At 41.1% G+C, this 61820-nt stretch overlaps 2 protein-coding genes across 2 annotated transcripts in view; both read left to right on the forward strand.

Moving 5' to 3' along the window:
• LOC109466573 overlaps positions 1-993 on the forward strand; it is a 7215-nt gene extending 6222 nt beyond the window's left edge. The window contains exon 4 of the mRNA XM_019764303.1: positions 925-993. Within this exon, the coding sequence (XP_019619862.1) occupies positions 925-993 (69 nt within the window). The remainder of the gene's footprint in view (positions 1-924) is intronic.
• A 17353-nt stretch (positions 994-18346) lies between these two features.
• LOC109466762 (neuropeptide FF receptor 2-like) lies at positions 18347-20367 on the forward strand. Its single transcript, XM_019764586.1, has 3 exons — positions 18347-18753; positions 19278-19377; positions 19625-20367. Exons 1-3 carry the CDS (start codon positions 18438-18440, stop codon positions 20304-20306), a joined length of 1098 nt encoding a protein of 365 aa, XP_019620145.1. The 5' UTR covers positions 18347-18437; the 3' UTR covers positions 20307-20367.
• The last annotated feature ends 41453 nt before the right edge of the window (positions 20368-61820 follow it).

Consider the following 61820-nt stretch of genomic DNA (forward strand, 5'->3'; position numbering starts at 1 on the left):
TTAACAACCGTTATTCTTCACCGACTAACCACCATGTTTAAAGTAACATAGTATCAAGGACACTCAGTGATATTAAAACATGCTGACATTTCAAAAACGTACTTTCCTAACTTTGTAAAACGGGTTTTGTGGACCGTGGGCATATGATTACTACATCAGTTGGATTGCAGCAAAACATCTTCGGGTGAATATGTTCAGCCCTTCATCATGTATACTGCTTGTAGCGTCGGTACAGTCTGAGTGGTTATCTTACACAAGATCTGACTTGGTTTACTATGATATAGTAATGAGTGACGTCCATGCCGGTGTATAGAAATGGAACACGCATTAGTTTTTATACCAGTGGCGTCAGCGCGAATGACGTTACAATTCTCTCTAGGATGAATCCAGCAAACATTATTCTTGCAGTCAGTGCGGATGTCCAGGAGCAGCATTTCTTGGAAAGAAGATGAAAGACTTGCGAATTAGTGGCGATAAACTTTGGGTCCGCTGTGGTTACAGACACCGTGAGGGAGTCTTAAGTCTAAGTGAGTTAGATGCTTCTTTGCTTGCAGGTTCTTCTGTGAGTGTGAGATTGATGCTGTGCGAAGGCATTGCCAACAGTAAAATTGCTTTAAATGTAACGCAGTGTCAATTACAGTTGAAATCTCAACCATTGCAGGTTCAACCTCTTGATGTGCAGCCATATAGATGTACAATAGAATGATAGGTATATGATTTTTAAGGAGAGCATTTCAATTATATATATCAACCTATCATAAACATTAAAACATAAATGTTAAAGCAAAAAGGAAGCACACGATTTTATCAATTTGGCAAATGTAGAAAAAATGGGTCTAGGTCGGAAATGATATGACCAGAATGGCTACCTTACCGGATCGTTTGGTTCGACCTTGCAGTAGCTGTTGTTGCGTACCGTTTCAGACAGTTCGGCACCAGCGCCTGGGGCTGAGGGACGGGCCGGGGATTGATGGATGTAATGAACGCCGCTAGACCACGACTTCTCTGGGCTCCAGAGGATCGTTAGCATAGCGTAGTGAACAGCTGGCGACAACTTAAGTGGGCAAATGCTAGTGTGTCCTTAACCGTGTGTCACACGAATTCCACATCGACATATCCACACATGCAGGAAAGTAGCAGATTGTACATCAGCAACAAGTCGTTGACTTTGGAAATTTTAGGTACGTTCTGGTGAATATTCCCTGGGAGGAAGCAGAGTCAGTTGATAAAAGAATTTGGAAGCTTGCTGCCCGATGTGACACCAGGCACAGGAGGAACTAAGGTCTAAGGTCTTGTGTGGCCAAAAAAGAGAAGAAAGAAACGCTGCCTACCTTTGCAATCTCCCAAAGCAATAAATGGTAGAGCTTAATGGGTTGTCCGTACATAAGCCGTAGATTGTCAGTGGGAATGGTTCCTTAAACCATCCTATCAAGAAAACCTGTCCGAAATGAAATCGCATCCACCTAATGTAATTACACCACACTGATGAAAAGATTACGTCGTCGACCTTCAGCACACATAGTGGGTGTTTGACTTTGGCAGTCCGTTGACATCTTGATGACTTGAGGGGCCGCATATAACAAGACAATCATTGCTGTTTTCGGACTGCTCAATTTGAAAGGTATTGAAATGCGTCATTGGGGCGATGATGAGACGATGTGGTGATGAGGCCGAGTACCTCTAACCAAGCCCCCGGCTTTGGGCTGACTATCACGTTGGGTGTTACGGACAGGAAGTAATTTGCACTAACGTCAGGGCTCAGGCCCGTTGTTATGCCCGTCCTGTGCGTCAGGCCTGTCTATAGCACTCCTGTTTGACCTGACACATAATGCACCAAAACGTAGATTTACCAATGTCAGTAAATACCAGTAAAGTTGGGTAGTGTTTACTTTGTTTTTTTAATAAACACTACTGGACTTTAATTTAATTTGATTCAATTTAAAATGGTAGTAAATAGAAGTCAATTATGCTTATTCCAGGCTTCACAAGGTCGAGATAAAATTATCGGACTTGACTTTTATTTACTACCATTGTAAAGCCAGACACTACTATACTAGTACACAGTATCCACCTGATTTACTACCTCTTGGTAAGTCCAACTTTTCGTGCAGTGACATTGCAATGTTTCTCCTGCAGCGTTAGCACATATATATCATCATCACACTCACGCCACCCAACCAACTATTCTCATATTGGCCTCCAGCCAGATTTCTTCTTAAAAGCATTAATCCTGTTTCTAGGATGGGTCAAACATAATGCAGCGTAGAGACTGGAAACTACGACCTTCTGAACAAGTCATGGTAGACTCGAGTAAACCACAAAAGTGTCGCTTGGTTGATCGCAGACGTCACAAAATTCTTTTAACGGATGGCCTGCTTATTAAGAGCAATTAAAAGGAATTCGACTTCCAATAACCAAAATATATATGGTCAGTTATAGGGACTAACATCATCATTGATGATGATAGGGACTAATTGTTCAATCAGTGGTATGAATAGAGTGTTATATAAGGCATTTATGCGAAGCATTTTCCTACAGAATGCAGTAATAAGTAGCCTGTGAAAACTGTGCGTGGGTGTGACAAGAATACATGTTTTATAAACTAATTTCTACTGACCTAATTTTTTGTCATGCGAAGACACCAAGCAGGAAATTACACCAAGTGATGTAATGAATCAATTTGGTACTCTGATTACCGGAGGTGATATTTTACTGTGTTTTAGATTCATTGCTGCACATAAAAGCCGCAGGGACAACCCGCCTACCAATTAGGCCAGTGGAAAACTGACCTACAAGTGTCCTACATGCAGCAGTGCCACTTTACCTGACTTCAAACGCACCTTGAAGAATGAGTAGCGCATGTAGCAGGTTGTAACCAAGTCTACTAGAAAGGACACTCTACACAACGTCTCGTCTGCTCTTAGATTAAAGCGACGGAAATGAAAAAGCAGAGGCGACACTTTTATTGAAAGTCACAATTGCCCGAAATACCAGATGAGAAGTTGTAGAAACAACAGCTACTTGCATGGCATTTTAAAGTCTGTCAATCCTATCATCTTTAGGAGTTTAGATATGTAGAGTATGCAGCATTAAGTATAGTTACATTCAATTGTTGTTGAAAAGCTTTGGGAACATTAGAAGGGACGCGTCTTACAAATAAAATCTAAATTCCGTCATTGCAATTCAAAACTAGCAGATTAATGCCAACAAAACTTAGGGTTGTTCTTTAGGGTTGTTTGGATCTGCACAGTGACAGTCAGTTTATGGATCTGGCCTTATTTCAAAGGTAAAGCCCCTGTCTCACATCCAGAACCTTCCTGAGGACACTAACAATCCAAAGTTGGCTCAGTGAAGGTCGGGAGCAGTCTCATCAGATTTAGTTGACGCTTATGGCCTTGTAAGAAGACTTTCAAAAACATCATCGTATAACTACCTTCATATGTATATGAGAGTCGTAAATCACTAGCTTTTACTCACAACATGTAAAAATAGCACGGTACTTATATTAGACCTTCCGGCTAAATCCATTAGGACTTCCTCTAACCACGTACTCTATTTTTACATACAAACCTTCTTGGTAATACTCGTAGTGCAAATAACTTACCAAGAAGATAAACACAAAAGGACGGTATGTCAATATGTATCAAATCGTAAAAGCTTCTTCGGCAAAATATTACGTACACTACAAATGAGTCACTTGGAATCCTGCTATACCCACCACACCATGGAAATTGAGCCGTCTAATGCAGAGTCCCATGGGTGATTATAGCTTACCAGATTTATTGAACTTTCTCAATCCATCAGCATCTTGGCCTCTTACGTTTCACAGAACGCAATTACTTTCGCGTTATGAGAGTTTTTTACGTTTATGAATGAAGAAGTATTCCCATGTGTGCAGTACTTTCTTGCCCGGGGTAGATAAGGACATGAATCTAAGATACGAGCCGACATGGCGCCTTGGAACGACAGGTACGCAGAAAATTGAGATAGATTACAAGTTTTAACTGTCATAACAAAAATATCACAATTAATCTGGTACGGACCTAATCAAAACATCATCCAGATACAACAAATTACCAGCAGGTCTAATGGAAATGCATTACGACATCTGGTAGCGATGTTAACGGGAATCGACATTAATGGAAATATGACCGAACACCAGGCAATTGCAAGCAGTCTTCGTGAGGCCATATCCGACTGCGGGGGCCCAAGTTAACTGAAACACAAAATGTGTACATGTAAGCACTAACGTGTAGATAAAACATTTATCTCCCAATCAGTACAGGTAATGGACACACTCATGCCTCAATTAAAGCTGAAATGAAGTAGTGTTTACCAAGGAAATCAAATCCTCTACCAGTTCTTGGGACGGCCTAGAGTCGCCTGGGGTAAGAGTTGGCCACAGTCTATATAATTAACTAGATATAGGAGAGCTGATGACATTACTGTTTAACTGCCATCCCTGTAAATTATGACCGAACACCAGCCAATTGCAACATCAGCCCAACTTGCTCCCGACCCGCATGTACTCCTAACCATGGTTGGGAGAGGGGTCCGCAGTCTTCGTGAGGCCATATTCGACTGTGTGCTACATGGGCTCAAGTTAAGTGGAACATAAATGTTTTATCTACACGTTAGTGCTTACATGTACACATTTTATCACTCAATCAGTGCAAGTAATGGTCACACTCATGCCTCCATTATAGCTGAAATCAAATCCTCCACCAGTGATGGGACGACCTAGAGTTCCCTGACCTAAATGTTGGCCACAGTCTATATACTAAGAAATTAACTAGATACAGGACCGCTAATTGCAAACCTTGTACAAACATACCCTCGCTGCACTTTGATGGACATGCACGTAAACCAATTCAGTCAATAATCGTCTTATTACTGTGTCCAAGGACGCAGCGTCACGATCCAGCGGCAACGTTAGCATATTCATCCGCCGGGGCTCGGGTAGAGGAGCGCTGCCATTGGCTGAGCATGATTAGCTGTATTGCTTTATACGGGTACAACTGTAACTCCGTCGTTAGGTTGCCGCGACTATTGGAAAGAACAGAGTCTTCGCAGTGTGCGACAGGTAAGAGGTAGGCGCTGAGGTAGGTGATTTCTTTTTTTTTTAATCCCAGCGTTGTGATGTTACAACACAGGACAAATCAAAGGTAAGGCTGGAAAGAAATGAATCCAACAGAAGCATTCATTTAGTATCACAGAACATCTATGACTAGTACATTCAAGTGGACATCTTCTTGTGACTTTTCCAAAGAATACGAACGTCACGATAAAGCAAGTAGGAAAGCAACCGTTAGATCATAAGATGTGAATAATCATTGATTCGATTCTAAATTATCATTATGATAATTGTTCACCAGTTGAACGAACATATACATACCGGTGTACTTTTACTTTTTGTTATACCATAACAATATGTGAATATGCCTCTTGGATATGGAATACAGATAAACGCATTAGTTCAGCTGCCTGCAACATCTTTGTACCCGTCAATGCCCGGCAATGCGAACAGGTTGTTGCCGAATTTGCAGCTTCTGTACCTGACTGATGTGTTGGCAACCAATTCATCAGCTATTGATGTACGACTCATGTGCATTTGTACATTTTATCTCTGCTTGTATGACGATCATGTATTTGCCCGCAATGCCTGTTTCGTGCTTTTCTTGAATATTTGCTCGTTTGAAAAAACATTTGCCAGGATATTCTCATCCCTCGTGCAATTTTATGCGAAGCAAAATTTGCTTGCGACTTGTGAATTGGGCGTAAATTTCTCCACCTGGCCGATTTGATACCGCCTTGCAGCCACCCGAAGACCTGTTAATGCATGTTCCGTGCTTGCCGTAACTTGCGGCCCGGTTGGCAATTGCGCAGAACAGTTGACAGGACGGAGGGTGTTCTCATCTCTTATGCATCCCTGTGTGAAGCAAAGTTTGTTCGGAAATCGTGACTTCAAAGTTAATTACTTCCCACTCATCCATCACACAGACTTAATCAAGTATTTTTACGACGACAGCATCATTAGATGAACCGATAAGACTAATCCTCTGTTTAATTATCAGAGCGGCAGCGGTCCAAGATGGCGACCATAAGTCTAATGCCAAAGTGGCCATGTAGTTTCATGCTCCGTAGTTACGTAATCTCAGGAACCACATCAATGCAATATATCGCGGTCGACTTGCACTGCATGTATTATGGTGAAACTACTTTTGCATGTAGTACGGATGATAACAGATTGTATCTATACTTCTATTTTGGCAGCAAAGGTTTATACGTAAAAAGTATCAAGGCAATTCAGAGGCCACTGCTTCTGTAATGTAACAATGAACTGTCGACTTTCTAATGTAGACAATGAGAGACGACAGGAACATCGTTGTATATTGTAAGTACGAAAAGACGCTGTTATATCTGTACACATCACCAATGAAATAAATAATCTTCAAACAGATCTTTTAGAGGCTGACAAACAGTATTAAATTGGCCAGACAGTTTCCATTTTCGTCCCGAAGCTGGTGAAAAGAAAGATACCAGTAGAAGAGAAAGTCTGGTAGAACTGCCTTTAAGTTTACCACGTCAACAATAAGCCGAAGCTTGGAGATTATGGAAAGCAAACGTTACATTTGGATTGAGCATATTGCTGCACCGTGAGTACGTATTATATACCCCGCAATCATTGTGACGAAAGTAGGCTGACCCCAGGCTTTCTAAAACATTAACCTTTACTTTTGAGATTACGATAAAAGAATCCCTGTTATCCAGTAATACATTCCCACGAGTCTCACTGCCCCGACACCAGACAACGACTCTCGTGGGGTTGCTCTTATATTGCTTATTTTACATTACGAAGACATTGCATGATGTACTGTGTTATAGCTATTCATGTTGAGTCCTTCGCAGTCGACATTAGTTAAGTTCTGATGCAATCATTGCACACAATAAATGTAAAGGGACACATGTATGATCTACATGTATTTGATACTCATGTTTCTATCTGTTCTTACTCATCATCAGCTAAAAGAGTACTTTTTGGCTCAAACCTTACAAGACCGATAGTGATCATAGCTTCAGTCCGCATATCTTCGAAGATTCTGTCTGCAATGTATCCCTTTGCGTTAGGTAACAAAACTTCCTATTAACGGTCTGACTTTCTCTTTTCCAATCAGCTTAATTCAAATCCTGGTCAATTTCACCACGACGTTAAGGTCTGTTGCTCCATGTCAATGTCTAATGAAAATCCTCGGCTTCACAAGCTGTTTGAGTAATGAGGTCTTACGGAATTAATCAAGACAGACAGATGTTATTACAGAACAGCCTTTACCGATTACTGCACGGTAATTGTCTCCTCGTTCGACTGGGTGATTAGAAAAATTAAGAACTATTTTTGGTAAATCAATAATAACAAAAACGGTTGATCAAATGATGGCAGCTTCTGTGGTACAAGATAGATGGTATAGGGGCAGCAGGTATTTTTGCAGTAATGAATTTGACATATGAACATGTATAACATAACTCTGTGTCTTTCTTAAATTGATTGCAACGAATAGTATAGAGACAGACAAACTTTTACCAGTGACTTCGTAACACACATACATGTATAACGGCATATAGCTCAAATATGTTGAGGAATTCCTTGCAATCATTTAACGTCCATCGGGACTATATGAGTGGATAAATGAATCATAAATAATTAAGATTTTCCGGTAGGTAGATCGGAATACATTAATCATTTTCAGAAATAATGCAACTAAAGTAAAAGATATATTTCCGTACAACACTACTAATTTCTTTTGATTTTAAGGATTACTTAATTACTTGACAAGTATATTCGGTACAATCTATTTTCACTCAGTAACAGATATAGAAGACTGATTTCTCTTCATGGTAAGAGATAATTTTAACAGTTTGATGAATGTTATTTTTTAGCAAATTATGTATTTCAATTCTGTGGGGATGGTTTTGAATAGATTGGTATAATATGTGGGTTTTTCAAATCAAGTTTTGATAAATGGAAAACATAAGCGTAAGAAAACTACATGGTCTCTTTGGAGCTGTTCCAGTTCACGGAATTGGATGAAACATTGCGAGAAAAATGTTCCCACTGCTTTTAAAATGAGGAGCCAATTCCGGTCCGGTGCAGTTAACGAGGCTTATATGTGTGATGCATCAATAAGGACTCTTTTGTGATACCAAACTGGCCTTTGGTCACAGCTACTGATTTGGTCTCTATGGTGGCCTGTAGTCCTGGAGGATATCATTAAAATGAGACTTCCCCTATATATCATCGACACATCCTCGTTTAAGTGCCCCTCGTTGCAGTCTGCAATCCCAGTGTTCCACTGAGATGTTGTTAGGATAAAGTTTTGAGACAAAATGTCCCCTTATGGTAAAGTCTTTCTTTCAATTTCCTCCTTACTCCATCATCCTGCTACCAAATGTGTCTCAAAGTGACCGCATTTGTCTTTGTTCATCCGCTGAGACGTTGTTAGGACAAAGTTTGAGATGAAAAAGGTTCTCCCAAGTTGGCACTTTCCTGGAATTTCTTCATGTTCCGCCTTACATAATTCCAGTAATTCATAAATATTCCACATGACACAGTTGTTGTCGTCTCTGTTCCGAGTTTGGAGGGTTTCACCAGGGTGATGTATGGTCGCTCGAGGATCTGTGTCCTTTCTATTCACTTCATCACAGAAATGCTACGATCTTTAAGACGTGGACGAAAGAGGAGGGTTTCTCCTTTTTTCATCTTTGTACATTTTCCAAACGTTCTCGAGAACAAAATCGGAGATCTGGTCTTTTGTTGTATCCATGTGAGAACCAACTTTGAGGAAGACACCTCCTGCACCCTATCAATATTCCTATCGGAACCTACTCGCCGTTACCTATTGTACTCCTTGTGTTTTCAATAAGGTTTCATCAGCAGCTTCTTGGCAAGAAGTTACTCATGAACTTGTATTTAAACTTGGCATTCACCGTACGTGCCGTCTGGTGCCGTCCTTTGTACTGAAAGCTTTCCCTCATACCTTGATATACGTACTGTGCGCTCCATTACGTCTGAGAAACGAACCGTAACAAACAGAAAGGAACTTGAGCTGCGGTAAAAATAATCCAGCACATCTATAACTAAGCTTATTATGATTATAGACGTCACATAGCTGAAATAACAGCGCTAGAATACTATTCATTTGGAAATCACATTTGGAATAACAGCCATGCACCCTTTATATCAAACTGTTGTGAATTCCTCGCTGTCAAAGAGCATTCCGTCTGAATAAGTAGTTAACGATATCAAATTTTCCTTTATGATTCTACAGCATTACATTTAATCAGTAAAACACGCAGACTTCGCGATGATTCATGTACCAGGTCACAGGATGCGGCATTAGGCCCGTAGTAACTGAAATTTATTTGTGACTAAGAGTACGAGAGCAAGACAGATTGAAATATCTTGACGCAGCAGAAAGTAATCCGAAACTCTAATCCCGTATATTCGTCTACGTGGGACTAGACGAATATCTTCATTTTGTTTCTCCAATGAAAGCCTTTCACGACGCCACGGATTTATGCATCTTGATTAAAATTCTGAATTCGTATAAATAATCCCCTTGTGTAGACCCATTCTTTATAAAGTTTATCTTTCAGTTCCTTACTGTTTGTAATCGCTTACTATGTCAGCTCATTCTGATGAGATCAACGCTAGGCTAGATAACTTATAACAAACGTAGTAGAACTTTTAGAGCAAAATTACATGATAACAGTCGAATAGACCGTGCGAGCTGGGAGCCTGGGCTGTATATGATTAAAAGTTTTTTTTTGTCATTTCATATGCCCAGACGCCTTCAGCTCTTTTATAACACTCCTTGGCGGATATTCTTTGTTATCTGGTGCTTTTTCTTATTTATTCAGGTATTTCTTATACTGACTGGAATGCTAAAAAGACAATATAAACCGGACGGTAAAGAGAACGGATAAAAGACAAACATGGATTCCAATTGATTTTCTCTAGCACAAAGGAAGGGGAAACCTATAAGCCTGCAAGATCATAACCAAGTCCGTCGGTGCCTTTTATGTTGAAGTAATAATCTGGCACAGACCCAAGGAACGCGACAGGGAAGGAAGGCGCTACAAAAATTATTAGGAAAGTTTCAAAATTGATGTAGGTGGACTGCCTCATCATCAAAGTGCCAAACCGTCTTTATTCCAATACCTTCACGTTGAGCTGGTCCATTAATCGAAAGTAGCAGTGTATTCAAATTACAGGCAGGGTACGTGGCGTCGTCTTTTCCAATTTGCAGCAAATGAAAGACCGAGTTATACATATGAGTGGACTTGAAGGTGGTAGCATTTTAGGAGTGGGTGTAACAGTAGCGGACGAAATTACCTGCGGATGACTTCAAAATGAACCAAAAGCATGAAGAGGAATCGCGTTTCAGATACTAGTGTTAACGCCAACATGTAATATGAGACCACGGTAATTCATTTGAGTTCAAGGGCAAATTCGACAGGCTTTTAGGAGAAACATTGAATATGAATGCATAAAACTAGACGAGAAGAGAATTCACTCAGGTTTACTCAATTGCTGCCATGATGCCATAGCTGAATCTTTATGCGCGTGGAACATATACAAATTCAAATTTACCTGCCAACGCCCAGGTTTAATCACCGAGTATGGCGAACCAATAACCAAATCCGGAAACCTTGCAACACTGTAGCAAAATCCATATTACAAAGCTCGACCCTGATCCTGTAGCCTTAAACTTATGACAGGTTATCCGCTACAAGAGAACTGATGCAGCTTCCTATGCCATTGCTAAATCACACAGTCAGTGATGCATAACGTTTCACGTCGTTAGGTCGGTAAGGTCATGCAGCGCAGCGTTTAGGCAATTTCTTGGCCGCAGCTAATGTCGAATGTTTGGTTATTCACAGAGTACAGTTAGACAATCAAATCAATCATTCTTACTCTTAATAAGGCTGCATCGTATTTCATAAAGCGCTGAGCTATGAAGACGCCACTGTGATTTATATACATTACTCTCACAAAAGCAAACTTCAAGATCCTTTAGTAGCATATACAAAATTGAAATTCCATATTGAGTATTCTGTGGAAATATAAAGCTAGCCTTGTGTTTTCTAATGGTAAACATTTTTAACGTGTTTATCATTGATATGGCATAGTACGGATGTAGATGGATATGATACTGATACTTTCTTAATGTGCGAGAAAATGTTTAGAATTCCACAGCTTTTTTTCACTCACGCTCCTTTTGTCCAGCTGTCGCAAAGTATCTAGTTGCAAAAGATGACTGAAATTCATTAGATTTGACGAATGCATTGTATGTAATAGTAAGTTATTTCACACTTTGAAATGGACAGCTCCAGGCGTTTCTTTACAAAAACTCCCACCAAAATCTAAGCTTCGAGATCCTGCAATCCGAACCGCATCAAATCCCTCCAATTGTTGTCCCATCAGGCGGGAAGCGATCAGGTCCACCCGTCAGAACGTTATGAGCGCTGTTCCGGCGCGATAATGAGAAACCGCGCAAATGTCAAATGTGACCAGGAGAATTTCCAAGGCCGTTATCGAAAGAACTGCCACCTGAGCCGCGGCAGGATGAAAATCTAATCACCAGGCTCAGAGGAGATTAATTCCACAAGTTCAACGGAACAGGAGAACGGATGGTAGTCCGGGTCTGTAACATTCCTTTTCCATCAGATGCTGCGACTGCTGATGCCCCGGACACCAGCCGACCAAGGTTGGCTAAGTTCAGAAGCAGTCGCACCAGATTTAGGTCAGCAAAGGTTTGACAGATCTCTCACCAAATTCCACGGATAAGGAAAGGATTTTTTATGTTTTTTTATGTTTTGTTGTCATTTAACTATACTTTTATACCCTGCGTGATATTTTGATGTATAAAATTAATGCAATGGGCACACAAATCCAATTTTGGATGCTGAATGGTCGCTCAAAGATTGCCGTCTAGTGGATCGTGGATCTCACCGTCTGCTAGCTCCGCCAGTTCAAAATGTAATTCCAAACTTATAGTTGCACAACTTTCGATCCCCTTTCCTCATCTGCACACAAGATGATTACAGCAACCGTAATATAATCCAGCGGATAACTCTTTGAGTGATGATGTAATTATCTTCAATACAAGAATGAACTGACGACTTCTGACTAGATGCATCGTTTATATTCTAAATGATGCTTCCTGTATTAGTCATGTGCAAATATAACTCCATGTAGGACTATCAAGACGTGATGGATCCTCCTCATTCAATTTGTTCCACCTGCTCAGTATCACACGACACTTTTGACCTTTAAAACCGCAGCGGCATGTTTCTGAGAATAAGATAGATCGCAGCTCTTCGTTTCATTTCCTCTCTATTCAGTTACCCATTAGATACTGACTCGGCAGTACCTGTATATCAATCACGGTGTAAACCGTCCGTAAACTCATGGCGAATCTTTAACTGGAGTCTAGATCTTCATACCTGTGGATGTTAAACACGGTACATTTCAAGATATAGGGATTTTCTTCTAACACAACTGGTAGTGTTTCTCACCTGCCTATGTTTTGACACCTGTCAGACATCTTTCTCAGAGCTTCTAACTGGAGTACTAATTCTCGCCGCTGGTATTGTATCGTATGTCCTACCAACCTGATAGAATTGTTTTCGGACGGAACTTTTCAGTTCGTAAGCTGGCATTTGTCCTCCTACCAAATCTTCACTGATCCCATTTTCATGCTCCCTTAAGAAGAAAGAATGAATGATAGCTGATTGCATCCATTCTAAGGCGGTCTTGGCCCTCTCTATACTTTTAGGATTCTGTCATCAACTTTTATTTTCGTACATAGACCAGTCGCATGATGGGACATCAGCCTTCACATTACCATTCCGCGACACTCTTAGTACTGGGGCGAAAATAGCTGTCTTTTGCGTCAGGGACTAATCAAATCAGCGTGACGTTGTGGATGATTAAAGGCATCCAGTGCAGTTTTTAGGGCTTGGAAACCCGATTTTTCAAAGACAATATTCTAGGCATGTATCTACATACAGAGTTAAAACCACACTATCCCAATGTATATTGACCCTCTTGGAGCACAAATACCCAACATTCTGACGGAAAATGGTTACTAGCAGGGCTCTGGGCTGATTTGTAGGTACCACCCATGACATAAATGGGGCTTGTTTCTGCAGTTCTCCAAAGTATGAAATACTGATTGAAATGTGCTAATGTGGGGCAGTATGTGTCAATATCATAAAGATTGCCCATTTAGAATATTTTGCTGCCCTGAAATCCGATTGGATGCCTTTAAGGTGTTAGGAATCTGGTCGATATGCCTCTGCGCTTTCCGTGATAGTTCTCGTCAAAATATCAAAAGGTTTGAATTGACATTTGAATGTAAAAGTAGCATGCATCAATCATAACAAAAGCACCATACAAATCCTATTGTTACACCAAAATATGGTTTATCCAGCAAAATCACCCATGCGACGTATTGCTTACTGTGATGCTTGCCGAGTAATGTGTTTTACGACTGTGACGGGCGTTGAAGACGGTTCGGCAGAGCTGCTCGCCGTATCTCTCCCAAGGATAAACCGTAAAACGGTTCAAGCCCATTCTGGAAAATTGACATTATACCTGATGACGTCGTCATCCGCCTTTCTATAGGCGTAAAGCGACAGTGATGAACACACGTTATATTACAGGACAAAAGACACGATGGAGAGGCCATTGCTGTGAAGAGGTGAATGCATCATTGCAAGACATTCAATGCAATTTCAGGATGGAAATATTATTACATTATACAAAGAGATATTCTGGAGGTGGAAATCTGCCTTAGCACATTTGTGCCATAATCTTTTAGTTAAAGCATTGGAAATAGCCCCAAAACAAGTTACATTTTTGGGGGGGATCACTCATACATAGGTAGTACGTATACAGAACCACCAACCGTTTTCGGTCAGTCACATGTTTTTACCTCACCGATATCAGTATCCTATGGAATAGGATTGATTTAACCTACTAATAAATCAAAGGTAAAACCAGAAAATTGCACCTGAAGGTGTAACTTTGCCGCCCTGAAATTGCACAGGATGCAACGTTCTCACTTCAGTGGCACATTAATGGTTACTTGGCACTATCGCACTGATTCGCACTACATCATTCATGGCATCCAAAGCTTCTTTTGCGTCACAGAAGGCGAAGCGATAATGATTCCATTTCAAGTATAGCAGTAATGTTAATACGGGTCTCTGAGTACTTTTTGGACTATGGAGCAATGGAAGTTTTTGAGCCACTATGCACACATGACATAACACACCTTTTCCTGGAAGAGTAATCAAATCGCCCACCAACATATTTCACGAAAATCAAGAGGGGACTGCGTGTGGTAAGATGCTTACTTTTTACATCAGTAACTGTACTGGAGGGGATCTCATTGGCGTGACGATTTGCACAGGAAGCTCATACATGGACAATACTTTTACTACGTCGAAGAAGACTATACTTTTATTACTTTACATAACGTTGGAAGGCTGGAGCTGTTAATTTTGTGTGTTTTCCCATAAAATCCTGCTTGTTTTATTTGACGGTATATGTCCTTTATCAGTTGGCTATTGTATCCAGAACCGTGCTTTATCCGGAACCCTGCTCAGGCAATAGTTTATGGATAGTCAGGTGATAGTTTAAGGTTATGGATAGTCCACGCTTGTTTAGAACCGTACCTGGGGCAAATCTACGTTCTAGGATACGCGGATCCGGAGACCACCCAGAACCGTGCCTGAACCCTAGTGAATTCAGGTGTAGACCTAGAAACGCATGGTTCTGGATGCAACAATAGCCTGGTTTTGGATCTACGATTGCTAAATTCCCATTCATCAACGTGAATTTCATGTAATCCTGAGGGACCCTCATCATCATTAACGGACGGCTGCTGTCCAGTTGACCACAATACTCATCTAGGGTTGTCGTCAAGCAATTGACTCTGGTCATGCCCGGTCTAGTCTTTATATATATGACAAATAGCTATTCCTCTGCCTTCCTGGGTATCTTTGTTAATGTAGAGTACAGTTCTTTCTGAATTAATTTCCATTCAAACTAACCAATAAAAATAAAAATTGTATACCACTCTATATGGAATCAGTGGTTTACAACAACGCGGTGCACCAAGGCTCAGATCCCGTAAGATCCTGTTGTCACGGTACATCCGAGGTGGAGACGGATCGATCAGGTTTGAGTGTGAACCTCCCGCTACGCCGTCCATCTTAACAAGCTGTCTTTAAGCCTGTCTGCTTTGATACACGAGAGCAATTTTCCCGACGCGGGAGGCGGACACACGTTGATGAAGCACCCCTGATGCTACCGAATCTGTCACTGGTCGATGTCAGCATAAATTGAACAAGAAACCCCTAGACTCTTCTAGCATCATGGGGGAAAGGCCAGAGAAAAGCGATTCCAGTGTACCAGAAGATTCAAAAACAATAAATCTGTACCCCCCTTGAATAATTTCATCAGGTTGGTGAATTATTAAACAGTTAAGGCCATTATTCACAACCACGTCTGTCATTTTGATCCGGGCAATCATAACTGGTTCACTGTGCACTGAGGCTAGGTGTTACTGGTTCACTGTGCACTGAAGCTAGGTGTTACTGGTTCACTGTGCCCTGAAGCTAGGTGTTACTGGTTCACTGTGCACTGAAGCTAGGTGTTTCTGGTTCACTGTGTCCTGAAGCTAGGTGTTACTGGTTCACTGTGCACTGAAGCTAGGTGTTACTGGTTCACTGTGCACTGAAGCTAGATGTTACTGGTTGTGACATTTCTTATAGGTAATTATTGAAAAACAGATGTAACAATATCTATGTATGTCATATTTACTTTTCGTTTAGGGCCACAGTCATAATTGCCCTGGTGAAGATGACAGACGATCATCGAAACGTCGGCTCTTGTTAACAAGTGTTTGTGAATTAAGAACTTTGCTATTCAATATATCTATAGGTTTCCTGGATTAATCTTTGGTTGATTCTGATTTTTGCCTGGTTGTATTGTAGCCTTTGTCTGTATTTTATTTGGGTGAAAGTGAATATCATCTTACAAAATACGAAAACATTGAGCCAAGTCTCCTCATTTGCTGCACAAACTATTTGCCCTGAAGTTGACTTTCAAAGGTTGCCTGGTGAATATGTGGGCGTCAAAGGGTAGGTCATGATCATTGATCATTGTCTACGGCACCCCTTTTACTGGCAATAAAAGCCATTCATACCACATGGTACCGAATATTCCCTGTCGCTACTACTCTGAGAGTTGGCAGAGCATTTGTCTAAAACTTGTTTTCTGATCCAAAGAGTCTCTCTTCACCACCTCTACTACACTGCGACTGGCATTTGCCTTGGAACCGCTCCAACAGTGCACTCTAAGGAATCAGCTAAGAAGATAAGATTGGACCCACTGTTTCATCACAACCCCAGGTCTAATGCCTGCAAAGTCTCATCTTCATTGCCAGATCACAGTTCCGTTTTCATTTAAGTTTCCAAGGAATACATAGATGCCAAAAATGTTGACGTTTTTGCGATAAGGCCATGTTGATATCATTATATGGATGACATCCGCTCGCGCATGAATTTTGTCCACTCTACCTCCATATCAAGTTTCAAAGTCCAAATTCAAAGTTGAATCCATTTAAATGCAGGATAAAAGGGAGAAGAAGAAGAAGAAACATGAGGCAAATCAATAAATTTCATCCATATCTCTTAAATATCTATTCCTATGGTATGAAGTAAAGAATATCGAAAGCAACTACACAGGATGCTGCCGTCGACACTTGTAACCTTCAGCCATGAGTACCATCATTACCCATGTACCATAACATTAACCCTCTGACTGTACCTGCTATTTACAAGCACTCGGTCCTATTCAACCACTAAGTAACAGTGTAACCTTAGCCCTCTCTGCCGCTCGGATTGTTACGAAGGAATGTATAATGGAACTTCATGAAATACATCACACCTTTGAGTACTGACGTACTTATTTACTACATTGCTCCCGGGTCACGGTGAGGCATGTTGTGGGACTTTCCTTATGTGTCTAAATAGGGGTCGTTAAAAGTTGCCTCTTCTCGGAGTAGCAAGGTCATTTGACAATAGAATATTTCAGATAAAGTTATTGCCAGAGTACTTTAGGGAGTGGGAGTATATATTATGTTGCGAATTTTTTTTTAATGACTTTCTTTGACTGCATGTTACCATACCCTTATAATAAGTTTAAAGTAACCGACTTTTCAAAGGTTATCATTCTTGTCCACCAGGAATGGTAGTTAGATAACGTCCATTTATGTTTCGCCTAAGCAGAAGAAGCTGGTAGATCAGATCTGTGATTCACCTTTAGGAAAGGGCATAACCTCCCAGGGACACTGCTGATATACCCATATCTATAAAGATATAAAACGCATCACTGTGTTCTAAAAGGTTTCTTCGTGCTTATTAAAAAGCAATTGGAACAACAGCGAGCTCAGTCACGCAGCCAGAAACAAGAGCTGCTGTTTGCGTCAAACGTTAGCAAGAGTTCATGAATAAATCAAAGCAGAAGGATTTTGTACAAAAGCCGATGACTTCACTTCACTTTGCAGCAGGGAATACTGTAAAATCCCATGTTGTAATGGTGGTATCGTAGGTTGGGCCGGGGGTGGTCCCATCAGTAGTCCATTAAAGGCATCCAATGCAATTTAGGGCGGCAAAACTGGATTTTCAAAGTCAATTTTCTGGTAATTCTTTTAATGTAGTAAGTTGGATCAACCCTATTTCATGTTTCTGGCGGAAACGGTTGCTTGTGATTTGTATCCTTGGCTGGTTCTGACTATTTATGAGTAGTTAAACTAATCAATAGATCCCCAAAATTAAGAGACTCCCTCGCGGGGCTGTTTCAAACTCATGAATATAAAATGATGACGAAAATGTGCCAGGAAATGGTAATGTCAGACAAATTTCCACATCCAGAACATTTTGTATTGACGCCTTGAAATTGCCTTGAATGCCTTTAAATAAAGATAATGACTTTGATGCTGCTATTTAAATTTCTGATTGACATTGAAATGTACAAAGACAAGAAGGTAGCCAATCAATCTGTGTAATATACCGTATCATATCTACATTAAACTAGTATAGAGATCAATTTGAAAGAAGTATTAACACATTAACTCCCCTCTTCTGTTACAGATTTTCAAGTCAGGTTGCACATTTCAGAGTGCTGATTTCTATCCACGGGAAAATGTCCTAAATCAACATCTAACGACCCAGTCTGAAAAATGGCAAAGTAACAAGACCCATTTCTGCAGGCTATCAACTGAAATACCTTTAATGTCAGTACCGTTGAAAAGAACGAAAACAGCATTTTTTCGTGATTGACAAATATTCAAAACTGTTTTACAATGGTTACCTTCGACACATTTCTTAATTCTTCAGACTTTCACAATAACAACAGTGTTGGTCAGAATTTGACCGATATAAAAATATCAACAGCGACACGTCTGAAACAGTCGGTCCCGGTTATCGCCTTATTTGGCGTGTCGTACTTCCTCATCTTCGCCCTCTGTCTGGTCGGCAACACCCTGGTGTGCTTCGTCGTCATCAAGATCCCGCGCATGCGCACGGTGACCAACTACTTCATCCTGAACTTGGCCGTGAGTGACCTCCTGGTGGGGATCTTCTGTATGCCGGCCACCCTGGCAGACAACGTGGTGATGGGTAAGGTCAATTATCTGTCTGTGTCTGTATAGCTGGTATAACCGCCTCTCGGCACGACATGTTGTACCTAACCTTTGAACATCTAACTCCCCTGCTGTACTTGGTGAAAGCAAGTTCTACTCTGCGATACATGTTTGGGGAAAAATAGTTTTTTAACACATCGATCCTTGGTTGAAAGTTTGGTGTATTAAGGCATGGCTATTTCGTATTAAGTACTTTAAGTTAGTAGCTGGTACACCCACCTGTAAATTATGCATCATGCATAGTCTGGACAGTTTTCAGTTTTTCTGCACCATTTTCCAGTGAAACCCACTTTAAGTTTGTTTTCATTTTCATCACACTAGCACCCCTAGCTTTCATAGTTGTTAATACAGAACCTTGCAGCTTGGCTCTGTACTATTTCCAACGTATATTTGTTTTTTCAATGCAATGTGTTTGTAGTCGCGCGGATAGGATGCATATGTTGTGTGCAAGCTATACCTTAATGAAACTTAACCCTGACAATTTCTTTCTATCCTCTTCAGGCTGGCCATTCGGAGACGTCATGTGCCGCCTGGTTTCTTTCATGTCCACCGCCTCCGTGGTGGCCTCAGTCTTTACTCTGCTGGCAATCGCAGTCGACAGGTAAACGGACCCCATTACATGTCTTATCTTTGTTTTGACAGTAATGCGATGTCAATTACCATGTTCTATTATCACCATTTTTGTATGTCATTGGAAAATATCTGTGATCGGTGCCGGAATCAGGATCTTAAAAGACGTTCCTACAGATATTTTCTGTGAAGCTTTTATAGATAGATAAATGAAGGGCATCAAGCAATACAATGCAATACTTACGTTACTTACGTTAAGGTCCATGCTTTATTTGCAGGTTTTATGCCATTGTCCTGCCTACCAAACCTAAAATCACGGTTACTGCCATGACCAAGATCGTCATCGCCATTTGGGTGTTCGCCGCCGCCGTCGGTCTGCCACTGATGATCTTCAACCGTGATGAGGTCATTGCTCACAATCAGGGGGGTGTGACATACATGGTACATTACTGCATGGAGCAGTGGCCTGAGTCAGGGTCATGGACAAAACGGGACATCAGCAATTATTACTCCTTGGCTATCGTCCTCATCTGCTATCTCGCGCCGCTGAGCATCATTCTCGTTCTGTACATGGTCATCGGATATCAGGTCTGGTTCAAATCATCGCCGGGGCAGAGGGCATCTGTGGAGGCCCAGAACGCAATCATGAAGAAGAAGATCAAAGTGATCAAGATGCTCATCGTCGTGGTGATTCTGTTCGCACTCTTCTGGCTGCCGCTCTACACGATCATGTTGGTGAATGCCTTTGCTCACGACCAGCTGACCCGCCATCAGAAACACATCGTGTACATCTACGCGTTCCCGATTGCCCACTGGTTATCGTACTTCAACAGCTCCGTGAATCCCATCATATACGGGTACTTCAATCCGAACTTTCGCCAAGGTTTCAAGTCGCTGATTTTATCCAGGCAATACGCCAATAGCCTCAGTGAAATGTCTCACACAACAAGACACGGCTAAAATGAAGACATCAACTTTCTGTGATTATGCATATGCATCACTTTCAAGTGAAGTCTGGTTCTAGTCATCATAGACATCATAGAGTAGAGGACCCTAACATCATTTTAAAATACTGACTGATGAAGTCTACATGCAACAATCAATAACGATACTAAAACATTGGCGAGTGAACCACAATTGATTCAATGCATTCAAATCATCATTTTGAAATATTAGCACTGGACAAAGATGCATTAGTGAATTTTAGCCAGAGAACCGTTTTTTATCCGTTATTCTATTTCTGATCGTCAGTTGCAATATTCATTGTCACAATCAATGGTTGTACATAGATCAGTGCAGTAAATTGTTTATATTTAAAATGTACGTGTTGTTACAAAATGTGAATGTAATTATATAGAAAACCGAGTAGAATACGGCCGAACAAGTCCCGGAAAATATCATATCTGCCAGCGTAGTGTTTGATAAAGTTCTACGACAAAATGCAAAATTGTACTTTTTATCTAACCATTGATAGCATGTAGACACGTAATTGCTTTTTATGTATCCAGCATGTTGTATAAAAGCCTAGGCTAAACTCAACATAAGATTAAACATTTCAGCAATTGGATGTTGAGCGATATGAGAAAACTTATTGGCGATTACTTGTGAGCACAAGAACAAGAATCGTTTGGCTAACGATAGAACCTTAATCCATGTGCGACATATGTATACCTAGCGATAGACTTAATTAAGCGTAATACATCCTAACGTTCTGCCACGTAAGCAACAGAAGATAACTTGAAACGCGTGAAAGACAAGACGTAAATGTTTATGTAAATATTTGTGTAGTCTTGTGTCTTATTCAAAGGTTTCTGTCTAATGCTACGCCCAGATGGCTCTGATTATTTTGTGATTGCTTATGTCTAGAGGGAGCGCTGTAAGATGTTATTTGCTTCAAAGGTATATAGTAATTTAGAATCGATAGATTTAAAGCTTCCAGCAAGCGTACTCGAGGGATTATTGACTGCTTCAAGGATAGACCGGCATAATTAATCGGAAATGGCACACCTGTTTTTCATCCTAAAATCGTCTTTGAGTTAAAAATTGGAAGTGCTTCCATCAATATCTCCAGGGTATGCTTTGGGAGTGTAAAGTGTGTTAATTGCATACCTGCCATCTGGTGACCGATGATACCCTCATGGTTATCAATGACAGCATTGTGGTGTGTAAATATAAGTCACAAAGTTGTGAGAAACAGTTCGTGTACGTATGGCCTAGTAATCACAATAGAATTGCCATATTGTATTAAACAACACCGAATGTAATATACCTATACAGAGATTATGGACAATAAACTTTTCTCGCAGTACTATAAACTCATCGAATTTTTTTACATAAGTCAGGTCTTCTTCCATGTCATTCCATGCACGTGAATTTACAAAGAGTCAGTAGGTCATAGGTCGTTGGAAGCCGACATCGTCCCCCAGCATAGTTTAACAAAATTGCTTGTAGCCATATGGTTGATAGAAGGCGATACTGGTAAATCAAGCGATGTCACAGCCGATTCTATACAATCGACATGCCACCAAACCTCACGAACTTAGTAAATGTAGCAAACTAGTAAGTGTACAATCTGTACATTGGACCGCACATTGATGAAATGAAAGGGCGTCATTGATTATGAGAGTCAGAGAAAGATAAAAATTAAGATTATCAAACACACATATGAATTGCGACAAGCTTACTGGCATTTAACTTATCTCAAGACACATTTGTTTAGCTCGTAGGCCATCACATTGATTTTCAAACTGTAGAAGGGCGCTGCACATTGTTCCACAAAGTTAGTGACCATCCAGACATTAAGCCCCTGTTATACATTCAGTACATTCCCCCGAACACTAACCAACCAAGGTTGGCTAAAGTGCGGAAACAGTCTGACCAGATTTAGGCTACTCCTACCAATCAATACGAATCTAATCGAATTTGAGTTAAAATTAAATCAAATTTGACTGACAACCACACCCGGACCTACTCCTAAACACCACCCAACCAGTTACACCCGAATATTTGAAAAATGTCGAATATCTTTACCCTGTACTTTTCTGATGAAGATCCTTTCTTGTGTAGAACTGGTGATAAGACAGTGATAGGTGTGAGAAGTGATAAGGATGCCCCCAAGCGCGTTTTGTGTCTACTGCACTCTTTGGTATCACTAGAAAACTACGCTGATCAAAACTGGATCTCGGCAGCCATCCATCGTCGACAGTAATCTTGACTTGTCTTTCATAGCGTTGGTACAAAAGATAGACGAGGCATTTGGCAGTTATTACATTTATTCTGACAATTTTGCTTCACAGACTCAATAGCATTATTTAAGGGTTACAGAACAATTACGGATACAGTCACCTTAAATGTGTTTTCATTACACTTCTTGATGAAAAAATATCACCTCCAAACAATGATGGCATGATATAAACTATAAACAAAAGGCATATTTGATTATCTTGCTCTGACATAATACGACTCGAGAAATAAAGGAATTTTTTCGAACATACATGTATTCCTATCTTAAAAGGCTCTCTCAACCCAACACAGGTTTGGTGTGACTACTAGCGGAATATTTGTGCATAACATCTCATTGCTCTTCTGATAAAGAAAGTGATATCAATATCCAACAACAAATCTATTGGTTCGGACAGCTTGTAAGAATGCCACTACAAAAAATACTGCTCATAGCATACGGCAACAGAAAGTCTGGACCTAAGGCAAGAGGGATTCGCAGGAAAACGTGGGGACAGGGTGAAGAGGACATCCTGTCTGACCAGGTATGGCATACCTATAACAAGAGCCTCCAGACTAGTGGTTGGTCGCCAACTGTTCCCACCAGACGGTAGACATGGATCAAGACAAAGTAAAGTAAGTAAGTCCCCAAAGCCAAGGAAGTCACAGTACATTCCACGGGGCCAAAGTCAAGGGCACACCGCATTAACTACCCACCACTTCGGCGCCAGGGAGGAATTGCCGTTCAGACGACTTCCCTTCTGCGGAAGGAAACTGTCTAATGGGAGCACGATCTCCAACTTTCCCCTGAACTTCATGTGTAATGTATGGTCAAATGTGCAATGAAAAAAATTACCCCATGCCAAGGGTGCTTATCTTTGATTGTAAAGAAAGTACTCCTTTCCTTCAGTTGAAAGGAGACAGGAGCTTGCTTCAAAGCTGATAAAGATCCTTTAATTTCCTTGTCATTTGCCTATTCGAGTACACACATTCTTACTCAGAACAGTCTGGGAATTAGAAGTATAAGACTTAACACCACCCATGAAAAAAAAGTTACGAAACAAAAGTTGAACTAAAAAATGAACTAAAGACAAACAGCTAGCCGGCCGCGAATACCACTGGATAGGGCAATCATCACCTGAACTTGTAAAAACTCTATTGATTTAGTGCCAAATGGAGTATTTTTGGCATGACGTCTTGAGAGAAAAGTGGCTCGTCAACCATTCAGCAGCTACAACACACTTCTCCCACATCTTATTTAACGTCTGGGTTGTTCTGTCCACGAGCGGATTCACAGAAACAGCACCACAGAGAACTTTTCAATTGGAGCAGATCAAGAGTGAAATGAGAAAGGACCGGCTGGCTGCTGAATGGACTTCACTGTTGGCATCGACGCGGGGTTTGATCTGGTAATCCCCTTACATTGAGGTATGGCAACAGAACACACGAAATCCACCCCAAGCCGTCTATCAACATCAACAGGGGATCAACTAGGGCAGGTAGATGTGTAAGGTCATCGCACTGATGTCTATGCTAGCCGATATGGGTATGGATGGACCATATATCGTCTAGACAAGTACAGACCTTTAGCGTAACTGTATATTAGCTATACGTCATCCGCACGATCAATGAACTGTGTCTGGACAAAGACGGAATATGTCTGGACACTTTGCAGAACGTATATAGCCCAACAAATACCTTGATACTGTCCATAGCTAGCACACATGTGGTTTTCCATTGTAGCTTTAAAGCATAAAACTTGAATGGGTTCTGTTATTAAAAGAGGTCTGCTTAAGCATGTCTGCTTTGCAGCTGCTAGATTAAATAACCATAATCATATTTCTTGTTCATACTTTAACATTGCACAAATGCTTCCCGATTACAGCGTTCCGGCTAAGCTGACGACTACGTCAGTTGTTCCAGCTTACTACCCTCCCCAACAGACCCTGAACAACTTTGCTTTCAACAGTCGACATTGACGTAGACATGGTGGAATGGGAAGCGAGCGGTAATGAATCATGTGTGAGTTAATGGTGAGGATATTCAGGGATTCCCCGGCGTTGTTAGCTACGCAACATTAAACACACGAGTGAAGAATACTGTGTCCTCTGAGTCGTGATGCGTTCTGCATTTTTGCAGGATCTCTACACTCCGGATCCCATCTCAATGTCAGGGAACATCGCTACGAGCATCACAAGTAGGAACTCTCAAGGTCATTATTAGATTAGGACAAACTTCAATGATTTCCTTCACAGTTGAAGAGGGATATCTGTTTGTTAGTATATTTGTTATGTTGCAAAAGACATCTACATAATATCTACATGTACGATTACTGCAGTATGGCAGAAAATGTTACATGTTCGGTTCTATAGCTTTACTATAAACTGAAGTATATGCTTTAAAAAGGGCGATGGCTATTGTTGAACCATTGTTGTTGGTCATCATCCATTTCAAACATTGGGCGCTAATTCACAGATACCCGGGCATAAATTGATCAGGGATGTCATATCTCAAAAGCTTAGTGTTATCACAGGAAAGACACCGATTACGTTGTCTGTAGCAATATCTTCGCCTGACAGACTTCATCAACTTCAACAGAATGCCTTCTTGATTCATTTTTTTCACTCACTTTCCTTTTGTTTTGACCGTACGAGACCGTTCGAGAGATTTTTAACTTTTAAGTTAAAAATCTTTAAACTTAAAAGTTAGATAACGTTAAAGCTGAAGAGGAAAGGTTAAAAGCTTTTGGATGAAATACTATTTTCCTGAGCAGAATGCAAATTACTCTAATTAAAATCTGCACGGTGGCTATGATGGCCCTTTTGCGTGTTAACTTTTCTCCTAGGTGTAATCTTTGGTGATGCCCACACACACAACTGGCGGTATCTAAAGGCAGAGGGTACACTGACGATGTGTATAATAAGTATAAGGAGGAATGTAGTAATATCTCGTTGAGGAAAGTCATCTGGGACCTCTGGTAAGAGAACGAGGCGGAAATATCTCATTAGGTGTTACAGAGCACGTTTTAGGGGCACCGTCTGCTTTTAAAAAGACATCAGATACTCAAGTTAATTATAAAAACGATCGCAGTAGTAAATGGGTTGCAAATCTGCTCTGAGAACGTCAAGCGCTAAATCTGGGACAATTTCGGAGCGAAATAATTCGCACCCCAAAATCACAATTTCTTACACTTGTTGGCCATAATAGTATCTAATGTCATTTTACTGCAGATTTTGAGAAATGTGAACTCAAACATGGACACTCAATACCCTTTTAGGACCCTCAAAGTCGTCACTTTTGGAACCGCGCGCTACCACAGAAGACCTCTAGTGTGTTCACCCTATATCGGACCAGTTAGGCTCCCAGAACTGGTCTTCAGGGCTGCAGGAGGAGACAATTGATGGAAGTTGCGCTGCATCAGCCCGGAGCAGCTGCCGGCCGGAGACTGTCGTCTGACCCCGATAACGGAAGACTTGGCCTCAGTGTGGCCATCAGGACTAGAGCTCTACATCCACTTCTTTTTACATAATTAATGCATACCGGTATTTCTAATTTGTTGAGGCAAAATATAGCAAATCATATATATCAGATAATGTAAGCCGTGGTGTATCTCCCGGTTTTAATATCCGCATCCCAATGACCCGGTGAATAGACATGTACTAAGCAATAAATCTACTACGAGTTGGTTATTTGAGGTGTCATCCAACTATTCCAACGCCGTGATCAATGTCTGGCAGTGAGAGCTTCACATGCCTGTACATCAATGTTCTCCAACAATCCATGAAGGTTTATCAAGGGTTTATATCCGTATCCTAGTGTTTTGTTGTGGTTTTATGACGATCGTGATGACATACCAATTGCAATTGACGCGGCTTATAACCTACACACTGCAGTATAGACGTTTCATTCACCAACCACACATGTCCATGACCCTTCCTCCTGACCATAAGCCCCGGCCTTTGGAAGTTGGGATGATCGGTGTTGGCTCCGGGCGTCGGGTCACGAAGGTGTCTGATACTGTTAAAGAAATGAAGCTTGTGTAATTGCGGTGTTTTGAAGTTAACTCTGCCATGCGTGCGACCTAGCCTAACCGCAGTATATTGCAGATTACGTGGATTTCTCTTGCGGTGGGTACATCACATAACCACATCTACAGTGTTACACCTTTGATACACTTTTGTACAAATTGTTCTTAATGATCTATAAGTAGGATATCGAAGGGATGTAAGGGAATTTAAGGGATTTTTCCTGACAACACACAATATTACACCTTTGATGCAGTTTTCTACAAATTGTTCTTAATGATCTATGAGTAGAATATTGAAAGCATGTGAGGATTAAGAGAATTTAAGGGATTTTCCTGACAACACTCAGCTTTCAAGCCCGGCCAAAACCCGGCTTGCCTTATCGATCCCATTAGGTTGTGCTGGTTGCGGACCGAGCCGGTATAGATTTTCTATAGACCGGCAAACGCAACTCTCCGTGACGGTAATTTGATTAGATGATGCGGCGTTTCAGCGTTTTCAGCTGCGCACATTTTGGGTAACACGATTGTGTAAGATGATGGACATAATTGTAGCTATCTGGAGTAGGAATCCCGTCCACAACCCAATGTTTTAAACTTTTTTAAACATTCAGCCGAACAATAGCCGTCCTGGTCGAACACTAGCCAACCAAAGCCGACCTTGCTCCCGACCTACTCCTAATCATTGTTTTGGATATTTCGGCAGTGTTCGGAAGGCTATGTGTGACATAGGCTTTCACAGAAAATATTCAGCTGATATTACCCTTTATGCACCCAGCGGCCGCACTAGACATAGTTTAGAGCTTAAATCGAAAACACTACATCCTCCAATGCACAAGCACATATCTGTAACCACTCGCCACTGCCGCCCTCTCTTATATTACATGGGTCACAAATTATATCAATAGCCTGTCCTTTCAGACTGATTTAAAGCCACAAATACATTTGCAGCTAGCGCTCTCGTCACCTTGGGGTCTGGGATGCATGAAATAGAAGCCCGGGTCAGAAAGGTCCACATCTTATTTTACGCAACGGTTTCCCATTTTCCAATGGCCTGTTTCTTAATCAACTGATTATTTAGAGTGATTAGAGCCACTCTTACGCCTCTATTCCCCGTAGTGTGTGCCATCAAGCCTTAGTTATAATGGATAAAGAGGCTTACCTTAGACCATCTACGTGCGGACTTTGTATTGATTGTAGCGAATTTCAATTGCGAGTCCTACACGCTTTGTCTGTAATTGAGCAATCTTGCCTTCGACCCACCAAGTATCGATAACGAAATGGGGAGTAAAATGTTCATGAACCGCCATGGCAGAAGTAACTTCACGTTTTTCAAGGAGAGTAATATTTTCTACAACAACTACTACTACTAGGTATAGATATTGGTATTTTCTAAATATATTTTAAAATATATAGTTCAAAACAATTTTGACTTCTGCATTCTATGAAGCAAAATCAGCCGTCCCCCATTTATATTGTTATCTATTTGTTACAATCAAACTGTTCTGATATATTCGTGCTATAAAACCTGTTTAACCTAGATTTTTGTCGCGTCGTTCTTGAAAGCAAATTGGATTGTCTGCATGCTTGTAAGCCAAAGGACAGGTTACATCCGTCGTCTAATTCCCTTATCCTCCCGCGTCTCTTTGTCTGCCCACTTTATTAACTTCAATTACATCTTAAATTGGCGCCCCCTATTCAACGATATTGGCGCACATTGTACTCATGACATCAGTGTGATGTAATGCAACAGCGCCAACGCCCGCTGTGATCATCATTTACTTCGCTATCACGGCACCGATTCAATTTCACACTGTACACATTTACATTGACGACTTCCTTGCCCTTCTCAGATACTCCGGGTAAAGGCCGCAAGGTTTCCTCCCTCGTCATCAAAGTGTCTTATCATCTTCGCATGACCTGTAGCTCTAGTCATCAAGCCGAGTCTAGGTTGTGTGTCACAAGAACCTCTGGGACCGTTCATGCGGTGTTACTGTGTTTCTCTTAATATTAAAGATAGTGCCTCATATCTAAATATACTACCATTCTACAGTGATATCCACGGTGGGTAATGATAATATGTGCAATTTTGTCTTCCTGATTGTAGAGTCTTTTACTCTTCTACCGTGGAAACATTGTCATCAAAGTGTTTTATCATCTTTGCATGACCTGAAGCTCTCATCATGAAGCCGAGACACGGACTCTGGATTGTTTGTAGGAAGAAACTTTGGGGCTGCACATGTTGCACTGTGTGTTTCTCTTGCTAAGTTAGTAATGGCAATGATGATAATACAATTTTGTTTTCCTGATTATCATCAAAACATCATCATCACCTGTAGCACTCGTCATCAAGGCGAGGCACTCGCAAGCAAGAACATTTGGGACTGCACATGTTGCACTGTGTGTTACTCTTGCTAATTATAAGTTAGTGACTAAAATTTAAATATACTACCCTCCTACAGTAAATCCACGGCGGGTACTGAAATTTTGCCTTGTTGAATATGTAGTGTCTATAACTCTGCTACCGCGTACCGTAATGTTGACTGGTTTCCATGGTCCAATGCCGAAGTGGAAAATACAATATCTGCTGTATCGAATTAAAATATGAACACCAACATCTTGAGTCATAGAGTGGAAGGAATGTATGATGAGTTAAACATAATAGATGCAATAAAGTCACCGTGAAGGAAGCATATACGCCGTTTGAAACACCAATATGCCATCGGTAACACAGCCCACTTCCTTTCCAAACCCCGTGAGTAACCTCGATGATCTTCTTGGCTGATCTTACTCCACTCAACTCTGAATGTCAGTCCTCTTGTTATTCCAAACCTCACACCGTACGATTTGGACTCACGCTGGGCACAGCCTCGCGTTATTTGTGAAGAAGCTTCTAGCATCTGCAAGTTCGAGTCGAATATGTTTGGCCGGTGGTTGTCTGGTGTTCTGAAGTAGGTCTCGGTGTGGTTGGCAGTGTAATTTGACTCCAATTTAACTCAAATTTGGATTCGCATAGCGAGTTACTCTTGGTCTTAATCTGGTCAGACTGCTTCCAAACATCCGTGAACCTTGGTTGGCTGGTATTCAGGACAAGGTTACCAATGTGTAACAAAGTCTTCAACAAAGAGGGCCCCATGGCCATATACAAAGCAACGCATGCATGGTACTCACAAACCTATCACGCTAGATAGACACGTAATGTTTATTCATATACTCTAACCATGTCCGTGACCAAACTACAATTGCAAAGATTACTGCGGATGACACACGCCGTGCTCAGAGCAAAACCGGCCAATCGGCTTATATTCCTCATCGACTTACAGCATCGAAACATCGACCAGCTGGCAGCATCAATTAAACAAGCCTCTCCAATTGTCTTCGGGTTACCGGTAATTTATGTCCCGTGTGGCTCTTCAACGATCGGTGAGAAGACCTTATGACTTGCTCAAACGGCATCTAATGACTAACTTGTTGGGGTAGATATGGAATGAATGCCTTCCTGCGTTTACAATGAATTGCGTTATCTGAAGGTAATAAATACATGTGACAGGAAATGCATCATTGTCGATACTCGTTACGTATATGACAAATATTGTCCAAGTTTATTATCTTAGGTAACAGAGCTCTGCAATGAAGTTACATACAAGAACATGAGCTATAAACGTATTACAGATCTATATATATATATATATATATATATATATATTGTTGTATATTACAACCATTAAGTATAGATTGCATAAACTAGACGTGTTACAACATGAATAACGTGTTACTCATCTCCAAACTAACATAGCATAATTCTTTAAAAAGTATGACTTGAATATAATGTTGTACGGAAAGTTCCCAAGAGTAGTGAATATTTCCACATGACCAAGACCAGTCTACATACGTAACAAGGACGATTCCGAACTATCCCTCTTGTAAATCTATATTTCTGAGTGAGAACTGAGTTGAAGCTTTACTGTCAGCAAATGATGAACATTTACAGTGCCGTAAAAATGTTACCAAATCCCAACACGTCCGCAATGAATGGATTCCCCAATGCCTTGACGCGACTCTATTTTCCGTAAAACCTCCCCAGCTCCCACCATCTCAGAATGATTGATTAATCTGTAAATGTTGTTGACAATTTCATTTCCCTTCTGTGCGAGCCCCGCTAAATGTGTCTCTACCAAGCCAGGTTGTCGGGCAGAGGCAATGCTGAATGGATTAAACCCACGTATTTGAGTGTGGTCTCATGAAGACTCCAACCGCCAATCAACGCCTCTGTACTGGCATCATTGGATATTCATGTCCCCCTGGGCTTAACTAGTATTTGTCCAACCGCTAAGACAGGCGCCAGTCCCGGTTGTTATGCAAGGTGAGACAAGAGCAGTCTAGTCCTCTCCACATCTCACCAGAACAGGTTATCTCCCACGCCGGCAGTAAAACCGAGCTGAGGAAATTATCGGTCGACAGAACGACCACTCTGCGCTGCTGAATTTTCCTCGTTACGGACGTGGTTACGAGTCTCAGAGAGATGGACAGTAAACCTTCAGTCGTGTTATACCGCTGCGGCATGGGGCATCTAGTGGTGGTACCCCTCCTTCTCTTCCTTTTCACTGCAGAACCACTCGTTTCAGGTAAGCATTTAATGTTGAAATTTGAACATTTGGTAAAACTGTCTTTTCATTTGAACATCACGTAGATGCCGCGACATGTAAAACGTGTACTGTACCTGATTCATGTTATCGAAACTTTGTGCCTTCGCAGTCCGTATTTCTGATGCAGGGTTACAGAACACCCTGTATTTTTTAAAGTAAAAACTAAGGTAAGGAGGAAGGTAAATAGTGTTAACATGTATTTCCTGTCTCTTCACAAGTTCTCATGTGCAGCGAGGTTCTGTAAATTGCTACTAAGTTTCCTTCGTTGTCGTGTACTTTTCTTGAAATCAGTACTTCGTGTATTTCAGTCCACACGTTTTGAATATATGAAGTATTATGCTGATCGTAATAATTCTCATTTTAATGTGTAGAAATTGTATTTTATTGCCAGCAGTCTAGTTGTGTATATCACTTCATCAATTCAGCCTTCGGGCTGCGACTGTTGTGATATACATATAGTTGATGCCGTAAAACCAAGAAATAAGGTCACAAGACATAAAAGACCTTCTTTTCTTGCTCATACCCTGTGAAATATCTGTAGTAGCAGTGTAATCAATGCCACCTCATTCGGCATACTAATCACGATCCGCCTTCCCCAGACCCTGCCACTTTTTCACCACTGTCAATACGTCGGTGTGGAGCTAACCACAAATGAATGGGTCTTAGTGAGGGATTGGACATGCGATGTCTACGGGTATATATTACTGCTCATCCTCGGTCAGATAATTACGACTTCGGGATTGATCTACACCTCAAGTTCGTTGGATTGTGTTTCTTTGTGATTATTCCTTCCTCCGGTACACTATTTCCCGTCCGTCCGGTCTAGAGAAGGTTGCGTTCTGTCATCCCTTCCCTGCTAACAACACAGCCTGGCACCTCTGATGGTTCCGCACTGTCATTCACATGTCAGGGGAACCATGTTGCAGTCGTGCGTGAGAATTTGAACTTTAGCAATGTAATTGCCTATCAGTACAACCATTCTGCCTTGGTGATGATAAATATGGCACCTAGGCAAATATTTCTCACATGTCGTCTTGTTTCAATATCAACGTAGCTGTAAAAGGAAGCTCCTGTCGATTTCTTTTTCCCCTCACGTTGGTAGATGCAGTGACAGATATATAGTAGATTGCCTCAGATATTTCATATTTGACGGCTCACATTTCATATCCTCGGTCCGTTGGTTCTCATGCATTTCGCAAGACGACATGAAAGGAAAGGGTGATTTATTATAGACCCTCGCCATGCAGTTTGGTTGTGTGCAAAATTAACGTGGCACAAAGAAGGTACCTAGTGTAGGTCTTAGGTAGCAATGAAGCGTCTCTAGCATTTACTTGGCATTTTATGACCGCCGAAACGCACAGAAATACATTACGTATTTCTTCTAGCATTTTATTTAACGTAATAAATCTATCCATCAGATTTTGTATTTACCTGAGAAAATGACCTCCGTTGCACATCGGATAACCCAATACGCATTTTTTTTACCTAAAGTCTATATAAAATAATACTGTGTTTAAAAAAATCGGTATATTCATAACTCTAGACAGGGATATTGAGTGGTCCTTAAAGCAGTAATTGTCGCCGGAAGACGTGGAAAGATTTTGATCTCTCCGGCACCGTGAATCAAACTATACGAGTTTTCTAACTGCTGTAACACGTTTATCTAACGAAAGTATCTCCGGGAAGCGATGCAGGGATTACGGCTGGAAGTGCAGCGCCAAATTTCGTATCTATGTTGAAAACGCCTCGGAGCTACTTGTAGGTAACCGAGCCATTGTCTTTATCGATATATCCGCTGGCAAGCAGCACTGAGTAGCGAGGTGAAATCCTAATAGGGGGAAACCTGATAATCTGGTGAACTGGAGCAATTGCCATGCATGTGGGCAGAGTGTTCTTCTTCGCATTCGGCAGGCCGTGAATTCGACCCCCGGCCGAGTCATACCAAAGACTTTAAAAAATGGTACATACTGCTTTCTGTCCTCAGCACTCTGCATTTGGGTCGTGTATGGTAGTTAAACACTATCAGCGGACCAGCCCGATGCTGTGGTGATTGCACAACTGTGTGGCCCAAGGGCTGTTGAACCGGAAATGGGCTTTAACTTTATCAGATAATCTAGTATGTGATAACAGTATCACTTTTCACAAAGAAAATCAAATATTCCGTTCTGAAAATGTGCACTTCATCTTATAACTTACATGAGTCATTCCGTAAACTTGCCTATGAGTTGTATTGTTTAGTAGCCAACACCCGGGCAAACTGCACCGAAATAAGCTGAGCTCTCATTAGTGGAAGTAATACCCATTACTCGCCCAGATTGAATCGGTTTCAGAAGAAAAACTACCCCCTATTATTTTCAATGTACTTCAATCGCGCCACAGACAACGCTGTCCACCTGCATACTAAATGCTACCTTCATTACTAACATAGAGGCAGGAGACACCATGGGTGTAATACATATCACTCAAGCATGGGAAGATTTTGTTTAATGGCCAGTTTCGGGAAGAGGTATAATGGATAGCTCGTGGCCATTAAGACAGAATCGAAAGCACAACTCAGTGTGGGTTCAATATCTGGTTCAAAGTCCTCGCATGGTCAATGGATGTGTATGATGGAAATCGTGCCCAATGTAGCAAAAAGTAATTTGCTCTTTATCACTTCTGCGTACTTCAGGGTTCTCGTGTGCGCTAATCTTCCAGTCCGATCCACCAAAATAAATTCGATACGCTCTGGTGTACCAGCTTTCTGACGCTCAAATTCACCGACTAGAAATATGGAGAATGGAATATTATAAAAGCTGTGTGATCTATGAAGGTAGAATACAAATTTAGGCAGCATAGAACTCTGTAACCATATTTATGTTTACCGAAGGAAAACATTGTTTTTGCTATGTTTCCTCTTCTTCCGTTCCAAACACTGACCTCTGATCTGGCCAATGACTTGATTTGTTGACGTCTCGCGAGCTCACGATGGTAACTAGTGTTGGGTTACATAATGTTGCAATTTTATAGTAGGAGGGATTTAGACTCCTGTCTAACAATTTATATGAATGTATTTGACTAAAAATAAACAGAGCAGACCATATGCAAAGGTAAACATTATGCATTTGCTTTGTCAAATGTTACCTTTCTGGTTAAGTTTACATTTCTTTGTTTCAAAAAGTAGAGATACAATATAGACTCTACGTTTTGAAAAATGTTCTGGCTCACATTCTCACCATGTGGCATTAATAAACACACATTAGTTTCCCAAAGGCCTAGACAATTTGACTATTTCCACTGACGTTTACAAATGAAGAAGCAGTTATCTTTTACGCCCTAAGCTTCCCACCTTGCATGTTCGTTTGCAAATGACTAACGTATCTAGTATCTCAGTCATCCATCACTCCCAAATCCTCCTTTTAAACCACGAGAAACAATGCATCATTGGAAGTCCAGATTACTTTCTACCGTTTAGATTCTCAGAACCACCGCCTGCTTTATCTGTAGACTATACTGCACAAAGAACTGGTGTCTGACGTGTCATTTGTTTTACTCAACACGCCATTCTGAACTCGCAGAGACGAATTCACACGGGATAAACCAAGGAGACAAACAAAACATGCGGCAGATGCAGTACTGGTTCTCATGGGAACTATACCAGAATGTCTAGTTGAAATACCAGCTACATGAAGATGAGAATTGGTTCGCTCATTTCACCCATCAGAATCAATTCCTTAACAGTTACCTTACTTTATTTAGTGAGAAATCATGCAAGCCAAAGCATACATTGTTTCTGAATATTAGTTCAATAACTACAACGTTTCCCTCTCATGTTGGCAACTCGAATAATTATTGAAGCGATTCCTTACGGCATGGAGCAAAAAGCTGTCTGTCTAGACGCTGCAGATTTCTGAAGTTCATGAGCCACCTTTGGGTCTCATTAGCTGGGAGAGGGCGAATCTTGTTTCATTAACACGGATTAGGATTATACAACTACAAACAATTGCGGGGCAAATTGAAAGGTGTTGCAAAACATGTCATCACACAATATTCATAGTCGTGTCTGTGCCAAAAGAAATGCGGGGATATTGGAAGCTTGTCTGTGTGAAATGACTGTTGGTCACCAAAGAAAGCCGTGGGTCTACTTTTGCATTTAATCTTCTTATTTCCTTCCAAAAGACCTCTGAACATGTGAACAACGAGAGGCCTTTTAGTATTGACACTGTTCACACTCACACATCCTCTCTGTGTCACTGTGGTCTTCACGTCCTGAAGAGGATTATAGAGAAGTAACCCTTCACCTGTGTTTATGGCAGGTTACAACGGATGAGTACGACCAAATTGAATTCCAGATGACTGAAACGCCTCTCTGTAAATGATATGTTACCTGCTAGCCAGTCCTGACGAGGACAACGCTTGTATTCTTCCACTCGTTAACTTATATTTGTAAGATTTTGAACCGAAATAAGAAGTCCTGACCAAGACAATGATTGGGCCGCATTATTCGACTCGTAAGTTTGTATTCACAAGATTTTGAACCAAAATAACGCGAGAATTTTAAACTAGCATGGTATCCTGGAGTAGCAGTTTTATCGCGCTATGTCAGATGCTTCAAGTATAAAAAAATAATGACAAAAGTGCTAAGAAGTGGTGGTAACTTTAAATATCAATAGATTCCCTCGTCCAAAATAATTTTTGCTTTGACGTCCTGAAATTGCATTGGGTTGACTGCCATTAAAACAGAGAAAAGAGACGTGATGGAACATACGATCGGTCACTCACTCAGTGTATTCTACGAGTGTCGGCGTTAACCGACTCTCATGAATAAATCGATAGTGATCTGTCGGGATGGAAGGTCCACCACTCTCCATAAAGCTTCAGTGGTTACGAAAGTGCAACAAATGCCGAGGGCTTTACGGTTGCATACATAGACATATTGCATGCCAACGTCAATCATACACATATAAACTTTTAAGTTTTCTTGGTCAACTTTATTGCCTCATGTTATATGCAACTGCAATTCAGCTTAGAAACAACCATGCATTTTTACCGATTGTAGCGCGCACAGTCTGCTAGGAACAGTCTGCAAAGCACCGTGAAACGAAGCAAGTCACAAAACTCTTTAGACAGCCTAACAGATGGTGCCTTCCTATGAGGACCTCGAGCACCCATGTTTGTGGGAAATTGCCGCCCGCCCGTTTCATGTCACCAATAAATATTGTTTCTCTTTGGGACCACTTTATCGAGGAACAGACGGATGAAAAATTATTGGCATGGCATCGGTTTATGTATGCATCACATTTCGTGCTGTCTGTAGCCTGGGTTCCTGTGCCATGATATGAAGAAGCTGTAAGGACGAAAGTTGAAAGACAGTTGGAATTGGAATGGATGAATGTTAAGGTCGGTGTGCATAATACCGTTGTAAAGAGGGGCGTGCCACAGTATCTTCTCAAGAACAAAGATTGTGGCAGATGTTATGTACATAACATCAGACAAATTAAAGCAGGTGACGATTGATTGTGTATAATCAATACATTTGCATTGTTAGCATTATTTGATAATGTGACGAGTATCTAGGTAATAATCTATACGTTATTAAATATTTTACACAACATTCTAAAGCGGATTCTGTATTTCTAAGCATGTATGTTCCAAAGCATATACATTGCAACACGTCCGGTGGCTGCCGGAAGATGGTGGAGCCATATGATACAGCTAAACCAGTCATTCATTAATCTATTCCTTTTGTCTTCATATGTGAAGCTATTGAAAGCCAAGATGCAGCGATAGATGGCATTCAGTCGTCCTATATGAGATGAAATACCGCTTTATCATGAAGCTTCATTATGTAACACACTAGGGCGATAAAAAAGTAAAATTTTATGGTCATTTCTTTACAAATTAAGTTGGATCATCAAATACTCTATTGCAAATATGTGCCATTCAAGAAGTGAAGAGGCAAAAATACGACTGTGTTCGAAAAATCAAACAAAACAACAGCCAACATGTTTTTTGTGTGCAACATGTTAAATTATATTTTCCTTTAAAATTGCAATTATCTTGAGAATTTCAAATCAGCCCGTGGCAAGTGTCATGTAATGAAAGTGTAAAGCGTACCCCTCTCTGATCAATGAAGACTGTTGTTGCACGACCGAATAATGGGCGACACGAAGGCGTAACAGCGCTGATGAGTCCCCCATGGCAGCTTCATTAACCTCCAGGCATGAACAATTACGCACCGGCACTCTCTCTGCAACAAAGGCGGCAAGGTACCTTCAACAAAGGCGTCAATGTACCGTCAATGTATTGTCAACATATTGGTCTTCTTGCATGCTGAATAGATGGTTGAAATCGCCGATAATATCCCTTTTTGGTCCTATTTTTACTATAATCTATTCTGCCTGCAAAGGAATCTGGTGGAGGCTACTTTCAACAAATTCGTCAAGGTAGTCTCCTTTGCATGTTAGATGTAGTTGAAATCGGCCAATTGTATTTTCGGCCGATTTCTACTATTAATTCAGCCTGCGACGTTGAACTGATCGTTTGTCAAGATAAAAAGAAGAATTCAGCCTGCAAAGAGTCTTGTGAAGACTACTTTCTACAAAGGTGTCAAGGTCCTTTCAACAAATCTACATTGTCGTTGACCTCTGCTGAAGTAACGGGCAGCTTGAAAAGGTTCCTGGGGCCACCATGGATCAAAGCCTCATCCCGCCATTCTGTATATGGATTTCGCATTTCCCCCTCTGTTGTTGAGCCAAGTATGAGCCATGATCGTTTCTCTGGCGCTGGACGTTTGTCTAGATATCCACAGTCTAGACGAATTTTCATAGACAAATCCATTGATGCACCTCTGAACCCGTGGCGGTGGATGGATGTTTCCTCGCAGGTAGACAGATAAGGGGGGTAATGTGGTCCCATTCCTTTAGCTTCAATGGTAACAAATTGGCTTTACACCCGAGCGTTTATCAGCTAACCATCTGAATGGGTGAAGAATCACTATTGTCTGAAACTATCAGTCCTAGGGCCGGGCGGTTCGGCATTGTGGCTCCAGTACAGTGTTACAGGTTGGGGTGACCAGCCTCATTTAACTAGTGTACCCAGAATCGATATATTATAGTCAGTTTTCCATCTCTTGAGATCTAAACTTGTACAATACTCATACACTATCTAATTTTTTGCAAATAATGTTCTCATACACTATATCACTAGACATTATGGATCCAGTAGAGTGTTACAGGTTGGGGTGGCCATTACCAGTCTCATTGAACTAGAATACCCAGGATCGATATATTATAGTCAGTATTCTATCTCTTGAGATCTAAACGTGTACAATCCCCATTCACTATATCTGATATGTTCTGTATACACGCGAAGTTCAAATTGCACCAATCTTAACCATGACCATGCAATCAGTACTTATCGGCGAATCAGCCCAAGCTCCGACAGGCATGTCCCGGCATATGGCGCGTGGACGCCTTGTGGATGCAGCTGCTCCAGGGGGTGACCTGGAGTCCATCAGGTTGTTGATTGAAAGATTGGATTACCCGCTGTAAAACTCGGCCATTAGCGGTACAATACGGGGTTAGGCCACGCCGCAGGCCTGAAAGCCGAGCAGCCAGCCTTCCCTTTGTGCATTTGTCGATTGAATTATAGTGATTACTTGTAGGTCCCCACATTTAGCCTGTAGCAGTACCTTTGCAGACGGAGATGTATAGACTGAATTCATCGCGAGATGCATTAATGAAATGCACCTATACGTTAGACACGGTGTCAGGTATACAACATCAAGGAATACGCGAATGCTCTTACCACTGGGTATATGTTATGGTTGCCCATTTATTCATGGTGTGTTAGTAAGATGAGTAAGTCACCAAAGTATGATTTGCTCAAGCAACTGGATGGATTTTTTAAATCTATCAAATTACTTGACTAGCTGTTACTTTGGTATCTTCTTACCTGGATGTCTCACCTTCATCGACGAGTTTCTGATTCAAGCTACTGGAAAGAGCTGGTCAAAGCTAACTTAAAGGTAGTCAGTGTGGCAGACTCAATAAAGTTTCTAAGCGGTTCCAGTGTCGCCAATGAGGAATGATTGCAGTGCAGGCGTGTCGGATGGCTTGAGGGCTTTCCACTCGCCTTTACTTATTAGAATCTGGTACGACTAAGATTTATTGAATTGCTTGGCGGTATGATTAATATAGCTCCTGAACGGCGTAACGTTACGTTTCTAAACTTCCAATTGTTACGAGCTGATACAATGGTGCTGTAGGAGGGACTATTAAATTGGTGTACGGTGTTACGAGTTGAGAGCAAAAGCAGCTATTAGCAGTCAGAAGAATGCTGTTCTGTGAACATGATTCTGTGCAGAATATGGGCGGGGAAATGGGGTAGCAAATGACGGCTTAACCGGACACAGTGCCCCAGACTGCAGACATCTTTAGCAGTCAGGAGGGTATGCATGCGTGCCCCGACTGATAGGTTACTCCGTCTGTGAAATAGCTTTTTTCGTTCCAGTTGCCGGGATGACGATATGAAAGGGAGTTCAATACGTCTTCTTATGACCTTTAAAGTATGATACGGTTCCCTTAATACCATCATTCCATTTAGTTAGTTTTCGTCTATGGCATCGTAATTGCTGGAATCAGCCTGCTGCCTCTGCAAACGTGTGAGAAACTTTTATGATCTGCCAAATCCTAGCAGCACACGTACAGTAATTATAAATGGCACATTCCTTTTACCTGAACAATACGTCGAATAGCACACCAAATAACCAGAACGAGAAGTTAGCACTTTTAGATGACTTCATAACATAAGGGGAAGTAATCTCCGATTTGTTTCACGGCATTCCTTTCCATCAGACGCTCTACAGGGAAATCTAAGTGAGTCTCCAGTGTGTATGTCTGTAATTAAAATCAGGAAGACAAGTGCACAGGGCTCCACTCGTAGGTATCACAGAAGATAAGCCGGTGATCTGATAAACCTAATCATATCCTCAAATGGGCTCAGATTACGGGTTTCATCTATGCTAAGATCTTAAACAAATTCCTCGTAGCCTTTCCGGATGGTGTGTTCGCTTCGCATTCATGAACGTCTGCTGCTCCTGACGCTCCAAGGTGACATTGACTTTGTGCATGTAGAAGGGAATCACGTCTCCATCCTGCCAACATAAGGGTATCAGCGCTGCTTTTCATCACCAAATGGCTGAGGCTTCCGTGGAAAAGGCGTAACGGGATGTGCATTTAGGGGATCACAGGCTCACACTACTTTATCTCTAATGGTTCTGTCTAAGAGATTGCAAATGCAAATTTCCGGTAAAGCTTTATCAAAGGCTTTGCAGATGCAGAAAACATTGAAAGGTGTGTGATAGCTTGAAGTTGTCGAGCCCAAAGCAGATCAAGGAAGTGGTGTGTGTGTGTGTGTGTGTGTGTGTGTGTGTGTGTGTGTGTGTGTGTGTGTGTGTACAAGGTATGTTCTTGGTCCCTAATTAGCAACGGCAGCACGGTCACTGGTATTTGTGTGGTCCATGGATTACTCTGGGGGCAAATATGAATTGAACTACATACATACATTGGTGTCCCTAATTGCAAAGAGTCACTTTTTGATACCATAAAAACAGAGATGATCTTTAACCTAGACACTAACTAGGTTCCACCATGGCCAATCCATCGGTAAATAAATTCAACTTTGTCAAATTCATGTGGTCACCTATCCACCAGTACCTTCTCATACGTACGCGTAGACAAAATTAGATATCATTAAGCTGTTAACATCCAAAAGAGAAAAAGCAGCTTCGCTGTTTTGATATTGTAGGTCTGTCCCGAAGCTATTTATCATAATACTTTTCATTATATTCCATTAACACTTCCTGGCACCTCTCGTGTATGTCTCTGTACCTTCCATTTACACAGAGTGTCACACCACCCGGGCGGTGCAGCAGGTATGGGAGAGATCAGCTTGTGCCTATAAATTACCGTTAAATTCCGGCAAATGGGACGATGTTATTCGTCTGAGCCCGACTATATATCTATCATGCTGCTCCCGGGTGGCTAGCTGTTCCGCCGACTGAATTTCATAGTCTCCAACTAGTCCATGAAATCGTTATTTCTCAGACGAAAATCACGTCGAATTGCCTTGAAGAAGCATAGTATATTACCGCTTACACGTCAAGATCTACTAGTACTGCAGTAAAGATAGCGAGCCAACATTAAGTACACAGACGGGTATTGATATTGTAAAGTTTTCACGTGTGGATTGTCTGGATGCCATTCTCTGGGACCCCAAAACTGATGCGAATCTTCGTGTTTCGCGTCGTTAGTGTCGTTTTCGAATATATATTTTTTTTGCAATTTCTCGGCGTATGTATGCTTATTCTGCAGTTGCTCTGTACGATTTACAGTATTGTTGAAAACTTTTGTTCAATTGACGAATCATCAACATGGCCTTAATTTCAGTACATTGAACCCTTTTGTAACTTACCCGGCGACCGAACAACCCATTCTGTCATGATGCTCTGTGTAAGAGTATGAATGATGTTGTAACGGGGTAACCTTGAGGATATCTAGCTATACATCATCAAATTTATTTGGTAGATCCTGGATCATGTTGATCATGTCATCAATGAAGGTGGTGGAACATATTGACATCCTGCGCCCCGAATATGTCAAAACTCTGACAAATGAATTCGATATCTGATGTGGTCATAACTAAGCTATGGGAATACTTCTCAGTCAATAATACAGTGTGAGGTATGCCACTGAACTGCAGTGAAATGTATGAATTTTATAGACACTTATGAAGACATCATAAAACATAGATGGACCTGAACTAGCCATCGAATGATAGGTCTTCCGTTAAACACACATATGATAATTGACATCTTTAAACACACATATGATAATTGACATCTTTAAACACACATATGATAATTGACATCTTTAAACACACATATGATAATTTGGATCTTTTAACTTTTCTCCAGTCATTGTGTAAAGCCTACTTTTTGTAGACACCGTTGTCATGAAGATACGATCACTAAACTTGAATCATACACACATACAGGTGAATATTGAGAAGTTTATTCTGTATTCGTGACACCAAAAAGCATACCTTACAGCTGGGATAAGACTACATAAATTGCAAAGAGTTTGCCTACAAAAGTCTATGTAAAAAGGTGCTCTATTCTTTGCTTACTTATAGCTTTTAACTATGTTTACATAGATAACTTTTAAAATGTTTAAAATGCCTCTTTATTCAGGGGCGTGCCTGGAAGAGGGTTTCGGTGACTCCGGCTGTGACAGTTTCAGGAATCTGCTGTCTGACTGTGGCCACATCCAAACCGCCGGTTTTCCACTAGCACCATACAAGAACGACACAGTGTGCGAATGGCATGTTCATGTCAGACCCAGACATCGAATCGTGCTAGTCTTCGACCGCTTTGAGCTGGAAGAATCAGGTACGGTACAAAACTCGTGTTGGAATAAATTTCTCTTTCCGTAGGGTGCAGATGCTTATGGAAGAATACTTCGGAGCGCTAGCAAGGGATGTTTTAACCTTTGTAAGTTCGGATACCATCGATGGGATTAATAACATGGTCGAATACCTTTGGAAAGTGGTTAAACAAAATCAATACGATTTTCCCTAAAAGCTTCGTTGTAAGAAGTATATCCAAAGACCAGAAAACCCACTATAAACCGTGATAAGGGTGGGAGCATAAGGCTAATATCCCAAAGCCACAATAGCAGCAACACACAAAGTGAAGCGCCAGCTTATGGTTACCAATTACGCCACACAGATGACTGCTTGCAGCCTGTTAACATATTTGTCAAACCTCGTGCATTTGCAATATTACTTTTCCAGATTGTAATGAGTAGACTGGGGTATAATTTGGGTGGGCGTGGCCACAATAAATCAACCTGCAGTGATTTATACAGCATGGGATTTTCCAGATTCTTATAAGGTTTATTCATCATATCAGTCCCATTGTGACCCTATGATGAACTCATTTCTCGAAAGAAGATTTAAAACAATTTCCAAAAGCTCCTCTTTATCTTGTGAGCACCATATCCCCACCGAGTACTGTTAACTTTAAGCACTTGCCGGTGGCGTAACCTTAGCAAAGCAACGGATTTCGTTCCAAAATCTAAAATCTATAAAGCTAAAGGTTGTGTAACCGAGAGCACCAGAGGGACGTTTACTTAACAGGAGGTTTATAAATTCCATTGCACTCTGCTATCATACCTCAATAACCCAATATTCCTGCAAGGGAAGCACAAGCAAAGGCATGTCCTCCAGGCAATATCACTAAAAGCTAAACTCTGCCTTTTTTACACCTTAATCACAAGGGGAAAGTTAATTACTAAATGGAAGATGTATGTGCTGCTGGGTTCGCTAAAAGCTATGCCTTAATAAATGTATAAACGTATCCAGGGTCATTGCGTTAGACTATGTTTCTTATTAAAAGAGATAAAATGCATGCAGACATAACATAAGTATATTTAAGGCAACAGCATGTTGAAACAATTGAAATATAAACATTACACTTGTGATAGCTACATCTATGATGAAAATTTTGTGATTTGATTTTATTTTGGCGGCAGGTGTAACTTGTGAGTATGACCAACTCTCTATCCACGATGGTGTCAATGAGAAAGCTCCCAAACTAGGGACATTTTGTGGCAGGTATGATTCATTCAAAGTCCTCTCCAGTCGAAACCACCTGTACCTCAAGTTCACCTCTGATGAGTCCATCGCTGCAGCGGGGTTTTACGCATCATACATCTCTGAAGGTACATGTATGCTTTATCAATGTTGATAAATTATCAATTATTAATGCCTTATCAACCTTGATCAATCTCCGTTCAGTTTATCTTTACCTCAGTATGTTGTGATATGAGAAAAGTGTCACATTGTTCAATCCACTCCAATAGTGTTGTTATGTGCATATTTTGCTGCCTTATAAAATGGTTTGTTCTTGCTGTAACGTTACGTTGTCCTTGTTCTTCGTCTAATGTTAATAAAAATCAATTTGCGATGTAACGATGTGACATTTTGGTAACAATTGTCAGCATCAGGGCTCCTTGTGAAACAGTCAGTTTTATATTCTATTGCCTTAATTAATGTCTCATTACATCACTGTAAATCAGACGTAGGGCATGAAGCCCAGCAGGCCATTGTTGACATGGGCCGGAAGACGTTCCCGTGCCCAGGTTCGCTGAACATGACCGGGAACGAGATGACAGCCTCTACACCAGAGCAGTTCCTCATGCAGAGTGAGCTGAGAGAACGGATGTGGATACTGTGGGACCCCTGGGGCGCAGTGGACGAAAACTACTTACGAGTTAGTGAACGTTTGCTTGTTTGTTTGTTTGTTGTTTATGATCTCTATTAGCGTACATTTTACATTAATTGCTTTTCAGAATCCGTAGAGAATCACCAACTTTCAGATAATAGTATTTGAACCATCGCGCACAACGGTCCATTTTTTTGTGTAAAGATGTACTGGGTTGAACGTGTGGGGTGTGGCTCTCCGCAAACACAAGACCACTATCTAATGTCCTAGCCCAGGTACATCTGAGTTAAGAGAGGAAGTGTGTCCAGGGCACAACATCAGGCATGTTGGCCGATTCAAACAGGCACTATAGGTTCTGGGACAAATACCCAACCATCACGCCACACGATCCCACAATGTCCCACATAGCCAACATTTATATACGCAGGCTTAGGTTCAGTACATTTCCACTATGTGCGTGCTCCTCTTGGGATACAATGACAATATCTATTCACTTCCAGATATACGAAGGTGACAACACCAATACAGCGCCAGCCTTAGTTGACAACTTCCGACACGAGGCTGTCCATTCGTTTAGCCCTAAATGTCACCAGATTATACTTTCGCTGCTTCTTCGGAACAGAGAGGGTGGTGCTTTTGTGCAGTGCTTCATCGAAGGTAGCCAAGTTATTTTATGAACACTTCAATTATAGTGCTGTCGTAATTAGAGTTAACTTATTCCTGGAGCACATGGGCATGTATTGCAATGAGCTTTGATCTCTTTATATCTTACGGTATCCGTTCTTACCGAAAGATCTGGTTGGGTATGAAAGATTGACAGTCTACTGAAAGTCATTTTACTGCAAAGTTCACTGTGTCGGTCTATTGAAGACGACAAGAGAGTGATCGAAAGCTCTAGGTGAGAACAACTTCTTGTGTTGGAACAAAAGATTTAACTGTAAACATGTTACTGCAAAGCTACTTGGTTTCTAAACATCAAGATGTTGAATAATAAATGCTAAGACTGTTGCATTTGATATCATTTCAGATATTACGGATGAACTCCCGTTCTGCTTTCCTGATCAGAGAAATACCGACATCGGATCTGTCATATTTGACAAAAATATGTTTCATGAATCAGACGGTAAGTATGTTGTCAGCAGTTTCAGTTCCAGACCGCTCCGCTAATCGCCTAAAAGAGTTCCTCAAGCAAACGGTCAGACGTTTCAGGTACTATCCACTGTCCGTTGGTACGTCTGACCTTTTCAAAAATCATACCCAGTTGCTTGAGTAACTGTTTTTTGGCGTATCTTATTACCTGGATATCTAACCTTCACCGACGCTCCACTAATCGCCTATTGATTCTAGAAACGTTCAGCATGAACAGAAATATTCCCCTAAGTCATTGAATAAGGAAGGCAGCTAGTTGGTACTCTAGCATACGTCAATGCAGCAGGTAGTAAAACGCGGCCTTCACATTCTGTATTTTATCGAGCGAAATCAATTTTCAACGGCGACTGCTTTGAACGTAATGCGTTATGCTAAGCCTTTATATACAGCCAGAACTGCATGCCCTAAAATTAAGGCTATAACGTATTATCATGACTGTCTGTCGTTCTTCCCAAAGATATAGATCTACATTGCAAGGTCCGAGTAAAGACTGCAATGGATCAGCAACTCCTGGCCAGCGTGGACCTTGTCACCAATCCAACTATTTCAGCTCGACATGAAGAAAACAGCCACAACACCCAAGTTGCCCTGTATGATAGGAACAAGAGACTAGGCTTCTTGACATCTATGGCACCAGAAATGGCCCTTCCACTCCCAACTCTTACGTCCGGAAATGAGCTTTTGATCATACTGTGGGCAGGTTCAGCAGGCCTACACAGGGCGCAGTGGATACATGAGGTCCAGTACAGTCCGACAGGTGCATATTGATTGGTACAATTTGTGTGCACGATTTTAAACTTAAAAGTTTGATTATATATTACCATCTTGAAGATGTAATTTCAAGAAAAACAGAAGTATTCTGGATAAGGCAATGTGTTTTATAGTGACATTTCTTATCACTTTGTCATCACTTAATACTTGAAGTTTCTACGTCAGGCTACGTGAGTTTCTTAATTTTCTGGGAATAAATATCTAGAACCAGCCTACGATATATAATAAGCAACCGTTTCGCCTCACAAATATCAGTATGCTATGAAATAGGGTTGAAACTACATTAAAAAAATGACCATGAAATTGACTATGAAGATGTAGTTTTGCTGTTTTGCACTGGATGCCTTTCATTTACTTACACATTACAGAGATGTAACATGAGTTGTTTTTAATTTATTTATTTATTTATTGTACCAGCATGTCAGGATCTGTCACGCCAATTTAGAAAGAACGGAACGACAACAACACAAGCGCCATGCGGCATGTTCAGGCACCTCCCCAACCACGACTACACCAACTACGACTATAGAGTAAGAATTGAAACGACAGACAACATGTACGTAGAGGTTCTTCTACCCCCACTCTCAGGGTATGATGGCATCAGATTCATGTGCAAAGGAATGAAGAGTGGATGTGACGAAGACTTACAGGTAAATTTCATGCCATTTCTATTAAATTATTATACTAATATTATTGCTATTTAATACTGAGAATTATCCAATGACACTGATGGAAGGTATATATGCTACCTGAAAATTCTGACCGTTTCCAAAATCATATCCAGTTGCTTGAGTAACAGTTTTTGGTGTATCTTTAAGTTATTACCTGGATGTGTAACCTTCACCGACGTATTGCTGTGATTCTTACAAAAATGACAGTCTATGCCATTAGTATGCATATGGGGACCGTGTCTACGATTCTCCGACAATGTGGCGCGTAGAAACGTCTAAGTAATGCAGGGTAATCCAAAAAGCTTCTGAGATAGAACGCACCTCATTCAATTTAGGAACAGCAATTTCAGCTTAACAACTGATTCATAGATTGCCTGTTTACGATCGTAATGACTCCTTCTCTTGTCAAAGATTGTGACCTTAAAACCGAAGTGTCTCGGTTATGAAGCACATCCAGTCATAATGGTCTTTAGACAAAATTGAAGAACTACAACTGCAGTTAGAGCTAGCGAGTATTGGTACCATCGATTTTACATATGCGTCATGGTGTCATAAGTAAAGGCAATAGACATACAAATGGTCTGTAGTTCCTTTTTAAGATAATGTGGGGCGATACATGTGGATCACGTAATATATGGTTATGGATTTTTTTCTGGTAGATCTACGATTTACAAGGGAATTCGCCGGTGCTGATTTACTCCTATTGCCGAGAAACGGACGATGAGTGGAAGACAATTAGGTCATCTAGTCACGCTGTGGAGGTGGTGTACAGATCCTTCTGCACCTGGTCTCGGAGTGGGTTCTACTTCTCCTTCAGGACAACGGGTAAGGTGATCAACTCTACCGCTGAAGTACAAATCATGAGAAGAAAATTTAATTCTATCATAACATGCATCAAATGCAATTTCAGGTGGCAAATAAAAAAATTTCCGGATAAGATCTAGAGCACCTGTTTGATATTGGCATTGACTGTAGCCCATTTCGTCATCATACATTTACGCTTGATTGAATGCAACGCAGTGAATTGTACCCATATATTCTATAGAATGCACATGGATGCCAGCCGTAAGTTGTAAGCAGAGACAGGACCTACAGGCACCGTGCGGTTTCTTCCAGCCACCTTCACACACCGACCTGGAGAGGCAATCGTTAGTCTGTGACTGGCAAATTTCACCACCACCAGGAAACAAAGTCGTCATAACATTCCAGAACCTCAGTCTAACGGCGGACCAGAAAGGGGAGGACTTTATCTTGATCCAAGAACTCGGACATGATGGCACATTTCAAACAGTTATGGATATACGGCAAAGTTACCCTCTGTTCTCAGTGGAATCTGCAAGTTCAGAAGTGTTAGTAAAGTTTGTGAAGGACAGAATAGGCACGAAGAAGGACGCTGTGTTTACTGCCTTCTACACCACTACCAAGGTCGTAACTCCGAGCACTGGACCGTTTGAAATGGGTAGGTTTTAGTATTGTTCTCTGATCTGATCCGTCAATTAAATATATGAAACCCATGTTGAAATATTTGGCCATTAGCATCAGAGAAAGCGGGTTTACCGAAATTGAAAAAGAGGACAAGCTAGAACAAAATATGCAACATTATGCCTATTGCTCGCACGGCCTGGGCGCTATTTTCGTATTCATTTTACATCCATTTACTATTTCCAAACCTTAACGGTGCCAATCGTATATTTTCGGATTGTAAAGATGATGATATCTAGGCATCGGATTAAGCTTGATGGTTGGATTTGATGACAGCATTAAGGTACAAATTCATAATTCTATGAACGGATTGCCGAAACAGATGGCCTATGAAAGCCTACGATGTATCTTGTAAATTCAAGATGAATTCACTGTTATCGAGGCTAAGGCCACTAACCCGGAACTATAAGACATGGTTCAGAAATTTCATAGTTCTTTGCCTCTCTGTAGAGGACCTGTGCGAAAGTGGTTTCCAGTACTACCGGAGCAACTGTTACCGTGTCGTCATCAACGGAGAAAAGTTATCCTGGGAAACAGCTCAACAAAGGTGACCAACGTAACATTGTCTACAGTACTGGACCACTATATGTTGTCCATAGGAAAAATTATGTCTATTATTTATCGTAAGCAACTGAAAACTCATCAAGTTAATCTTTAAGTTGAACGTACGAAGTTGAAAACTTATCGACATGATTGAAATTAACGAAACGTTTTGGCATCCGTTTCATTTGGCATTGCTCGGATAACGTACGCAGCCACCTTCGAACCTATGGGTCATGAGGGACCAAATCTTATGACATGACATATGCTCGAAAGGTTTTTATAATTCAGCCCAAACTTAAGTATGTTATCCTTCTCTGTCAGTTACCATCTGCCATGGATAATGCATATTGATGTCTGGAGGAGAACCAAAGACAAAGTAAGCCGCTTTTAATTAAAATACATACGCTTATTACTTTAGATGCACCGAGGCTGGATCGGACCTGGCCAGTATTTCCAGCCCAGACGAGATGGAGCACGTAAAGACGCTTCTGAGAGAGACGGCGGCTTCAGACGGGGATAGCACCATCACGGCTTTTATAGGTCTCCAGACGACCGGCCATGATGCAAAATATGCATGGGTGGATGGCAGTAAAGTGCTGTAAGTGCCGCGTTGTCAAGTGTCATCGTCTTAGCATACCCATGCTTGTAAAGCTTTTACGGTTCTTGAGATTAAAGGCCGCTCATTCTGTCTATGACAACGTAATTGTGTGAGAATAACTTCGCCGTAACACAGTGGCCATGAGCCAAGGGGGACCAATGATTATCTAATTGGTATGGAAGTTTACTCGCACAAGGTCGTAGCTATAGCCAGGTTCTGGCCAACAAAACGCTAATGTAGCAGTAGCTATTTCTTGTGATCAAAGTCATAGAATTCTGCAAATGTAACAGCAGCATACCATCTACATACGAACCTTATGCTAATTGCTTCATCCTAAAGAAATTTAATATATCGAAAGGTATTCAGGACGACATAATTTTGCAATATTTTCAATGCATTAGTTTCACTTATTGGAGAGGAAAAACACCCTTGCCAGCCGGCCAGAACACAGAGAGCTGCGCTCTGATGCTGACAAGCAGAACGGAGACAAAGTGGTTCACCGTGCCCTGTAACTATCCTGAAGCTACCAGGACTTACATCTGCAAGGCCAAGGCCAGAGGTAGTTTGGACGTACCATTATCACCTTCTGAAGCTAACTGCATCCAAACTAATACTCTTCCAACCATATCTACTATCTACCTACTAGCCCCAGTAAAAAGTTCGTGAACAGGAAGCTACTCAGTCGTTGTCTATCAGTCAAGATCTTTTCTTAGAAGTTTTCCACACTTATTCATCAACCGCCTGGCGATTTTTCACCCTTACCATACGGTGTATTTTTGTGTGGTGGGTCTGTGGCGGTTCATGTCCCTTAAGACATTCTCCCGCATACAACATACATATTGCATTTCAAAGCAACCCGATGCTGTTTGAAAACATACAGTGTCAAGGTCGTGTAGGCGCCGTTGGTTGGCTATAGCTAGCTGCAAATCCTTGGGGCTTTACAAAAGGGGCTTTACCACGTTTCAAAACCCACCATTGTGCTTTGATGCCATATTGAGTATGTGAGCGAAGTGGAGACGACTGAAACTAAGATCAACGGAATGTTCCTAAATACACGCTTGTTATCGTTGTGTTAGTCGAAGATCATAGACGATAGAGGTGTGTGGATGGCAGTAATGCAGCCGGCAGAATGTGTAGCAATATTCTTGCATTGTCTTCGGGTTAACTGGTAGAGAGAGAATCGTTCATCTTTTACACTAACAAGCTCTTATTACTTGTCAGGTTGCAACAAGGATTGGACCATGGTTGGATTTGCCTGCCTCCGGCCCTACGGACTGTCAGCCCACTCATCAAACCCCGTCAGACAGGCCCATCGGTTATGCGCTGAGGCAGACTCATCTGTTGCAACCGTCAATTCTTCCATCGATTTTCTCCGCGTTCAGGGTTACCTGCAAAACCTGTGGCCGGTCTATCCCCAGCCGCGTGTCTATATGAATATCAAACATGATGGATTAGATACCTGTGGTATAGTAGAGCGGCGGTACAATACCGAGGGGGATAGATGGATAGTTCCAAGAACTGACTGTGCATTTCGGAGACCCAATCTGGTGCTGTGCTCTATGCGGGTTGATGGTAGGTTTACGGGAGATGTAACGTTAGATGTATTATTTACTCTCCCGATTGGATAGATAATGTACCTATTCAATACCGGCCATGTGTGAAACTATTTTTCGCCAATAAGAAATACAGTACGTGACTATTCAAGTAGCACAATACTTGTTCAGTAAGAAGTCTCAAAGATGATTATCGAATTGCCTCGTCAAAAGTCAAGAATATCGCATCCCCCAAACTCGCTGCAAATTACAGAAGTGAAAAAAAGCGGACAAAACTTGAAGTACTGCGTTCAAAATTCAAACTCTACAACATCCATCACTCTACTCCAGTGTCACTAAAATTAACTGAGAGAACTTGTCAACACTTCGCACAGTGAAATAACTCAAGAAAAAAAAACAGTTGAACTTATTAGGGGTCTTTGTTCAACTGGTTTTGCGTGTATTTTACAGCTTCCACCTGCCCTTCCTCCTGTAAATGCTCGGACGGAGTCGTCAGCTGCATAAACAAAGGCCTTTCCAAGATTCCAGCCAAGATCCCGAGAACAACCCGAGAACTGTAAGTCACAAGTAGGGCTGCGAACCTAAACGTAACATCAGGTACAGGTACAGGTACTGGTACAGAGGTTTAGGTACAGGTCCGGACCTGTACCTGTACCTGAACAATTTGACAAATTAACACGTGTTCTTCACTTTTTCAATCATGACACAGAAACAATAATAAAGTGTTGGAGGGAAGGGAAAATGACTGACCTCTGACCTGATTTGAGTTTGTTGACCAATCACAACCCTGGATCAGCCACACTCTCGCGATGTCTCGTGAGACTGAGGATCTCAAATCAATCGACGGTGTTTACGTCTTTTCCAGTGCTAATTTTTCGTCTTTGTGGTAGGATTCACCTATCTTTAGTCATATACATGGTGTAAACTAGCTATTTCGGTATATACTCGTTACTTCATGATCCGGTATTTTGGACCTGTACCGAAACGATTTTTACGGTATTGGACCGGTACAGTGTACCGGTCCGCAGCCCTAGTCACAAGCATCTGATACTCTATGTACGTAGCAGACTGGTCGTCTCCGGGTGTTTCCACATGGCTGTGCACGTCGTACTACGTTACAAACAAAACCCGTATCAAAGTTTGCGGCCTGCTATTCTAAGTTACAATTTTGATCTCCCCTAAACGACGTGGATCTTGGTACCGCATTTCGACCAAATTCAACCTTTATCAGATACCATTGCATGTCTATATGGGGAATATTGCATATCAATATTGGGTTCTGAGGGATAAGCTTGTCGCAATTGATATGTAACGTACCTGCAATATTCTATTTGGAGGTTGGATATGTGAATATTGCATCTCCCTGCATATTTTACCAAGATTTAATTATAAAGTAAAGCTCCCTATTAGCTTTCCCTTGTCTTCTAATGTATTGGAAAGACGTGTAACCTTATACAATGTTTTGCATTGCATAGCATTGAATAAGGTTACACGTCTTATGATATGTAGAAGTACCTTTCATGCTCATAATATGTAAAAGTACCTTTCATGCTCACACTATCGACTTATTCCAATCCTGTTGTTCCTAAGACTTTTGCGTTATTTGTTTATCCTTCTATCCTATGTATTATGTTACTCAGTATGATATACATGTAACATCATACTCCGATGTATGCATTTAGCCCCATGCATGGGCATGAACATGCAAATAAAGATTCACTAACGTAGTTATTCCCATCCTGAAGGTACCTTGCTCGCAACGGACTGAACCTAACCAAAGACTCGCTGAGGAGCTGGCGCCTGTTAACCACCCTGTGAGTACTATCAACAGCACGATCAAATCACATAACACCAGGAGGGATTTCCTCTCGTGTACGGCCCATCTGCTAATGAAATAGGCCCCTATCCGACATATAGTCCCGGCATTTGCCTCATCCAAAGGCTTCGACTGCCGATCGATAAAACATTAACACGGCAGGGAATCCTGTCTGCTGCAAAAAGGAGATGTGGGAATAGATAAATCTGGACATGTGGGAGACATTGCAGTTCTCTACCAGTATCTGCGTTGTCCGTGCTGACACATTGCCTAATGCATGGACTGAAAGTTCTTCAGATAATGCCACACGTATCTACCATGGATTTGGATGTGTATTGATTTTTGTTGCCTCTGAGCACTAACAGGGTCGGGTTACGTCTAAATCACTGAAGAGTGTGCTTTTTATGTGTCATGAAACTAACTTAGCAGCTCGCACAATAACCAATATATTGATCGGAGACTTTTCTATGACACAACCTTGCTATGTTGTTCTACTACAGGGACGTCAGTGAAAATTCCTTGAGAGAAATTCCCGTTGGTCTATTTTCCAGCATGTTTCGCCTACAAACCCTGTAAGTACATCACCCATGTGACCACTTGTGCGTTCACTTGAAGAAACTATCGATCTTAAGTGTGTGTGCCACACATTAGTTTAAGCGAATCCTGACCTACTCTGTATTATAAGAATGTGCTACTGGGGCTATCTGTGTTTAAAACGACTCATATCACAATCTGATAAGGACAAGACAAACGGTTTGTATAATATCTAAGCGTACCACCACATCATAGCTATTTCAAGCATCTGAACTGCTGACATCCGTGCCGCAACCTACATTGATAAACAATGCTATCAACCCATATTTACCACCAACTTCAAAGAACTCCAGCAAAGCAACGACATGCATCATGGCATCGGAACTTTTGTATGCGAAAGTAATAAACAACATTTCACACCTGCTATGGAGAATAAAATCATTTTATTCTGATCACAGCTGCTGTCAAAATGTACAGCCAGGATACTTACTACTTACTACAGTAAATGTCTTTTAATTACTATAATTATCAAATATTATAAAAAACGTGAGCCCCTGTTATTTTTCTCGTACCAGGAACATCAGTGGCAACTTCATTCACAGACTGACGGCAGAGGCGTTTAAAGGACTGGCCAATCTGCACGTTCTGTGAGTTTTATACCGACAAGTACTTTCCAGGCTATAAACATCAATCCGTAAAGATACATTCCCATAAAGACACCATTTAACTACAGTGTACCCCTTAAGCTACATTAAAGAAGATCATTATGTCTTTATATTACATGCTTTGCCTTTAACCTACTTCACTGTACAATAATCACTTAACGATTGCTCTTAGATTTGATGTAACCTAATTTTGTTTCAGTGATCTGACTGGTAACAATGTGCAGGACATTTCCACGGATGCGTTTCAAGGTCTTCCTAATCTCTACAAGCTGTGAGTATTCTGTATAACACTATTAGGCAAATAACGTACTTAAAACAACTCCTTTTACCCGATTTGACAGAGCAAATTGCACCAAACTTTCACGTCTGTTGGTACGTTATAATGCTCTCAACTGTATGCCAGAATGATTATGAGATTTTTAAAAGACAGTGCCCGATCAATTCAGAACCACATAAATATAGGTCGAATAGTTTGCAATGGAGTCAGTAAAATCTAAACCCCTGTGTTCAAATCTACATCACCCAAGATGTATCACATCAAGGTGCCTAGGATCAGCAATTTTCTGGTTCACCAAGTTTTATGTCCGTTTTCATAATGAGAAATCCAGACTGGCGTGCGAAGAGACACCTGGGTTACACATGCCTCACTGTGTTCTTCTCTGTTTTCCAGGAACACGAATCAATACAAGTTATGTTGCATGGCAGCTCAGACCAACGTGTGCTCGGCTCAACAGGATTATGTCTCCTCGTGTGAGCATCTCATCGGCAGCAGCAGCCTCACAGTAACAACGTGGTTCCTTGGAGTCGTTTCTATAGTCGGGAATCCAATCATTCTCATATACCAAGTGAGAAGCAAAACAAGTGGACCCTCAAAGCACTTTCTTTGCAATCTTGCCATAGCAGATGCCTTGACAGGCTTGTATATGATTATCATAGCCTCGGCAAACACGTATTTTCAGGATCGTTATATCCTACACGAACAGCGATGGCGGTCCCACGCTGCTTGTGCCATTGCAACGGGATTGGTGACGTTTTCCAAAATGGCCTCGCTGTTCCTAATAGTAGCAATAGTCGTACAGATCCACCTCATATCCCGTCTCCCATCTGCCACCCGGAGGTTTAAAAACAGATACAATGCCATTATGATAACTACGTGCTGGAGTTCAGCTTTTATGTGCACTGTTGTGACGATGAACATACCCTATCTTGGATTGCTTGATGTTCAGACTAGTGCCGCGTGTTCACCATTTATAGACATCATCCAGAAGCAAGGCAGGTGGAAATACTGGTTCGTGCTATTCGTAACACTGCCAACCATCATGACATTGGCGTCTGTAGCGTGCTGGAGTTTAAGCTGCTACGTGGAAGGATTGAACAGTACCACCGACGGCCACAACAAAGTCAAACGCCACGAAAAGCAAAGAACAACGAAGACGATCATCGTGACAGATTTCATCTGCTGGATAATTGTAGCCGTTGTGGGAATGTTTTCCACGGTACAAGACGACATCTTTGTGACGCTGACACCCTGGATTGCGCTGTTTGTTGTCCCTGTTACGTGTGGACTGAATCCGATGATCCAAGCAGCAGCGGCAACGCAGCGCTGGCCCGTGACGAGAGAAATTGCGTGCAAAGACGACGTTGAAGTGGAAACAGTGGAACAACTTAGCAGGGATCTGCATAAAGCTGAAGATGTAAGCGGTACGTACTTTTGACAACTTATGTTACGTACTTGTAACAATATGCATAAAGCTGAAGATGTAACCAGTACGCACTTGTAACAACCTATATGTACACAGTGTATAAACTCTTGGTTTCCATTATGCTTGTGTCAGAACATAACAAATTTTCTAACCGATCTCAGTGACTTTCAATATGTTCTTATTAAAAGATAGTATTGTGTGTACCCATCTCATTCCAGCAATTGAAAAGGACGAGTATTCTGAGGGGAATCTCATACAGACATACCTGCGATGCCTTTCCAGTGAGATAACACCCAGCCATGTGGTTAAAGTGCTTCTACAGTTCAGAAAAGGGGTACGTCATATTTTCGTAAATCTTATACTTGTGCCTTAAGCATTAAGGAATTATTCTCTTGAAAGTAGCCACTCTACTAGTTTTATAAAGAGTCTGAATGCCCAAGAAAGCGGGGACTGCACGATATCTTATTCGTCATGAAATGCATTATACTTTTGCTAGGGACATGATAACATTAGTTGGTAATGAATGAATAACAATACTATTAAAGATGCGAGTACAGTATATTGTTTCTTTTCCAGCAGGAACTACAACAGGATACAACTATTACAAACGAGATGCTGATATTGAGGAGGATAGGGCAGGCTGGGGGTCACCAGAATGTTGTCCGACAGTGTGCAATTGAAGACAAAGATGCAACAAAATGGTACATTTCATCTTATTCCACACATTGTACAAATGTATAATGGAAATGAAATGTAAAAGTTATACATGATTGGCTGCCACAAGTTAAGAATAGAAACTGGGAGGTTCCAAAAAAAAATCGTATCGACCAGAGTGTTTGTCCATTTTGTCCATAGCTAACATCACTTTTTATTTGACAAATATTTTTAAATACGTAATTAACTATGGACTATTCGGCTACCATCTTAATATGTACCAGGATTCATCTCAATGGATTTAAAGAGCCTAACAGACCTCTATGTACCAGTATTTACTTTGTACAATTGCTGTGCTCTAAAAATTTGTATATAATATAGGTACAATGGCAATAATGCTTATTTTTGTACGTTGATTCCCCATAGGGCTCTGTACACTCTTCATCACCATTATAAACTGAGAGAGGTACTGCCAGATCTGACATCTGAAGACTTGCTCACCACCAACTTAGACATGACGAAAGCCTTGAAGTTCTTACACCAAAACGACATTGTCCTCGGGAAAATGTCTCTAGATGCTCTGCTGGTTGAAAAGGTTTGTCTATTAATACAGAATCCCACAAGAAAATTGGAAGCGAAATCTCCTTCTCTGTAACTCTAGTGGAATTACATACAAAAGTGAGTGGCCAAGATAAACTTGCTGAAGGCGATATTGTTCGTTAAACAATTGTGTACCGTTCATGTTGTATTAAAGTGTATTATTATTCTGTCTTCATCTTTATTTTTGTCTATTTCAGGAGCCACATTTGAAGGTTCTCATCGCTGATTTCTGCAATGCCAAAGTTGTTGGAAGTAACAACAACTCTAACAAAGACTTTGATGCGGATTTCCAAGAATGGAGGAAGCTCAAAGGCGTCATCGAGCGAAAATCATCAAATGTTACCCTACCCAGAAAAGTTGTGCTGATGAAGTTTTAATCCCATTCATAAATAAAGAAAGCCACATTCTGTTTAACACAACACTCAGCAAGACGTTCTTATGAAGTCAGAATTGGGCGATGTTTGTGATGTTAAAACCATAATGAACACCATACGGGAGGTTATGGTGCTCTGCCATTCAATGATGCCATATGTATTTGTTTGCAATTAATAAATGAATAAACACATTCATATGAGGAAAGAGTGTAGCGTTATATCTGTTTTTTATCTTCTTTGGTGCTTGGGATTGGTTTCGACGAATAGTTTCTTTTTGTAAAGCCTGATACTTCAACAGCGTATGCTCAAGTGATAAGCGGTTCTAACCTTAGATCCGTATTCAGTAAAACACCAATACATTAGGAGCTGCTGCAGAAGCAGTAACTTATTCACTGTGCCTCTGGCGGCGGTCTGACTTCCCACATCAAGCGACCCATCGTACATTACTGTATCGGCTTGTAATCTGCCAAAGAGCCCGAAGCTCTACGAAGAAAAATGACAATATATAAAGTTCTATTTCCGTCAGGTTTCAAGGCCATCGGTCTATCCATTATTGTTTTTTTTTTCTTTAATGATGATAGTTTCTAAGAAAAGCGCCCACGTCTTGGTAAACGAAATACCTACTCTGTGAAAGAGGTGACGGGTGGACAGCGGCGGTCACCAGGTTGATATCAGCCAGATTGTAAACAAATCTGTCTCGCTGCTGAAGATATTCAATGTCACCCAAATTTTAAGTTTTATAACTTTTTGCCCAATCCTCGAAAAATAAATGTGAATAAAATAAAATAATGTCACCCAAATGTTTGCAGAACATACGTACCACCCTTCCTTGCAAAGCACAATGGAAGATAGATTCCTAACATTAAGTGTTGTGCTTGATCGAAAATCCAGCGAACCATAACATTTACGCAGCCTGTCACAAACCGCTCGGAACTTGATGTGTTTCGGCCAACTGATGAGTATCATGACCTCTAGGACCAAAGGCGTTATGTATACATGATGATCCCGCTGGCACTGAATAGTTAAAAGCAAACGTTGATGGCAAGGCTCACATCAAAGGTAATGGCCTTTTGCATCGTTAGGTCAGCAAAATTGTTAAGCCAATGTCTTAGAAATAGTTCAAGGCAATAGGTACCGTAATCCACATTAACTGTTGCAATAAATCAGTGAAAGATTCAGTTGTCGTGATTATATATGATGAATAACACATAGCTGCTTAAAAATGCTGTGTTACTGCTACTATGGCTTGTAACCATAAGCCCAGTACAGGTTGAAAACAAAAGAGTTGACATAGTGCTCTCTCCGGAAACTGGGGCAGCCACTGCTAATGATACCGTACCGAGTATTCAAACTGGACAATCTGACATGACAGCAGCAAATCAGGTACTGCCTATCTCCACAGATAAGTCATACAGATGCCGGCATCTTCAACAATCAGTCCTGACATGGTGTAATGACTTTGGCATCGATTGTTGCAAGTACAATCACATCTCCTTATCGGGAGAAAGATGACCTAGTCAGATAAGAATACATGAATATTTTTTATTGAAACAACAAAGTACAAGACATGGTACAAGACACAGAGGTGGAAACTCTAGCCGAAGCTAATATTAATCACACCCCTGACTTAGAATACATAATTACAAGTATGAAGATGACAAAACAACAAATGAGCGTTCGTTACAATTGCGTACTCATGTCCAACAATATCAAATATTCATTCATATATCAAATATACATGAATGTTTGATATTGTTGGACATGAGTACGCAATTGTAACCGGTCAGAACGCACTATACTGTAAACTTCAGGCCGGTCTAAATAAAATGTTTGAAACATTGGGGTGTGTACGGGATATTCGGCCATGGTTGGCGGGTGTTTGGGAGTAGGTCAGATTGTGGTTGACAGTCATATTTGACTTGAATTTAATTCAACTTTGATTGGATTAGTACGTATCTAAATGTAGCCATGCTTTAAATCTGGGCAACTGCTCCCGAACTTCAGCTAACGGTGATAGGAAGGTTCTGAATGTGTGACAGGGGCCTCAACTCCCACCTTAGGGGATTTCTGACAATATTGTTTTCGAAGTAACCCTGTCTCTCATTAATCAAAAAATAATAGGTCTCTTGAGATTGCTCTGCTAGGAATACTGACATTGACTTCTCCCGAACTTTGACCAACCTTTGTCGGCAGGTGTTCAAGGGAAAGTTCAGAAGTGTGACAGGGGCTTCAACTACCACCATGGGGAATTTTTGACAATGTTGTTTGAAGTAAGCCTTGCTCTCATTAATCAACTTGATTGGTCTCTTGAGATAGCTCTACTAGGAATGCTGACTTCGATCGTCAAGACGTGAAAGACTTGATGACATGTTTTCATAAATAGTACCAAGATTAAAATACACGGGCAGTATCACACTCGGCTCTTCCAGCCATGTCTGGATACTTTCCGTTGAGATCTCTGGATAATGATTTTTTTCTTCGCTGTTAGGAGGAAATAAGTGCAATTTTAAGAACAGATGGTTTTACTGTCAAGGATAATCACATTGGGATTTTATGTATTGATTTTGTCTCATAATGATATTCACATGCCATTCAGTAATTGGCATCCGGTGACTCGTCATCGTAATTTACGATGTTGTCAACAAAAAAGTAAGGGATATGATTGTGTATACACTTTAAAAAAAAAGAATAAGTGAATAGAAAGCGTTCCTTAATATACATATCTGGTTCATAAAAGATGATGGTTATTATATTTAATATCTTAAGAAGTTGAGAAGCTTCTAGGATGTGTCTTACGGGCTAGAAAAAGTTATCTTCGCCCTATGGGAGACAAGAAATTCCGTCAGTGGGCGGGACTGGAGCTGTACACAGAAACATGCCAAGCCCATGGGATAACTCTGACATATAAACGTAGCAGAAGTTTCCTCCTTTTCATGATACATACTCTGAGGATATGACCACTACAAAAAAGTGACCACAAAATTAGTTCGATATGCTGTCCTTGATGATACAATATAAAATCCGATAGAATCTGTTCCGCAATCATGAGACAGTGCTGGGGACCGCACGCCCTTCTTTTCATAATAATTACTTAGAGCAGAAATATGGCTCCTAATTTGTTGGTGAGCATGGCAGGAAATGAGTCTCGCTTTCGTGGCTTTCGTGTAAATGCTGTTACCATTCAGCGGTTATGTTCTCCTGATTGTTTCTCTCAAGCATTGCTAACGTATAATCCTCAGGCTAAAAGAGCAATGAGGAATATTGCATGTTTCTGCGGCCTCGGGAAGAAACATTTCCCAAAATGCAGACTGGTTTTATCGACAAGCCCAGCAACATGCAACGGAAATTGGCTGCCTTTATTGAGTATGATTCAAACGGCTTGCAGCCCAGTTGGCGACCATATCTCGTTTGTAACAGCCTTGGCATAGAAATCCCCCTCTGCAGACGTCTTCTAAAATGTCATTAGACACAAAGGGCCTGCTTTCGACCAACTAAAGTAGTTTCAAACTGAAGGCCGTATCTTGGGTGATGGCGGATTAGACTTGAATAGCAGAAAGGCAAGATTTACAAGTAAGCTGTCGTGTTGTTCGGTAATACCTACGCCACAAGTACAAATTGTTTCAGTGAATGGTGTGCCGTATGAAATACCAACTAACATTTAGGAACTAGAACCTACCAGTAATGAATGCCATATACCTTATTTATTTATTTATAAGCTTAACACAAAATCTAAGGAATGATGCGAATGCGTTGTCCTCCGATTTTTCACCATGTAGATTAGTGTGATGTTGGCTTTAACATACTTCTACATGTACAAGATTGAGTAGGTTTCCAAGTATTACTTAGGTCACAATTTAGAAAAGGGGCCCTGCCAGGCAGTTTATGGGCTGTTTATCTTGACTTTCGGGTGTATCCCCATGCGACCTCTTTCGGCTGCTGGGCTCTTGTTGGAACGACGCGGTCCAGGATTTTTTTTAAACCCGGGACCCGCGACAAAATCCATAATCGTGATAAAATGCTATAATCGTGATAACCCTGGCAAATCCCACTCCGGTGTCCGGCAGTCCACTGGGGCAATATTTTTTCATCGCTAATCAACTGCAACAGAACAGCATTGAGTAACGCTGATACATGTCCTGACCTAGAGGACATGGCCAATATGGCGATGACCCAAATAAACAGCTGCAGTAAGTTCACTCATGTCG

Source organism: Branchiostoma belcheri, unplaced genomic scaffold (genome assembly GCF_001625305.1).
Source record: "Branchiostoma belcheri isolate BF01 breed outbred unplaced genomic scaffold, Haploidv18h27 scaffold17, whole genome shotgun sequence".
NCBI classification, from domain to species: Eukaryota; Metazoa; Chordata; class Leptocardii; order Amphioxiformes; family Branchiostomatidae; genus Branchiostoma; species Branchiostoma belcheri.

Bases quoted from the DNA above. Each gene is read 5' to 3' on its own strand.
- LOC109466762 (XM_019764586.1), top strand. From the start codon at position 18,438: ATGGTTACCTTCGACACATTTCTTAATTCTTCAGACTTTCACAATAAC. The intron at 18,754-19,277 runs GTAAGGTCAATT...TATCCTCTTCAG, and splicing joins GGCAGACAACGTGGTGATGG to GCTGGCCATTCGGAGACGTC. The intron at 19,378-19,624 runs GTAAACGGACCC...CTTTATTTGCAG, and splicing joins CTGGCAATCGCAGTCGACAG to GTTTTATGCCATTGTCCTGC.